The sequence below is a fragment of the Durio zibethinus genome, chromosome 1, assembly GCF_047325235.1.
Source record: "Durio zibethinus cultivar Kanyao isolate XHJ-2024 chromosome 1, ASM4732523v1, whole genome shotgun sequence".
Lineage (NCBI taxonomy): Eukaryota > Viridiplantae > Streptophyta > Magnoliopsida > Malvales > Malvaceae > Durio > Durio zibethinus.
Genome location: NC_143162.1, coordinates 33,773,060 through 33,834,007, shown reverse-complemented (window position 1 = coordinate 33,834,007; position 60,948 = coordinate 33,773,060). Strand labels below are relative to the sequence as shown.

At 30.7% G+C, this 60,948-nt stretch overlaps 5 protein-coding genes across 34 annotated transcripts; all 5 read left to right on the top strand.

Moving 5' to 3' along the window:
* The first annotated feature begins 2,947 nt into the window (after positions 1 to 2,947).
* Positions 2,948 to 6,048, top strand: LOC111311307 (cyclin-D3-1-like). The gene is made up of 6 exons (XM_022910681.2): positions 2,948 to 3,761; positions 4,337 to 4,423; positions 4,525 to 4,623; positions 4,702 to 4,903; positions 5,043 to 5,167; positions 5,300 to 6,048. Exons 1-6 carry the CDS (start codon positions 3,432 to 3,434, stop codon positions 5,540 to 5,542), a joined length of 1,086 nt encoding a protein of 361 aa, XP_022766416.1. The 5' UTR covers positions 2,948 to 3,431; the 3' UTR covers positions 5,543 to 6,048.
* A 14,015-nt stretch (positions 6,049 to 20,063) lies between these two features.
* On the top strand, positions 20,064 to 22,238 carry LOC111312438 (transcription factor bHLH145-like). The gene is made up of 2 exons (XM_022912682.2): positions 20,064 to 20,203; positions 20,285 to 22,238. Exon 2 carries the CDS (start codon positions 20,302 to 20,304, stop codon positions 21,370 to 21,372), a length of 1,071 nt encoding a protein of 356 aa, XP_022768417.2. The 5' UTR covers positions 20,064 to 20,203; positions 20,285 to 20,301; the 3' UTR covers positions 21,373 to 22,238.
* Positions 22,239 to 23,711: 1,473 nt separating this feature from the next.
* On the top strand, positions 23,712 to 35,865 carry LOC111312436 (protein ALTERED SEED GERMINATION 2-like). 30 transcript variants are annotated; one of them, XR_016345235.1, is made up of 21 exons: positions 23,712 to 24,048; positions 24,523 to 24,591; positions 25,009 to 25,086; positions 25,652 to 25,786; positions 25,887 to 25,994; positions 26,160 to 26,288; positions 27,060 to 27,175; positions 27,251 to 27,368; positions 27,874 to 27,979; positions 28,608 to 28,753; positions 28,901 to 29,071; positions 29,166 to 29,276; positions 29,995 to 30,106; positions 30,766 to 31,112; positions 31,578 to 31,668; positions 32,483 to 32,578; positions 32,685 to 32,755; positions 32,833 to 32,939; positions 34,131 to 34,242; positions 34,533 to 34,640; positions 35,381 to 35,865. XR_016345235.1 is itself a non-coding variant. In XM_089765960.1 (21 exons), exons 1-20 carry the CDS (start codon positions 23,977 to 23,979, stop codon positions 34,597 to 34,599), a joined length of 2,400 nt encoding a protein of 799 aa, XP_089622086.1. In that variant the 5' UTR covers positions 23,712 to 23,976; the 3' UTR covers positions 34,600 to 34,640; positions 35,381 to 35,588. The 30 variants fall into 30 exon arrangements, 14 of the variants coding, with proteins under 14 accessions (XP_089622086.1, XP_022768413.1, XP_089622082.1 ...); XR_016345232.1 differs by having other exon boundaries at positions 30,763 to 31,112; XR_016345226.1 differs by having other exon boundaries at positions 27,251 to 27,383; positions 30,763 to 31,112.
* A 2,911-nt stretch (positions 35,866 to 38,776) lies between these two features.
* On the top strand, positions 38,777 to 39,936 carry LOC111312435 (uncharacterized). The gene is made up of 2 exons (XM_022912676.2): positions 38,777 to 39,082; positions 39,237 to 39,936. The coding sequence occupies exons 1-2, from the start codon at positions 38,949 to 38,951 to the stop codon at positions 39,637 to 39,639; spliced, it is 537 nt and encodes a 178-aa protein (XP_022768411.2). The 5' UTR covers positions 38,777 to 38,948; the 3' UTR covers positions 39,640 to 39,936.
* Positions 39,937 to 55,991: 16,055 nt separating this feature from the next.
* Positions 55,992 to 58,189, top strand: LOC111311306 (serine/threonine-protein kinase-like protein At1g28390). The gene is made up of 2 exons (XM_022910679.2): positions 55,992 to 57,776; positions 57,869 to 58,189. Exon 1 carries the CDS (start codon positions 56,180 to 56,182, stop codon positions 57,686 to 57,688), a length of 1,509 nt encoding a protein of 502 aa, XP_022766414.1. The 5' UTR covers positions 55,992 to 56,179; the 3' UTR covers positions 57,689 to 57,776; positions 57,869 to 58,189.
* Positions 58,190 to 60,948: the final 2,759 nt, after the last annotated feature.

Below are 60,948 nucleotides of genomic sequence, written 5' to 3'. Positions count from 1 at the left end.
GAAAAATTCATTCCTTTTTGTGATTCTTTGGCCGACAAAAACACAACACTTTAATCTTTCTTTTGTTTCCTACAAACAAAGATGTTTTTGTTTGGCTGATTTTGAGAAAATTTCTAATGCATCATCATTATAATTCTTCTAGCTTTTCCGGTCACTTAAACAGCACCTGCCTGGTTCCATGTGTGTCATGCTGTTTCACTTAATGCTACTTGATATACCCTTTAGATTCTTTTTCCTCTATAAGAATGAATTAAGTATGAAAATCAATTTATATAGGTATATATACTAGTATTATCGTATACTACACAATCTGTCATAGCAAATACTTGTACAGAGTAGATGGATAAGGAACAATTTCATCAAAGTCTCCTTGATTTCACCATAACTAGGTCACCAACTTCAACCTTAATTCTCGATAATGATTGCCATAACTCAACTCGAAACGATTTAAGTAGAAATCGTGAGTTCCAGCATCTGTTTTAAAAGGAAAAAGAAACAGTTCATTCAACACAAACGGGGAAAATGAATGTTTGAAAACAAGAAAATCTGGTATGGAAATTATGCCAGGTTAATGGATATCATCATGCATTGAATTTGATACAAGTTTGAAAGTTCTACCTTAGTACAGCTTTGAAAGGGTGATATTGAACTGTATCTTCAGCTGTGAATTCAAGTTTTTCATCAGAGTTATGATGTCATGGCATCAAAGTTTATTCATAAATAATTGGAAAGTGTACTTGATTTCCCGCTGATAACAAATGCCATTTTGTTTCTACTTCTTTTGTTGAGTTGTATTAATCATTAAGAAACTAAGCATTAATTTGAATGACAATTTAAATCATCTCACCTAGATTCAATTATAAAAAAAAATTATAGATATTAAAATATAATATTTAAATTTATTAAATATTATATCTTAAAAATAATTATACGAATTAAATTTTGAATTCATTATAAATTCTTTTTAGATTATGAGGATGTCATGTCATTTAACAAAATTAAAATATTAAAATTCATTGAATAATTCTATTTTTTAAAAATAAGTTTCAATACTTTTGTTGTATTCAAATAAATTTGTATATATTGATTTATATCTAAATAAATCACTATTTCAAATAGAAAAATGATTTATGTTAAAAAATTTTAGATATAATTAAAAATTTAAGAGTTTATTTGAGTATAAATTAAATATTTATTGAAATATAAATTAAAAATTAATGATTTATTTGAATGTAATAAAAATATAATAATTTATTTAAATAAAGTTATAAATTTAAAAAAATTATTATTTTTACTTTCCAAAAAATATAAAGTGACATAGCCAAAGAAAATGTTTAAAACTTATATTTAGTAGATCCATCACATGATATTCAAAGAAACTATACAAAATATATTGGCAATCATAGAAACATAAATTTAGGAAACGAATTTCACTTTTAACAAATTAAGGCAAATAACCATACCAAATGTACTAATTGACTAATTCAACCAAAGCTCTGAATTTTGACCAAATACCAAAATATTTCCTGTCTTCCAAACAATTCAACGCACTAAATTCCAAAATTGTAAGAAATTGCTGTGGATGAACTGTTGCTGAAATAGTACAGTCCTAGCAACCATTTGAGAATTACCCCATGTGAGTGAAAAAAAAAAAAAGGATTACATTTCATAACCGAAAGCGTATAAAAGGGAAAAATAATAATACTTTTTGTTCTGTACAAAGTACGTATAAAAAAGCCGAAAGAGTCAAAAGGTGGTCATTATTGTAAATTCTGCAAGAATCGTTTGTTTCCGGTCATTGGCTGATAATATCAGATGACGCGCGTCAGCATGGGACAAAAAAAAGGGTCACTGCTCTTAATTGTAAGAAAAAAAATCAAAAAAATTCGAAAATCCATTTGAAATTTAGTGTTCAATTTAGTTTAAATTAAATTTTTTGTTGGAGTTAGATCAAATTTAAATTAAATTTTAAAAAATTGAATTGAATTAAATTATTTTTTAAATTTTTATATACATTTTAAAATTTTATAAAATAAAAAATAATAATTTTATATAAAATTTATTTAAATATATTAAAACAATAGATAAATTAATAAATTAAAATGAATAAATTAAATCAAATTAAACTGATTAATTTTTATTCAATTTAAATTAAAATTAAATTTTTATAATATTATTTAATATCCGTAAAAATCGAAGTGAATCGAATTCAAATTGAACCATAATCACCATTTTCATAGGTCACTTTCATCTTGTTTCAGTCTCACAATCTTGTCCTGCCACTTTGTCTAAATTGCAAATCTAGACCTGTCGTTTTCTTCTTCATTCTCTTATTTTAGCTAGAACTGTAACCAAATAAAATATTAGACTAACAAGTTTAATTTTTATTATTAAATACAATAAATGATTGAATAATATTTTAAATTTTATTAATTAAATAAATAAATTATAAATATAATTTGATTGATTTATATTAGAAGCATAACTATTTAATTAGCATTTCACGCACAGATTATTTTTGTTTATTTATATTTATTTGTTAAATTTAATAAATAATAAAAAATAATATTTTAAAATTTAATTAGGTGAATAGATATAAAAATAACAAAATTCATTCTCAATTATACCCTATCTCCCGCATAAAAAAGGTAAAATTACACGTTGATGTGTTAGCTCCATATTCCTTTTTTTTTTTTTTTTTTTGTTCAGATGTTAGCTCCATTTTCTGATGGGTCGTTAATTTACAAAATTCCCGCCAGTTTGAAAGAAGATTAATTCAGGATTAGCTCAGTTGGACCGCGGCCAAAAAATATATAATAAAAAAATTGATGCCAGCTAATTTTATACTGTGAGAAGCAAAACAGACAAAGAAATTAACTTGTTACTCAGTTTGCTGTAAACAAGGAGGAAACGCTCAAAAAGCACCAAGGCTAAGGGTGCCGATTCCAAAGACATCTTGATGAACAGACAATGACACAATAACCCATCCATCTCTTCTCTTTCTTAAAAAAATCTTGTATTTGCCCTTGTTGATGTCCATATTTTGCGCTTACATTTCGCTTCTGATTCTCACTCTTCTTCTCTCAGTCACAGTCTCACTACCTGTCACTCTCTCTCTTGCTTTTACCCTAAAAGGGGCACTGATTTGCTTCTTAAGAGGCCCTCTCTTGAGTAGTCTTTTCAAGCCCCTGAAATCTCTGAGAGAGAGAGAGAGGGAGGGAGGAGGAGACTGTTTCAGCTTCACTCTCTAATATTGTTTCCACTCTTATATAAATTATTATACCCTTAAAATCCCATTTCTTTGTTCTTAAATTCTTTGATTAAAAGAGAAAATTTTTCCACATATAAACCCACGCTGTTATTACCATTTCTTGTTTAGAAGATAAGATAAAGAGAGTGTTTTTTTTTTTTTTGAGAGGTTTTTGTCTGCAATGGAACCAAGTTTTGATTGTGCAGTTTCGAGTCTTCTATGTTCAGAAGACAACAACAGCATTTTTTATGATAATGATTACTGCGCTGGTGGTTCTGAGCTGGAAGGGTTTGGGGCAACATGGAATCATAGATATTATCGAAACTTGAACCAAAATCGGGTCTTTAATGGTGTTCATGAAGATGGGTTGCCATTGCAGAGTGAGGAGTGTTTGGCTTTGATGGTTGAGAAAGAACATCAACATTTGCCTAATTTTGATTACTTGAAGAGGCTACAAAGTGGAGATTTGGACTTGACGGCTAGAAAAGAAGCTGTTGATTGGATTGGGAAGGTGGGTTAACTCAGAAATGAGTCATCGTCTTTCTTTATCTTTCACTTATATTAATGAATGAGTATGTTTCACATTTATGAGTTTTTATGAAGGGAGTGCTTTTATTTCACTGTAGGACTTGTTACGTCGGTATTAGAAATTTAGGATTGTTTCAGGGTTAAAGTCTTGTTTTCTTCTCAGATTTATATGGTTTATAAACCCCTTTTTTTTTTATTAATCCTGATTACGTTTTCAAAACTCCTTGGGGTTGATGAAATGAACTGGGTTTGGTCTTCTCTTTGTTTTGGCATCATTTTTTATTTCATATACTCTGAAATGTGTTTGGTGGGCTCTTTTCTTTATCTGCTATTGGGGCCAATGCTGATTTGTTAATTGTATTTATCTCTTCATTTCTTTCTCATCATTTTGAAACTATTTCTGCTTTTTGTATGTTCCCTTTCTCTTTATTAGAGTTCTTGTTGTAGGATATGAGCTGTTGTGCTTCCTTCCCTGTTCGATTCAATTATTTGCCTTCATCATTCCTTTCTTTTGAGCTTGTTTCATGGTTGATTTTAGTTGCTCTGTTTCTTCAACAGGTTCACGTCCATTTCGGTTTTGGACCTCTTTGTGCGTATTTATCGATAAACTACTTGGACAGGTTTCTGTCTGCATATGAATTACCCGTGAGTTAAAAACCAGTCAAACACGAGATTCTTCGTTTTTAGACCTAACCTTGCACTAAACTCTATTGACTGATTTTATCTATTAATCTCGGATGATGCAGAAGGGTAAAGCTTGGATGATGCAATTACTAGCCGTAGCATGTCTATCTCTTGCAGCCAAAATGGAGGAGACTGAAGTTCCATTAATTTTAGATTTACAGGTTAAAATCAACCTGAGGCAGTAGTTTTCTTAGGTGTTGTAATTTGGGTTTTGATCTAATAGTTTTAGTGATTAACAGGTGGGAGAATCTAAATTTGTGTTTGAGGCTAGAACTATACAAAGAATGGAGCTTCTAGTGTTAAGTACCTTGAGTTGGAGAATGCAAGCAATCACCCCATTCTCCTTCTTAGACTATTTCCTTTACAAGCTTAATGATGATAAAATCCCGCTTAGAAGTTCAATCTTGAGATCAATCCAACTCATCTCAAGCACAATAAAAGGTACCTCTCTCTGTTCTCCGCGGTTGCACGCGGACAAGTGTACTATTTTTGCAATAATTTTTTGTGTGCAGTGGTCTCAAATATGATGAGAGGTTTGAGAGGGGTCTGATGTTTTTTGGTGGGTGGGAATTGAATGCAGGGATTGACTTCTTGGAATTCAAGCCTTCTGAGATTGCAGCAGCAGTGGCAATGTCTGTTGCTGTAGAAACCAGAACAGTGGACACTGAGAAAGCAATTTCTGTTCTTACACAGCATGTACAAAAGGTAAAAGCTGGTGGTCCAAAATTCAAACCAAAAAGGGAACATAGATGGTTGCTTTTGCTGTTTAGGGTTTGATACTTGGTAATTAGATTGAACTAGCACATGGTTTGAATGATTTTTTTTTTTTTTTTGCAGGAGAGAGTGACGAAGTGTGTGGAATTGGTACATGATTTGTCATTGGTTGGTGGGTCTGTTAAGGAAGGTAATGCATCTGTCCCATCTGTGCCTCACAGCCCTATTGGGGTTCTGGATGCCCCATGCTTGAGTTATAAAAGTGATAACACGACAGTTGGGTCATGTTCAAGTTCTTCACATACAAATAGTAGTCCCAGTATCAAAAGGAGAAAGCTAAACAGATCATGTGAAGTGCAGCTGTAAAACTGATGGAAGATCAAGATGCTAGGGATATTCACTACGTTTGTTATTGTTACGTGGTAGCTTTGAGTGTGTTTTGTTTAGGAGATCTGGACCAAAAGGTAAAACCAAAAAGTACAGGATGGGAGAAAGAGGGAGGATGGAAATTTGAGGGGAAAGGAAGGGGACAAAATGCTACATGAATGGAAAGTGGTCTACAATAATTTGTGCCATGGACTGAGTATGGAGGATTGGATCAAGGCATTTCATGCTCCTGGCATGGCTAGGGGTCACCAGCTGTTAAATTTTAGACTTCTTAACAGCTAGTAATAGCACTAGAGAAGTGGGGCAAATGGGGAAAGTAAAAAAAGAACAGTTGTTCTGCTTTGTGAGATACAGCATCTTGTATGGTGGAGGTTTTTTGGAGCAAGAAAAATGAAAAGCAAAAAATATATATATATATAATATATAGTAATATGAGATAGATTTGCAAAAATTATTGGTTTGTGTTGCTATGATTATCATTTTAATATCGTAAATTTTGAAGATGGGCATATAGAAAAGACAAAGAAACAAGAGGAACCCAAGACAAACAAAATTAGAAGCACATTTTCCCTTTCTTTTTTTGGCTTGATATACGGTATTGAAATGATAAAATTAAAGAAAAAGTTAAAAAGGAGGATCCTGCAAAATAGTTTGATGACTATATTTAAATATTACTGGGCTGGGCTGGGCAGCACAGCACTAAAAGTGCCAATAAATAAAATCTTTAAAAATTTTAATTTAGGCCTCAGGTATTGGTTATTGGGCCCCCACGAGGGTACATATCAGCTAATAAAGGATTATTCCAGGCATTGAACCATGACCAATTTGACCATGAGGAGAAGCTAAACTGCACCAAATACTTGGAACTTTAACAAGGCCAATGGTTGGATCAAATCCAATTGATCAAAAGATGGAAGCCCTTTATTTCTTTAGCTTTCCTTTGGTAATGAAGGCAGAGAATGCTTTCATCCCCCCATGAATACGATGCAAATGATGCTAATTTCTCTGTTTCAAACATGAAAATGAAACCTTAGGTAAAGCTAAAATGAGTGGGTGGGGGAGGAAAGGTTTCAAAGTCATGGCGTTTCTAAACTTGGATTAGATTTTTTTTTCCCCAAAGAGCTCGCAGCTTCGGATAGACAACGAATAATAAATATTGTGATTTAAATTCTAAATACATTAAATGTCAATTCTTAAAAATAAATGTATGAATTAACTTAATTAAACTCTGAGTTCAACTTGGTTTACAGTCCTCTGATTTTACTCGGTAAAGACATATGAGGCCTGCTGAAGCCCAGAGATATGACACGTTAAAATGCAATACATTCAATTTCTGAGCCATCCCATTAACAGCCTTGATCCAGAAATTAGGATTGGCATTACATTCGGCCGCCTCTGCCATGTAAAAGATTCGCAAACGGCCTCAACCTGACCACTTATTGCTAAGAACATCGCTTACAATTTAACTACTTTGACGACTCCAAATGCGACATGAATAATCCCATTAAAACAAAAAAGGAATCACAACAATACTCAAGGCCCTAATCAAACTACCAAAAAATGAACTAGACCCCGGAAAAAGAAGAGAGCTTGAAAACAAGGGGCTAATTATCCCAAACTGAGATATCAATGTCGACATGCAGCCACTGGAAACAAGAGTTAAAATAATGTCAACAACCCAAGTTGCAAAAGGACCAATACATGCAACTGAGCATATCGATGATATTTTATTCACTGTTGAAGATAAGAGTAAGCTGTTTCCGTATCTCTTCCTGCTGAACATTTAAGATAAAGCTGTTGTGTTTATTTTGACTTTTGTTTGGTACACCAGTCATTTGTTTTATTCTAACACTTTATTCAGTGATATAACTGTCCAAATCTGCGTTCATCGTTACAAATTGACACTTGTCATATAAATTCTATATATCAAGACATGCTCTGCCGCCTCTCGGTTACATTGTTTAAGAGATCAGAGCATGTATAAACAAAGGAGGTTGGGTAGAAAATTGGACAAAAATGCTAAAAATTATAGAGATGCGATCTATCAATGGACAACGATTGTGGCTCCATACCTCAGGCAAATAAGGAAAGGAAAAATAAAAAAGCGGTTAAGCTCGACCAGTCTTGAGATTGATTGGAGAACAGGTAAAAGATTCGGGTCGGTCTTCTTAAATAATAAAGCCAGACAAAGATAAGTGTCTCTTTTGAAGCTATGTTGGACCTCCAATAATTGAAGGGTAGATAGTTGACTGCAATTGGGCTACTTTCTATGCAAATAGTCATTGAGCCCATTAAAATCTAAGCATTTCTCTGATAATAACCAATAAGGTGAAGTATGAGAGAAATAGATAAAAATAGTTATAAGGTTTTACATTTGATTAAATATTTGATTAAAGGAGATTGAGAGTATTTTTAAGTAATTTATGTTTAGATGTTTGGTTTGGGATATTCAATGAGATTAAAGGAGAATAAAAATATCTATGAATATGAATGTTTGATTTGAAATTATTCATTAAAAAAATAAAATGGTCCATGGATGTGGATATTTGATTTAAAATAGATTCATAAAATTAAAAGAAAATAAGTAGATTTATAAATGTCTATTTGTTTGTTAAATAGGGATTAATTGATTTGTATAAAGTTAAATATTGATGATTTGATATGATTCAATTTTTTTATAATTAATAATTTTTTTTAATTCATAAATATAAATAAATTAAGTACTAAACTCTTTTACACAAATGATTTAGCGTTAAATTACGCCTCGTCTTCCATTTACCTGATAATTGATTTATTGGGGTTTTGCTGGACAGTTGTCTCTATCATTTAATTGATTCAAATCAAAGCTATCAAAAATCAATCCAAGGACCACAGCGACGACGTTTGGGACGGTAGAGAAAAAGATTGACCCCTGAATTCTATCTACTTGAAAGAGAGGGGTAAGCAACCCGGTGCTCGTACTAGCCCCGAAGGTTGACGACTCAATGGGAATCTAATCTATCACGGGGCACACTCAGCCTGCCTCTCTCTCTCTATGTCTGGCTGCCCATCTCGGTACGGTAATAGTGGTACTTTTGGTACTCGATAATGTGGACAGGTTGACTCTCACTGGCCCATGCCATGCGCACAACTACTCAAAAGCTAACCCACTTTCACTTTCTATTTTTTTAACTCTTTGTCCCCATACTTTCCTACATTCTTTGCTTCTCACCCATCCTTTTGCATTTTTCTTCTACATTTTCCCCCATTTTTTCTCTGGGTTTCTTCTCCCACGTTGCCCAAAAATTTGCTCCGATTTGTTAAAAAAAAAAAAATACAAGGGTAATTAGTAATTAGTAATTAGTAATTAATAATACCCTTGTCTCATTTTTTTTTGGTGATTTTGAAGTTGAAGATTCATACTTTAACTTGTAAAAGAAGTAACTCTCTTAATTAAACATATTTGACAATATAAAAACTTGAAATCGTATATGACAACATAGAATATCTTAATACTCAATAAAAAGTATGAAATTTCAAATATATGATTAATACAGTAAGGTTATTGAATTCAACATGATATACTATCGAACATAAATTTTTAAATTTAGCACGTAATGATTTTGTGTAATATAAAAAGCACTTAATTTAGAAACAATGAAGTTTTAATCAATATCATTTTAATTAACAAATTTAAATTTACCATAAATTAGAATTAACATATTTTTTATATTTAAAGTTGTTAAAGATTAAATTTTGATTTTCTCAACAAATCATATAACTGTTGATAACGGGCAATGGAATATTAGATTAATAATTTGCCCTTGAAAGTTCATCTAAAGTATTTCAAAGCTAATCATTTCATGTGATGTTAGATGTTTTTTAACAGAATTTTCATGGAATGAATCATGATATGAATATGCAACTTTGGAACAAATACAAATAAATTCAATGCGGGGAATTTTTTACAGAATAAGAACAAATTGGTTCATTTTTACAAAGTCTCAAGATTCTAGAATTCCTGAGCTATTGCCCATGAAGTAAAAGCATGAGCTTCTGCATTAGTCAAAGAAAAACACCCATTGACTAAAAATAAGAGGTGATAGAACAAGCTCATCATCGAAACAAATGCAAGTTTGGCATGGACTATAATTTGTATCAATATATTTCTTACTATATTCTTTAGTTTCAGGAGCTTATTTTGACTATGTTATCACCTATTATCATTGGGAGTGAGTTCATCACTTGCGTGCATTTTCAGCTTTACAATCTTTATCATATGTATTGATCAAGGGTTTTTATAATTATCCTGATGAGAACATGCATTATGTTAGAAACTATTTATAGTTAAAATAACGAGAACATTTGGCAATTGGCACTTTAAGATCGTATAAAACTTGTCACTTATGGCATGTAAACATGATCTTTTCCAAGCCACTTTTTTCTTTTAAAAGAAAATAAGTAATGACCACTTGCTTCAGTTTTGAAGGCTATTATGTCAATTTGATTAGTTTTCATGAATTGATCATGTTTTGCCACTTTCAAACTAGCATAATTATAAATCTATACTTTTTTTTATAAAAAAATTTGTAATGAAAGATTACGTTAATTTAAGATCTTAACTTACTATAAATTTTGACGAAAACTTATAATAAATTTACAAATCATATGTAAAATATTTAATCCTTATAAATCTCAACTCTTGATTAATCTCCTTTAGCACTTTTGTCATTTTTAAATTTGGGTAATTATAAATTTATATGTAATGTAAAAATAGCTAAGTGTGAAAATGGTCGGTCAAACAAATTTTCTACATATTATATTAAATTCATGTGACTAATTAAGAGGTGAAGTTTTTAGATATCAATTTTGATTGTTGCTAACCAAATTTCTTTCCATTTTGCACTAAGAAGAGATTATTAATGAGACTTAAAAAAAAAAAAAAGAAAATTGACAGGTAAGTAAGGGCGTAAATAATATTAAAGGAAAATGAAGGGGCAAAAGGAAAATATGGAAATCACAAGACTTACCACTGCCTGGAATCACCGTATAAACCGCACAAAAAAGTGAGGAAAAGAAATTTAAAGAAAAAAAGAAACTCGTAGTTAAAACACGCCAGAAAGCACGCCACTGGCGGCTAAGCGTCCGCAGAAGTCGCTGATTTTGGCGGTCCCCAAAAAAAAATCCCAGTACACGTGTCAGTTATCCGTAACTCGATCCCCGATCCCACCCCTCCTATATCTCTCCGTACACCCGCCTGTCACACTATCCCCTCGCGTGCATGCCATTCCATTTAACAATACTTTGACCCAACAACTAAAAGTCTAATACCCTGTTTTCAAAGTTTTTTAAAATTAATAAAATAAAAAACCAAAATCAATCAATTTCTCTCTCTTATGGGAGCGCGAGCCAAAGCGTGCCCAAATGCATGCGCTCTTTAGTAAGATCCCAACGGTGATGCTGATGCAGAGTTTTGTCTTTTTTTTTTTTTTTTTTTCCGAAAAGAAAAATAATAACCTTTTAATAAATTACTTAAAATTTTAAATTAAGGTAAAATATGTTGATTCAATCATCTAATTAATGTCATTCAAGGATTATATCTCTAAACTTTGTTAATTATTAATAGTAATATAATTTATTGACAAAATTTTATATTTTATATTTTAATTATTAAAATTTTATTTTAAATAATTTTAATTATAAAAAATTCATTAATTAAATAAATAAAATTAAAATATAAGATGAAAGTCTAAAGAATTAATTTTGATAAGCGTTTGTTGCATTTTTTAATAAAAACATCCGATTTCTTTATCAATTGTAAAGAGAAGAATTTGTATTTTTTATTAAATTTATTTTTTATCGAAAATAATTTAAATATATTCCTTTTAATTTTTTATTTTTTAAATTGAGACTATACCAGCATGATTCTTCCACGTGTTAAGGAAATTAATCATGCGGCTCTGAGGGTCGATGAGGAGGTACGCAAGCGAAGGGGCGTGGATATGTTGAGAAAAGATAAGGCGGCATGTTAATAAAAGGTTTGTGCGTCGCGTGGGCGTGTGAGACTTTTGATTTTTTTTTTCCTTAAAAGTCTGCTATTCCTTACTGTACTAAAGATTTTGGTGTCGGATTGCAAGATTTTCTGCCCTTTATTTACTTTATTTTTTCCCCTCTCAAAGTCTTCCCTTATATTTTTTAATTTTTCCAGGATAAAACTTGAATTTTCAAAGTTCTCCAAAATTTTATTGAGATGGGAAATGACTACTTTGACCTTCCCATTTCAGTCTCTCTATTTTGCGGAAGTCAAGCACGCAGGCACCAAAGCAAAATTTAATGAGCTTTTTTGTTGACTATAATACCCTTCAAAAGGTCCAGTGGAGAATTAGTTTATCCGCCAATGGTAAATGAAAGTCATTGGTTTATGTTTATACTCCAAATATTTTGATAAAAAAATTTTAAAAATAAAAGTACTTTAGTTGTGAATTTAGCAGTTAATTACCCTCAAAATATCACTTTTGATGAGATTTTTTTGGTTTTTTTTTTTAGTTTCTTTTTTGAATTATATAAGATATATTTTACTTTTGAAAGTTGAAGTATTTGTTGTGTTCCTTTATTTGAAGAAAATCAAAGTTTCTATTACTTTTGGACATTTGATTTTTATTTTTTTTTTACATTATCAAGTTGCTATATTTTTAAGTTTAATATTTAAATATATTAAAATGATAAGGAAACATAAATGAATTTAAAAAATACAAAATATTTTTCTACAACTGATTTTTTTTTTGTTGAAATTAATTAGTATGGATAATAAACAAAAATATATATTATTAGATTTTTAGAGAAATTGAGTTGGGTTATTCATTTAATAGCTTATTTTATTTGAAAAAAAAATCCCTAATAATGCAAACAAAAATGCCTAATGCAACTTCGGTTCTAGGCTATTTTATTTTGATATTGGAGAAAGGGGAAATCAAACTTGTTTTTTAAACATAAAAAACATATATAAATGCAATGATATGATATATTAATAAAATGTTAAATTTTGTATTTTAATAATCCTATGCTAGTTTCAATCAACTATTCTTTCATGGAAAAAGTTCCCAATCTTTTCCCAGCACTGCAGTGGAAAATTTCAAGCTTTTGTTTGATTTTCTACAATAAAATTTCCCTAGTGGTCATTTTACTTTAACCTAAATTTAAATTGGAAAAAAAAAAGGGAGATTCCAATTTACCATTCTAGATTAAGTGCTCGAATATGCAATGCTTTTTCTTTCCAAAATGCATGCGTTAGGACATGATAAAGACCACAATTTTACCTCATGCCATAAACGAGAAAAAAAAAAAAAAGAATCAAACCCATTTGATTTGTTTTTGAGTGAACCTGAAAAAAAAAAGAAAAAGAAAAAAGAAGTCTCTTTTGATAATGACTATCACTTTCTTGATTGAACTAACCTCAATTATAACAAAGTGTTGAAGCAACTTGATTGGTCTACCTACTAATAATGCATCTTAACCAAAAAATCCAAATTAAGTCCAACTTATACCTACCCAAAGGCCAAAAGTATCGGTGTTATTCACGAAGGGGAAGAGTGCACTAAGGCCACCATCATCTCATGATTCTTACGTGGGAATGAGGAATTATTAATCTCATTTGTGCAATAGTTTCAAAGTCAATATGATAATTACATTACTGTTTTAAGTGGATAATTTTGACCTTTAGAGTGTAAATTAACGAGGAAACAAAAAAAAGTTAACCCATTTTCAAATTTTGCAATGAAAACCCTAATCCTAATGTGAAAAGTATAAGATGTTTATGGATCGGATCTATTAGGACTCCATTTAAAAAGCAAAATTGAGCTTAAATCCAACTTATCTTTTTATTAAATTTTATTTTAAGTTAATTATTTGTAAAATAATTTAATTGAATGGGATTAATTTGGCTCTAAAAACTATATTAAATCTCAATTTGATTCGAATTAAGACTATGAATTTGGGTGAATAATCCAATATTAGATACTTTAAATGAGAAAAATAGTTGAAGTAATGGAGGGAAATAATTACATTTTATGTTTAGAAAGAGTAACGCACAAGCAGGGAGTGATTTGTGGGATAGCTAATGGCTCTTATAATTTGCTTAGAAATGGATACAAGTACTCATAAATTAAACTCACATGTAATTAATTAGTATCTAAAATAATTTGTTTACCATATAGATTTCTCCGAAAATAATGTGTACTTGCGCTTTTTGTTAAGAGGGGTTTGATTAATTATAATTGCCCTTATCGCAATGTCGGGATATTGGCTTTCAAAGACATACACCCAAAATTAAATGCCTAAGTGATAGTTGTTTTAAGAAAAAATGTCAAAAAACCATATAATTTAGTTTGAATTGAAGAAGGAACTTCATTGCCCCATTTCAGTTCTTCATTCGTGCCTTCAACATCACATCTAAAAGAAAATGATGATAGGAATGTTTTTTTTTTATCATTTTTTTTGGGTTAGTTTCCTTGCAATCTAAGGGAAACAAACGTGTAAAAAAGCAAATATGTAAACACCAAATTAATTATCCCTCACACGTTAATCTTTTTTTCTTCAAAGGAAAAATGATGAATTAATGGACAATGAAGGAAGATTTTTAATATGGGAAATCATAGGCGTGCACAATTGCACGTGTTAATTTGATGATGGGAAAGCCTCCATCCCATACTCAAATTTGCAATCAAGAAATTAAACAATCTCCCAATTACATATATCCCTTTTAAAACGGGGGTAATGGGTTGACACTAATTTGTAATGGGGCCTTTCTTTTTGGTAAACTATGAAGGAGAGTGGGATAAAAGTCTAACAAAAACAGGTGGATTGCAGCATAAAAATATGTGAGAACATGAATTCCGCATTACCCTCCATTTTTTTATTAAATAAAATTTTTGAATAATATGATCCTTTAAATTTTACTTGAGTTTTATACTAAAATATAATTTTTTTGCGAATTATTTTAATGTCATATTCTTTTATATTTAAGTTTTTATTCTCAAAAAAATATATTTTTAAATCTGGATCCCAATTGAATATATATATTTTTTACTAATTGAACTAACTCACGTGAATTTCTTCCTTTTAATAAAAAAAAAAAAAAACAAGGGGGTTTTTTTAAGTGCGTCCGGGAGTGGTGGAGGGGAGAGGTATTGGTTTTAGCTTTCTAAGCGTGGATGTTTTGTTGGAGAATCCACAACCAAATGGCTCCATGGTCTCATGTCCCACCAAAACTCAATTACCATACGTTTTCTGTTTTATATACATGGCCGCTCCAAAATGGAATTTCCTTTGTCTCCCCTATATCTTGCCTTGGATGGAAAAAAAAAGAAAAAAACCAGTGTCAGTCCATGTTAGCTCTACGTGTTTCATTTTGATTGCTTATGGTTGGGGTAATCACTAATCGCGCCCTTTCTTTGGTAATGAAAATTTTGTGCGCTTTGATTAAACAAGTTATAGTGGCAGAAAACATGGAAATTTAAGTTTGGCGATTAACGGAAAGCAAGTCCAGGCCATATTTGCGTTTGTATGCAATCCCCCTTCTAGTAATGCCAACAGCTACCAACGACAAAGTCAACATATATATAAATATATACAACTTTTCCATTTGAGTTTTTCAAGCATTAAGCAGTCGATATTTTTTCCTATTAAAGAATTAGGGTTAAGGAGAGAAAATTAGATTGGAATGAATTTGAAATTTATTTTATTTTATTCATTTAATTATTTTCAAAAAATAATATTTAATATATTTATTATTTTAAATTTACTTTTTATCTTATATTATGATTTATTTTCTTAATATAATATATTTTTTTACAAAACAATAAAGAATAAATCGAATCATCATCGTCAACTAGCCACATCTAATATAAAATGGAGGGTCCATTGGGAAGTGAATAAGGAAGCAACTCCAATAAAATATATTAAAATTTTGCGATGATGCGTTACACAGAATCATCCATATTTTTTTCCCTTCGTTGGTAAGCTAATATGACCTTTAATTTGTATCAGAAAAAAAAAAAAAAAAAAAAACTAAAGGAAGAAAACTTGGTAAGACTTTCGGTTAAGTGGTCAATCCACAACGCAACCACTCTCATGTCTCTCTCCAGGCATCATTTGATAATTGATTCTATTATATTTGACCAAAAAAAAGTTGTAAAAGTTTCAATATAATGACACTTACAAGATTCAGATTAAGCAGCCAATGGTAACATAATTTTATCGATATATACAAAAATTAATTAAATTGTACATTCAAAATTTTATTTTATTTTTCAAAAATAGACACTTGTTTGCTTAATCCAATGACTTATTAATTAATTAATATGTAAAAAATAAAAAATAAAATTTAATTCAATTGATTTATATAATATGATATTAAATATATATTAATTAAAATTTTAACGTTAATATATATTTTTTTTATAATCGGAATGTAATTTTCTTTTAAACGAATGTGATGATTATACAAAACAGATGAAACGTGGGAAGGAAGAGGAATCCTTGCTTTACATCTCATTCTCGTATAAATGTATTGTTAAATGGATCGTTGTTTTAGTGGTATCTACCAAAAGGGTAGACCCACTGGGATTGGGCGAGGATGGAGAAAAAACTTGATTAGGGGGATGTGAATGTTCCCTCCACTCCAAACAAGAGGGCATGAAAGTATAAATATTATATATTTTCATTATTTTAATATTTAAAATTCCATTTATAATTATGGACAAATGGATCTTCTTATCTTAGCATAAGATCTCTTTCAGGTGATTAAATCATGGGTCTTCTTCCCCCTTATTTTAATCTTTTGAAATGCAAACCATCCCTCCCCTCCTTCACTTGACATAGCAGGCTTTCTTTTTGCGCTTTGCTCTTTTCATTTGTTTATTGTTGTTCTTTGTTTTTTTTATTAGATTCTGTTGGGTCTGGTTACTTTAGGACAGTGCACAACAAGTAACATTCATTTTGCTAATATATAACAGATGATGGCCGAATTTATTTGTTTTAATACAAGTTAACATTGAATTTTATTAATTTTGAATAAAAATATCAAAATTGACTTAAATTAATGAAATCATTTTGTAAATATTTTTTTGAAAAAAAATTAAAGAACTGAAAATAAAGTGACAAAAAGTAAATAAAATTCAAGATACTTCAAGAAGTTCAACCTAATCCCAACTAAAAAACATCAAAGGAAGAAAGCATGATGTCTATACATTTGATTTTAAATCAATATTATAAACCAAATTTGGTAAAATTTTAATGAATAATACAAATAAAGAAAAACAAATCCTGTCCAAAATCATCCATGGGGGGGTTGGGGCCATCCCATCTTGATGGCCATTGAGATGGTTTAGCCATATCCATGTATCACATCAATGAAAAGTACAATTGTACTCTATTTGGGGGCCAATATACCTATAAAAAACCCTTTTTCCCCCTCCCATTCTAAAGCCAAAGCCAGGCCATCCAGTGTGTAATAACAAGTGATGTATACTGTCAGGTGAAGGATTGTGAGTTCAAAAAATGATGTACCAAATGGTAGCTGATCAATGGGGGTGTCCCATCATCTTTCTATGATTCATGCTTTGAATGGTCAAGCTTCAGATTATTGGTGTTCATGTCTAACATTGGATACCATCTCTTTTTGGGTTTTTTATATAACTCTACTTGCTACACAATCTTTATCTTTTTGGGTTTTTTGCTTTCTTTCTTACTTTGGATCTCTTCCCAAGTTTTGAACATGCTCAAAAAGGCATTTGAATTCAAGTTGTTTTTTACCCTTTATAATTTGTGGGATTGCACTCAATTTTTAGTGATTTGCACGAGTTTTTCTTTTCGGATTGATTTGATGTGCTGATTTTTATTATTATTGTGTGCTTCGTTTCATCCTCGAAGAGCAAAATCATCCATCTTAAATTATTGAATTTGATCTTCTTTCCCATAACTTATACCATAAAGCAATTTGTGTCTGAATTTTTTATTAAAAATAATTATTCACTAGTAATATTAAAATTTTATTAGTATAAAAGGATATCTATGTTTTGAAGATTAAGAAATATATTGTATATGTTATTAATTTTAAATTTAAATTTATTAATATTATTTTTTTAATGATAATTATAATCTATTAAAATAAAATTTAAAATTATGTTTAAAATTTTTTGCTAGATACGAATTGGACAATTATGCTCCTATGATGTCCATAGGTGTAATTTGCTCAAACGAAAATAAACAAATGAAATCGTATAGATCATGGAAAATATAATTCAAATCGACATTCATTGTATTTTCATAGTTAAATTAACTTAATTCTCAATTAATGTGGACCAAGGCATTATTTAAGCTTCTAAATTATATCAATAACTAACACAAATTAGCTTAAAATTGGGTAATCGTAACATCAACCGAATATATTATATCATGATAGTCATAGTATATACATTAATCTTTGGTTTTTTAGCTTATCAATCATAGAATTGGTGTTCCATTTGACAAATTCTATCCAATATTTTTTGTTATTGATTTATAAAATATCTTTCATTTAACAAAGTAAAATATTTTAATTATTATTTATACTTTATATATATTTGTTTTTATAATTTTCCTTTTCCATTTTGAAGAAAAAATGGCTCTATCATTTGGACAAAGCATTAGTTTCGGGTTACAAGAAATTAAACCCAAAAGATTAAAATACCCAAAACCCGAACCCGAAACGGGTAATGATAAAATCACCCAGGAGGGGCCGCAACATTAACACCCATCACACGAACTCAAACTGTGCTTCATCATTGTTCACTGATATCTTGCGTGCACTCCTCACGCCCTTATCAAACCTTCTTTAATAAACATTTTTTCAATAATTTCTTTCTAACTTTTATTTATTTATTTCAACAAACTTTCTTTTCTTTTTTTTGGGCGTTTCAAGGACATTTTCGTCAATATAATTTTCTATATAATAATCAAGTGGTATTAATCTTAGCTGCTGTCCGTTCCATAAATTTGGACCCTATGAGTCTTGGACTGTAATCCACAATTTTTTTCTCTCTGCTAAAAAAAAAAAAAGTCGTTTCAGGCTTCAGCGTCTCTTTCTCTCTTCGGAGCTCAAGGATTAGAGCAATTTGAAGTTGGGTTTTTTGTTTTCTTGATTTGGGATTTGGGTTTCTTCTCCTTTCTTCTTTTCTGTAAGTTTTGTCAGCTTCTTTGATGTTTTTCATTTCCAAGTCATTTGCTTTAATATGTTTAGTTTTGTTGATTTTTGTAAAAATAAGCCTTTGATTATCTTGCTGGATTTTTTTAGCTCGTTTATTTTTACTGCTAGTTCCTCTTTTGTTGGAGTTAAAGTTCATACCTTATACTATTTTTGATAGCTTTGGTTAATTTGTTTTCATACAGTTTCTATTATTAGATTTGATGTAATATTACTGTGAAAAATTTGAGGAAAACCCTCTAAAATAGATCTAATGCTAAAGGTTTTAAAACCTCGTATCGTGAACTCAACAGTCGCAGGAAATAAGAAATGGCACTCTTTTACTTTACCTGTTCACCTATCACCTTAATATCCTTATTAACCTAAAATATCAAATGTTTGTTCTTCGTTTTTGTTTTGCATTAGATTAATACAATGGCTTTAGTTAAGAGATTATGTTTCTGATGTTAAAATAATGAACCTGTTGGCAATTGCAGGGTTGTTGCATAGGTTGTTTTGGGGGCTGTTAGAAAGAAAAGTGAACCGTGGCGATTTGCAGTGAAAAAGGAACAGCATGTGGTGGTGTTTGAGTCTTTCTATTGATGTGTTTCGAAAAGTTAACTCCTTGAACTTGTATTGTAGAGTGATTCTGTAATTTCAAAATCTAGATCATCAAGATCCGGCCTTTTTTACTCGGTAGTCTTACTCTTCCGGCTTCCATGGGATCCACTTTTTTCATTGTCGTTCCTTGTTATGTCCGTCAGATTAGCTGAACATCTTCAAACCCATCTCTCAGTTTGTTAGTCCAAGAGTTATCATTTTATTCTGGTAGGCAGATTAGTAGTTGTAGTAGTTCAATTTCTGTTTATCTTGATAACGTATTAGGAAGTTGTTGTCGGGAAGGTCCTCTTTTTTCTGCCATATTGAAGGGTTGGGACGTAGTTATGGTGTGCCAAGCAGCGAGCCGAACAAGATTCCGGGAATTGAAGTATGAAAATGGTATTGCGGGGAGTGCCACCATTATAGTTAGAGTTATAGCATGCTTTCAACCTCTTCAGGATTGCCAGGTTGGTTTTTCTTTCTTTATTTCTCCCTTCTTTCTGATATTCTTTTTACAAGTCTTTATGAAAGAATTAGATACCCCTGTGTTTGGTGATTGTATTTCGTTGGTTTATATTTCTTTTCTTAGTGTGTGAGATTGCTTGTTCTTTTTTCTTTTGTTATTGATGATTGGTGAGAAAGTTTATGCAAAGTCTTTATTGAATTTCCTTTCTTGGGTTTTTTGCCAGGCTGAATATTTCCGTCATTTGCTCAAGCCCGTTACGTAGATTACTTTTACATTTCCGCGTTCAAGTTAAGCTGGAGTTTTTAGTTTTTTTCCTTGTTTTTGAGAGAAACTGCAAGTGAACTGCTATTTCTACTGGTACAGCATTCTACTTCTGGTATGTGTTAATGGTCTTGGTTTAATGAGTATCTACTTTTTAATCTTTGGAATATTCTTTTCAAGTTGATTCTTTTTGTAGGTGATTGTTCTGGTTGGATGGGAGAAGGCTGTGGATCCTGGTTTCCTCAGCAGCAATTTGATTGGCAATCACCCAACTTGAATTCTGTGGCTGCTCCACATCCTTTGGGACAGCAAAGTAGTAATCCTCAATTCATAAACTTTAGCACTAGTATGGTCTCAACCACTGGGACTTCGCCAGTTTATGCAAGTACTGAATTACCTCACTTGGAGGTTGGTCATGTTATCGAGCCTCGTGGCTGGTTTTACTGTTTACCCTGCTATCCACAGGTCTTTGTGCCTGCTTCAAACTCTCCCTTGAAAGAGCAACTCCCATCTAGCCCTTATGAAAATCATATGGAAAATATTATCCCCAAGGCAGGGTCTGGGTGTGCTCGGAAGAGATTTCTTGTTTTTGATCAATCTGGTGATCAAACTACACTGATTTTGAGTTCTGCTTTGGGGACTCCTATCAAGTGCCTGACTTCTTGGGGTCCAAAATTTCCTTCTGCTTGTAACTTTAATCGGGAAGATCCCATAGCTAAAGTAAACCCGAATCTTCAGTCTCGACCAATATCTACAGATGTATTTGATGACAATCGGACTGATGTGCAAAGTGAAATGCATGAAGACACTGAGGAGCTCAATGCCCTGCTTTATTCGGATGACGATAGTGATTATACTGAAGATGAAGAAGTTACGAGCACTGGTCATTCTCCTGGTATAATGACAGCCTATGATGAGCAATTTGAAGGAGGCACTGAAGAGGTTGCTAGCTCTACTGGACTAACTAAAAAGCGAAAACTGCTTGACAGCAGTAATGATTATGTGCCATTGCATATGGACACTGCTAGTAACAGATGTTCGGAGTATGAGGGTGATTCTGATTCCATCCGTGCCAATGGCCAAAATCTGGGGTCTGGTGATATGGATTCATCTTCAGGCAACAAGAAAATGAGAAAGGATAAAATTCGTGACACTGTGAGTATATTGCGAAACATAATCCCAGGTGGAGGGGGCAAGGATGCGATTATGGTTCTTGATGAAGCTATTGATTACCTGAAATCCCTGAAACTCAAAGCCAAAACTTTGGGACTTAATACTCTCTGAGTTGCCGCTGTTCTTACTAGTAGTGTTAGTGGTAGCGTCTGTCATTATTAGTCATTGTTAATGGAGCGTGTTAAATAAGTGAAGTATGTACTGTTGTGCATGGAGCTGCATATAACTTGGGTTCTTCCAATGAAGGAGCTGAGAATTAGAAGATGGTAGAGAGAGAACTTGAACCCCCTTCTTAAGTCTTTCTTCAATGATTTGAGTTGGAAACCAGAAGCTTTGGCATGAAATCTCTATTTTCTTGAGAAAGCATCCCTAGTGCTGTATTTGTGTCCCAATAAAGGAAGGTGAATCATTAGTCTTCATCTTGGGGTTTAGAGAAAGTAACACTCACACCTGGGCATGAGGGTTTGGTTGTGTGAATGAGAAGACTGGGCGTTCTAGAGGGACCCCCATAAAGGGGGCCAAGTGCACGCCCCTTGGGTGTTTTGGGTCCCAATCTTCACTTTCATCTTCCTTTTTGTATTCTCGTCAAGTGTTATAGTTGTGGGTTCCCTTTTCTTTGATGTAGAAAATTGCACGAGCAAAAGAGCCATCTCCCATTTCATCATTCAACAACTTGCCGGAAGGGTCCCAGATGACACCATCTCTCTCATCTCCCATTGGCCTGTGTTTTATAATTTCGTGTGAGTGCAAGATTGTTATGCAAATGTTTTCCGTTGTTTGGTATGATGTGTAGTATTTTTTCCCCTTCTTTACGAGGCACTTTTTAATTTTGATTGTTGGAAAGACTTCGTGTTTGTATGCTGCCATCATGGGGTCGTCTATGGTGTTTTTCTTTGTTAAACTCGTGATTGTAGTGCTTTGATGGCTAGCAATAATGTTGGCTGTGACTGAATGTAATTTATATTTGCTTCTTGTTATCCTCGTCTTTATTCATATGTATTTACGTCGCATGGACGCATTTATGTACGAGACAGCGATATCTTAGCTCCTAGCCCCCTCTGAAATGGTGCAAAATTTTCCATTCATATGGGGTTGATGGTTTCGGTGATGGGACCACTGGTTGCATTATTTTAGATCAGTGAAGAAGTGGCAGGGATCTGCTCGTGACCTTTTTATTCTCTTTTTTTAATTGATCTTATCGGTCATAACTTTAGGGTTATTTCATCAAAATCAAACCAAGAAAACAAAAATTCGATAATTTCAACCATCAAATGTAGTTGAAAGTAGTAAGGAACGACTGATTTAAAATCTTATTCCATGGTGATAGCGTTGCACTTGAGAGGGAAAGATCAATATGGAAATGGAAGGGTGATCACATACTCTTATCATGTTTCCTATCAGGTTGAATGGTAACGTCAAAGAAGGGCAGCGGTTTTAGGCTGAAATGGTGGTCCATGCCGTTGTCGTTGATAGACTGATAATTGTTGTCAGCATTAGACAAAAGAAGATGAAGAAAGAGTGGAGAGTGGAAATGGAACGAATATATTCCACCTCACTGCCTCGTAGGGTCAGGGTCATGGAAACGCTTTGTTTTTTTTCATAGACCTTATTTCCTTACGTTACATTAGCTTTTGTAATTTTCTTTGCAGGTGCAAGAACAAAATCACTTTTCCTGAAAGAAACCAAGAGTCAATGAGGAAAAATAGGAGGATTCCCAAAGTTTTTTCGATTTAGATTTTATTTTGAATTTAAAAAGAAAACATGGTGCGTGCATGAAACTGGACTTTCACCTAAAAGAGATTGGTCCCTCATGTCTTGTCGCACTTGCTCTTTGCTGAAATTTTTATCAAATCAAAATTCTTCAATGAATTAAAACTGTTCTGTTGTCACCTCCACTTTTTGAAATGTAAAAATGGTTAAAAAAGCAGAAAGTCTTGTTGGAAGTTTCCATGGGCTTCTTCAGTTTGGACCTTCAGTGTTGGCCTACTTCACCATTTTAATATACCAGCTTGTAGTTGTCAAATGAGGCTTGTGCCCATAATTTTAATTATATCATTTTAATTTAAATAAATAACTAATTTGAATAAAAAGAATTACAAGGTTATGATTTAGCTCACTGTTGCATCAAAATTTGAATTTCTCATTAAATAAAAAAGAGAAAAGAAAAAAATTTATTTATTATTTTATTTAAGTTTTCAAAATCTTGATAAAACAGGAACAATTGGGTTAGGTTTTGTGGGCCATGTTTCGGTTTGGGAGTTGCAGCCCAACCCCAGTATCTCCCGTCCCAAATAAACCGCCACGGTGGATCGCATAATAATCCAACACGTGCACTCCACACAATCAACCGTCAAACCTTAAACGGTGCTTAATTCTCACGCAACAACCTTAACCTATTCCTCCTTTCACTAAATAAAAACCCCCTTTCCGTCCTTTTGTTGAAGTTTTTTATGTGTAGAAATTTTAAGAAGCGCACACGAGGCAACGCATTCCATCATTCGCCTTCCGTGTCTCAAAAGCCATAGCGTTACAGGAACTAAAAAGAAAAAAAGGAAAAGTTTTTAAAAGAACCAACAAAAACCGTGCTAGCTCCTAGAATCTGCTAGAAATTATTTTCCGCATTTAACCACTTTGATCATCGCCGATTACCGACTTCACTGCCGATCAGAGCTAGGTTTTCAAATATCTTTCTTTTCTTTTGAATAATACTCGACGATGGAGGAGTGGTCGTTCCACGACGGCAACGTATACAATCTACTCGACAGCAGGCACATCGACATTCGCCATGTATTTTAATCTCCTCTCTTCTTTCTTCAAAGCAAATCTTTTTAATTTAATTTATTTTAATTTCCACTTTCTTTGATATTTCTTGCCTTTTTTTTTCCTCGAAAATTAGTTGTTCTGTTTTTCAGTTCTGAGGAAGTGCTGAATTGATTTCAATTTTTTTATCAAATATGTGATTGAGAATTTGGGTAAACTCTACGGAGTTACTGAATTTAGTATGCATGTGCTTATTATTGAAATTTTGAGTAAGCAATGAAGTGCTTGAGCCTAAATGTTTATTTTTCTTTTAAATTTGCTGATGGTTTAACTCTTATAATGTTCAATCTTTATTAGTTTCTTGTTATCAATTATTATACATTTTTTTGGTTAAAAAAGGAAATTTGGTCAGTTTAGGCTATAATAAAGTGCTTTCCTTTTGTTGACTTACAATGGTGACTTGGATTTATCTAAGAGATTTTCTTTTTGGTGTTTGTGTAGGATGTTGATCATAGTTTGCAGATGCATTCGTCACTGATTGGGAGGCTTTCATTGGAACAAGAATTGGAGGTTGTTTCAAATTTTAAATTATCTGATCTTTGCTCTTGGAAAGCTGTCATAATAAAATGTGTATTTTTCTTTTTTTGCTATTATAACCTTTGTTTTTCATACTCTTTGATGCATTCAAATTCTAAAAAAATGATACACGTTTATCTCATCAAAGACTGTCATAGTAATGGCATTTTAGGGCAGTTAATTGTTTGAATGTCTAAATGTGGTGCCTTCCTAGATTACATTGCAAGTTATGTGTTGGTTACTTTCCTATATTTAAGCCTGGCCCATGGAATAGTTTTCCAGTTGCCTTTTGTATTGGGCTTTTAATTTTGGGATGACTTGAAGGCATGAACAGGGTGATCTTTCATTGTACTTAAATATTTCTTCTTTTCTTGTCCTAAACTCATCTTATTTGGTTTTTTATTTGAACAGGGACATCAGGGTTGTGTAAATGATGTGGCTTGGAATTCAAATGGTTCACTTTTGGTTTCTGGTTCTGATGATGCACGGGTATGAAACATCTATGTTTCTCTACAAGTGTAGACTAAGTGCAATGTAATAGGAAGCATGAAAGTGGCTAAAATCTAATAATGAAAATTTTAGTTGATCCGTTCCTGAAAATTATATCATTATGATGATTTTTGTATTTATATAGAGTTGATTATTGTTAATGTTTGCCTTGTCTTAAGACTTCTAGTAGTCCTTCTGAATCAGGATTCTATTTATTAGTTGGTGAAATTTGTGTGTAGTGATGTGCATAAACACTATATATACCTGAAATGTTTTAAAAGTCATTTTTTTAGAACATAAGAAAACCTTGTCTTTTTGCCTAAAGAATGGTAGGCCTTGTTATTCAACTTAATGTGGCAAATGATGAGGAGTGATCTTATGCTTTGTAGTATGGAATGTGGATATGATTGCAAGAAAGAGGAAATAAGTTGTTGGTTTAGGGGCCTCTAGTATGCTAATCTTGTTGGCACCTGTCATCTGTTGATAAAGGTGTGTGAAGAACAGTGTTTGAGGGGTATTGGTTTTATGAAATATGTCAAATTTATTAATGAATTACTTTTTGCAGATTAATATTTGGAGCTATGCTGGTCGAAAGCTTTTGCATTCTATAGAGACTGGGCATTCTGCTAATATATTCTGCACCAAATTCATTCCTGAAACATCTGATGAGCTTGTGGTCTCTGGTGCTGGAGATGCGGAGGTAATTTTCGGAGCATGGTTAAACAGGGTTTCTTTGCTGGATTCTTCTTGCATTGTTATTAGGAATCATTAATAACTTGGAAAGCTAATGCTTTTTGCAGGTTCGGTTATTTAATTTGTCTCGCGTAAGTGAGAGAGGGCTCAATGATGTTGCTACTACTCCATCAGCGCTCTATCAGTGTCACACAAGAAGGGTTAAAAAACTAGCGGTAAGATTTATTGCCTAAATGACTGATAAATGGAATAATAATTTAATTGGCCAACAAACATGGGAACTAATAAAAATTTCAACCCTCAATGTTGCTTTACATGGAGAACATGATTGTTCATCTTGTTGCTTCACCTGCTATAGTTTCTACTTGTTTCCGTGTCAGGTTGAAGTTGGAAACCCCAATGTGGTCTGGAGTGCAAGTGAAGATGGAACTCTGAGACAGCATGACTTTCGGGAAGGCACTTCTTGTCCTCCAGCAGGATCTTCTCACCAAGAGTGTCGCAATGTTCTAGTGAGACCCACATTTTATAAGAAGGGTTTTCCTTTAATTCATTTCTATCTTCTAGATACATCTATGAGAACTTTGTTTGTAGAAGTTATAGTACTACCCAGACAGCGCAGCATGTTGATTGATAATATGTTGGTATTGATGGAATGCTTGTTCAAAAGGTTTGCGAGTTTTGACTTGTTGTCTTCATTGGGGTATAATTGTTGCTGTGGTTATTATACGACTTTAGTTTCCTTCTCTGTATATTCTATGCAGCACTAAACACATTTCTTTGATGTGGAACAATATGTGTTCCTTTCCCAATTTCTTGCCAATCAGGACACTTGGTTGATAGAAATTCATTTTTTTTCTCTTGTTGGGATCGAGAACTTACAACCATTCAATTTGTTTTTTTGAATGTCTGAAACCCAATGGAATCCTGGATTATTTTGCATCTAGTATTGAATACTGCGTAGATCTGGTCTTGATAACATAGCTCATCATATTCAACATCACTTTAGAATTTAGATAGCATGAGAGGACTTTAATCATTGGACAGAATTACATCCCTTGATTTTTGGGTCAATGGATTATCATCTCGAGGTCATTTGGTTATTGTTGTAGCTTGAAATTTTCAATTTCATTTTCCAATGTTTGTCTTAAGTTAAAATGCTCAAGTTTGGCATTGTAGAATTGCCATAATGAGTCAGTTTAACTGATTTTTCACTATCCTGTATCTTTATTCGACCGTATCTCCTTAAATTGTAATCATTTGAAATCTCTCTTTTTTGGCAGCTTGACTTGCGTTGTGGGACAAAGAGGTCACTAGCTGATCCTCCTAGACATACGCTTGCCCTAAAATCTTGTGATATCAGTTCTACGAGACCTCATTTGCTCCTTGTTGGTGGAAAGTACGTGGCTGATCTTCCCTTTCTTGATTTTTTTGCTTTATTTTGTCCACTAATCCTGTCTTTGAATGTTTGCAGTGATGCATTTGCTCGTCTATATGATAGACGCATGCTGCCACCACTGACCTCCTGCCGCAAAAGAATGTCACCGCCTACTTGTGTTAATTATTTCTGCCCAATGCATCTTTCTGACCGTGTTAGTTTTGAATTTGTTCGTTAGTTCTTACTCTTGTTTGCTTCCTTTTTGGAAGTATCTTGGTAAATTTTATGATTTCTGCTCATCAGGATCAAGTTTTATTTTGGGTTTATGAAGAGATTGCCTGGAATGATGTAAAAATTCAATTCGCAAATAATTATAATTCTCTATTTGTTTTCTTTTCTTTTCTTTTTTGGTAAATAAGTGAACTTATCTTGCTTTGGTCTTTGTTAGGTCACTATCATCAGAATTTTTAACTTATTGGAATCCTTTTTCTCCATTATTATGCCCATGAAAAAGAGTTTTGTTGGATATTTTAATTTAACAGTGTTAATGAGAATCATTTAGTTGTAAACTGCTGCTTGTTAACAATTCGCATTCCCATTAGTAATGCCACTTTCTTGCTTTAGAGTGTCATTATATGTAAAGTTTAAACTAAACTACAGCTTGTTTTAAGTAAAACTATTGTTATATTAATTCATTCTTTGTTTTCTTTGCTTTTTAGGGACGGTCAAGTATGCACTTAACTCATGTTACATTTAGCCCTAATGGAGAAGAGGTTCTACTGAGCTATAGTGGGGAGCATGTATATCTAATGGACGTAAATCGCGGTAGGCATATTCAAAATTCTTTACTTCTACTTTAGTCTGATGGTCCAATTCATTTGTGCTCATTTTTTTTTTTTTTTGTTTTTTCTTCTTTAAGGAGGCTTTCCCATTACTTGACTTGATATTATATAGTTTTGAATTCTCTTTCCATGTTTAATTTCCAGTTTTGTGGAAAGAAGTGAAGCAAGTGGCGGGCTTGATGGGAGTAGAATTAGAATTTTAAGTGGAATGAAAGATGCTTTAAATTTGTTCTATTTAGGGTTGTGCCCCGTAGAGCTTATGTGTCTAAACCTATAAATTTAGAGAACAGACATGTAAAGTTATACCTGTATCTTAAAGTGCAACTTAGGCTTAGAACACTCTCATCTTCCCTTCTTCCCCGGTTCTTTAGGTTTCATTTTCATGAAGAATTGCTTATTAGATTACAATATAAAGGATAAGCATGAATCAAGTCAGCTTATGTATGATACTTGATAGCTACTCATTATTAGATTAACTGAAATGTTCTTTGGCTCAGTATCTTTTAATTGTTTCCTTTGATTGCGGTTAGTGGGATTCAATACATAACCCATTACTTGGATTAGTGAAATGTTCTTTAGCTGAATCTGTTAGTTGTTTCCATAATTGGCAGCTAGTGGGAGTTTGATGCAATATACCTCGGGAGATACTTCAAAATTAATGACCTTTACTGCTGTACAGAATACACTGGAGCACCAACCACCTGCTTCCGGTGTCTTCCAAAATGGCCTCTTCCGAAGAAGCAGCCTTGCCGCAAGAGTATGCATCTTTTATTTGCACTTCTGTTCCCCCCCCCTCCCTTTTTTTTCTTGTTTTGTAAATGTTTGGAACTTTTGGTAGATTGTTATCCAACTTATGTTGTTCTTCCATAAGTATTTCAGCTATATCCTAACATAGCAGTTACAGATTGAAAAATGCAGGATGTTGGTTGAAATTGCTAAAAGATCTTTGGAGGAGGGGACAAATATTTTCCATTCAATTGAGGCATGCAATGAAGTCTTGGATGGACATGGTAGTGATATTGGGCCCACACTAAGGCATGAATGTTTCTGTACACGTGCTGCCTTGTTGCTGAAGGTTCATTGATAACTTTGTTGGGACAAACTTTATGGACTAACTCATCTATTTGATATGCAATCATGCCAACATATCAACTTGTTGCCTTTTTCAGCGAAAGTGGAAAAATGATGCCCATATGGCCATTAGAGATTGCCATAATGCTCGAAGAATAGACAGTTCTTCCTTTAGAGGTCATTACTATATGGCTGAGGCTTTAGAACAGGTAATCCGCTGTATGAGTTATGCTGGAGTTAATGAACACTTTGGCGTACCTGATCAATTGACTTGCTTAGTGTCTTGAGTTACCAAGAACACTTACAATTATTAAGCTTCTAAGTTAGATGCTTCATGATGTTGGTTATCTGCCCCAGTACCATCTTTTATCCTTTCAAAACCTTCTAAAGGTAACTTGTGTGGTTAAATTACGTGATACACAACTGAAAATTTGTTGCAACTTTTTAACTTTTAGCAAAATTTAAGCTTTGCAGAACTCTTTCATATGAAAAATAAAAAATATCATCAACAATTGTTTGATTTTACATTTAGATAACATCATCCACTCAATAGCCAATACTATATTATGAGAAGTTGTTTAATAAAGTAAAACCAGTGGTTATGGCTTAGTTTTCACTTTTCACACAATAGCCAATCATACTTTGAATTCTTAATGGTGAGTTCTGTTTTAATGTGTTAATTTAATATTGTTGGTGTAGGTTTTGGTCTCTAGATGAATATTGTCCCGTGTTATTTAGGATGAAATGTTGTAAACCATAATACATTTTGTTTTGAACTTCCTTTAACTCTTTTTTCTTGAAAAAAAAATTGATCTATTGAAGGCTTAACTGGCAACCATCTATAAGGCAACAGCATGGTTGTCTCTTCATGTAAAGTTCGTGAAAGTAACCTCTGTTTTTTGTCATTTGGTTTCTACTTATTTGCAGTTGGGAAAACGTAAAGAAGCTTTGGACTTTGCTGTTGCAGCGCAATGTTTATCTCCATCTGATACTATGGCAGCTGAGAAAGTGGAGAATATAAAAAAACATCTTGCTGGAGGTTTGTGTCTTGTATGTGTGCATTGTAATCCCAATTCAAGTGTCTTATCTCTTACCTCCAAAGTTAATTGTCTTGCCAATATTCACTTGTGTAGGGCAATCGATTCTATCTTGGGTTAATGTTACTTTTACTGAAAGACAGTGTTGGGTTTGAGCATTGATGAAATTTTCTTGGGTATTCAGAGTTAGCATTAGTTCGGGTCTAACTTTTCTTCTTTGTTCAGTTCATTGGGTTGTCTGATTCCATGTTCTTATGGCCAGAAGTCCTGAATTTCTGATGTTTCCTCTGTTCAGTTCACCCTTTGGTTCTATCCAAGCCTTTTCTTTGTTCTTGGATTAAGTTTACTTTGTTTTTAGGCCTGGGAGCAATCAAGATTCAAGTGCACTTGTAGCATACTTAGTTTTCATATTTTTTATGTTGGTAACATGGGATCACTATGGTTATTGCCTATTCTAACTTCTTCTGCTGTTATGTATCTGGTTACTCGAAGAAGGGTGAAATTTGCTATGTCTCTCTTTTCATTTTCATCCGTTACTCCTCTCTTGGGTGGGGATGGTCTCCCTTAAGATTGTGAAAAATCGATATATCTAGTATTGATTATGACTTTTGCTGATTTTTTATCATTTCTTTAGTCTCTTTTTTTTTTTTTTTATTAGCAGAGGCAGAAAAAAATAACAGGGCAAGTGATGGGGCATCTAAATCTGAACCCCGAACTGGAAGGGTATTGTCATTGAGTGACATACTCTATCGCTCGGAAGCTAACAGTGATGCTTCCCAAGATGGTCCAAGATCTGAAAGAGAAGATTCTGATTATGACGAGGAGCTGGAATTAGATTTTGAAACTTCAATATCAGGTGATGAGGGGCGCGATATTGAATCCAACATACTACATGGAAGTTTAAACCTTAGATTTCATCGAAGAGGTGATTCAGCAAGGGAAACTGGTGCAAATGGTTCATGTGGATCTCCATCCTCAGCATCGCAAAATGATAGAGCAGCTTATCAGGTTCAAATTCATATCTTTTGGTATAGTTTGCAAATGGTTTAGGATTCTGGTAAGCAGATGTCTCCTGTGTAGTTATATCATTATCAATAAATAATCTTGAAAGTGACTCCAGTCCAGTATTAATTGTCAAGGCAGGGCTAAATGTGTTACTGGTCATGTTACTAGCCTTTGGTTGTTATCTTCTTGGCAGATTATCGACTTGTGTATTACTTCAACTTGTGATGCATATTATTAATTTAATTAGAAATCAAGCTGCTGTTATATGTCAGGAAAAAGTTAACAAGGACTAGTCTACGATAAAGATAGCGTGGGAAAGAATCTTGTTTATGTAATTGCATGCTTACTTCCATGACCAGTTTGGTTGTTGTGTATGCACTTCAACAGATTCATCATATTGCTTGTGATATGTTCTTCTTTAACCTTCTTGCTTATGGTTTTCATGTCATGCATTCATATCTTTTCTAGCCTGAGGCAGTTATTGATATGAAGCGGAGATATGTTGGTCACTGCAATGTTGGAACTGACATTAAACAGGCCAGTTTCGTTGGTCAGAGAGGTACTTTCTCATGTCATCTTATCTATATTTTTAGCTGCCATTAAAATTGTATTGCTTTTTTTTTTTATGAGCTATTTAGCATAATAGCATTAGATTTATGGCGTTGGATTTGTGCCTTTTCACGGGTTTTCTTTCTTTCTTTCTTTTTGAATTTTGTTCCTTATATTTCTTTTATTTGTTAGACACCATTACACCCTTACTCAAGTTTGCTTATGTTATTTAAGGGTCATCATTTAAGTTCTACAGTTGAGCTCTAATGTTCTTTTGAGAACCAAAAAGGAGTTGTGACTCTTGGTGATATAAATAGAAAAGAGTCATGGTGTTCTCTGGTTGATTAATGGCTATTCATATGAAATAAATTGCTTTTTTCTGCAACAATATTTCTAATGCAGTCTACATGTGTCTCGAAAGAGTAGTTTCGCAACCATTTTGATGCACATTGAATCTGGATGAGCTCTAGAAATTATTGATGGAATCCATGACGTTTGTTGAACATTTGATCTGTAACAAATAAATTTGTTATCAAGCAGTCTCAATTGCTTTAATGTTCTAGTAGCGACCATGAGATGTGGGCTTTACTATCTTCATATGGTTTCTTATTCTCTGTATCCCCAGGAAACCTGATATTTTCTGTGTTCTTAATCCCATTTCTTGTTGATTGTGACTGTTGTTATTTTATTATCTGCAGAATATCAAATGTTCATGAAATCAGTTCTGTTTACAGAAAAATTGTTACTCATGACTAGTGGAATTGTGTCTGCATGTAATTTTAGTGGTGAAGCTATTATTGTGACATCCTTTGATTGATTTGTAGGTGAATATGTTGCTAGTGGGAGTGATGATGGGAGGTGGTTTATTTGGGAAAAGCAGACTGGTAGATTGATAAAAATGCTTCTTGGAGATGATGCTGGTAATATTTCTCCTCTCCTTCTCTTGGACCTTTCCTGCAGCATGTGGGCTTTACTATCATCCTATGGTAATATTCACCGTAAACTATTTCTTGTTGTCCTCCACAGTTGTAAACTGTGTGCAGTGCCATCCATTTGATTGCTTTGTGGCAACCAGTGGGATTGATAACACGATAAAGGTCAGTATTATGGGAAGAGTTCAATTATATGCAATATTCAAGATCAATTTTCTAATTTTAATTGGTGCATGGTGAAGCTATGGACTCCAACTGCTGGTGGGTCAGCAGGGCCAGAAACTGCTAAAATGTTGGAAGCCATGGAAAGTAATCAACGTAAATTATGTCGTAATCGTGAAGCTATCCTGTAAGGATTATGGATTGTATTTCCTTATGTTTTTAAAATAGATCATGCATTAGATGAGAAAAGATTAATAGCAGATATGTTATCCTTTTCCCATTTTTCTTTCTCATCTTGTTCTAGTTGATTGTTTGGATAGTTAATGCTCATTGTGTATCGTGATGCAAGTCTTTCTTGTGCACAGGTGGAAATACAAATCATATAGTTTTATAAACTCTCTAGGAAAATTCCTCTTTTCAAATGTTTTTTGTACTCAAATGTCTGAATTCTGAATATCTCATCCCTCAATATACAATCCTCCCTAATCCTTATAGCACCATCAGTTGGGCAAATGTCAACTGCCTTTTCTGTGAATCCTTTCTGTGAATCCCTAAGTAGTTTTATGAGAGGACAGTATTCCACTTCGTGATCTTGTTTGCTATTGTTTTTAAGATGAGATTTTTATAGCTGAAACTTTAGCTCCATATATTATCTGATTATTTACAACTATATACTCAGTTAGTTCAGTTTTCATAAGGGTACAAGTCTCAACAATGATATATTTAGATTCTGATTTTAGTTTCTTGTGACTTTAAGCTGCAGTTCGCTATAAATGTCGTCACATACGAGTATAGAGTGCTATATAATGGTTCCAAATGTCATGTTTGAAAGTGGTCAAACTTTTACTTATTTCTATTTTGAAAATGATTGAGTCATGGGATTTTGCAGGACTTAATCATCATAACTTAACTGAGATTCACCCAGGTAGTATTAGCCATGATAAACTAACTTATGAAACCTGAGCTTTCAACTAAAAAGAACTGGTCTACTTGGCTTGTTGAGGTTTTACCTTTTATTTTGTTTCATGTTTATCAAAATGTAAACTTTATGGAGATTCTTTATCTTGTCTTGCAAATTTTCCCCATCCCATCAACATTTAAACTTGGAAGTCCCATTACATTAACCTATCAGCTTAAGCTGTCTCGCCATAAACGTTGTCCCAAAAGAAAAGGCCATAGGAAGCTAGAGATTAAGCTGTTTGTCTTCAATTTAGACTTAGTTTTGGACTTCCAGATTAGGTGTGTTCATTACTTTTGAATGTTGATTGCTGTTTGAAGAACATGTGTTTGGCTCTGTTTTCGTAATTTTTGTAGTCATGTTTCTTGAATGAAATTTCCTTATTAGAGTCATCTGCAAGATCAATAATGTTATCTACAGGCCCTTTGAATTTTTGGAGCGGTTCCGGATGCATGACTTTTCTGAAGGATCCTTGCATCCATTTGAGTGTGCCCAGAGCTAGTCAACTTATAGCCCTTACAATAGTATGCAGGTAGCTAATTTCTCTATCGTGAAGCAGGTTTTTTTCTCAAATATTTTTACCTCTGAATATTTGTAAAAATTACACTTGCATTTACCGAAAAGACTGTTGCATGGCATTTTACGGACATGATAAGTTGGTTGATTTAATATATTGGAAACCATATATTGGGTCTTTTCTTTAGTTTCATTTGACAACTGAAGTTTACCTGGTTACATGTATTAAAAGGGCCTTGATACTACTGTCATGAATATCTAATTATTTTTACACTCAAACCGGTGACATTTCCACCACATTTGCAGCTGGTCCGGTCTGGTTGCGACAACACTGCCTGCAAATGTGATGAACATACCACTGGTTGAGGCTTAAGATTTATTGACATCTCATTAAGGCACCGAATATTAGCTTAAGTATCCCATTTCCTTGTCTTCTTTCCTTTTTTTTTGTATCCTTTTTTTTGTAGCCCTTGGCTATTACAGAAGTTAGTTGATGCTTGAATTTCGTTTTGTCCTTGGATAAACTAAATATCATGGGTTGGGTGAATCTGCTAAATTTTTGAAATGTGGGAAAATGCTTTGAGAGTTATCTGGATTAATGGGGAGAGCAACGAAGAACCTGATTGGGAAGTGTGAAATGCAATTCTATGATTCCAGCGACAGCCTTGGGCTTTTTTTTTTTGTTTTTAAATCCTGTTCCTTGAATCAGTCAATGGAATCAATCAAAGACCACCTTTCTTCAATCTTTTCATGTGTTCGTACATGGCGTATCTTCCACTTTTGAAGAAGCTTGTTTTTCTAGTCCTTCTTTATTTAACAGTTTTTTTCTTTTTCTTTTCTTTTCCTTTTTCCTCCTTGCGGTTATTGATGATAAGTCTAAAAACTGCTACACCACCCAAGAACACATCTTGCAATATGAGTACTCATTCAATTTAGCATTGGGAACTCTAGCTAACTTAAAAACTTTCTGATTCGGCAATTATAACATTTTTCCTTTTAGGGTTGTTTAAGCGTGCAACATCATGAAATAACCTAGCATATAGACGAACTGTTCGGACCATTTCGATCAGTTAGTGCTGCGTTATGTTTGACTTGATGGCATTTACTTTCCTATAATGCATCTCTAACACAGCATCTTTGTTTTTTTCCTCCAGCTTTTGCCATACAAATAGCAACGTGCAGCAGCAAATCATAATGGAAAGAAGGGATCTTTGGTCACACAAAAGTCCGGTGAAGATGACGTACGATTAATGAATGAATGATAAAAGCCAGCTCTTAATTAGTTGACCATGTCAAGCTTATGGGGATTGTCAAAGATTAGTTAGAAGATTGAATAAAGCATGTAAAGCATCTCAGTTAGTTTTCATGTAGTATGTTCTTTTTTCTTTCCACCTTTTCTTTAATGTCGAAGACCATTCGATTTGTTTGTAAATTGTTGGAGACGGTCATGTATATAGTTTGAGGAATGAGGATTTTTATGTAAATGGTCAACATACTGCGGTACCCTCAGTCCGGACTCCGGAGTGGATTGGGGTCTGATCTGTGAACGTCCATTTCGGGATGGTCGGTACGGTTATGCCTTTTGAGTTGATATTTTTTAATCGAATGCAAGTGGCCGTGCTTGGTGTTATAATTCAAACATCTACTTTCCAGCGATCCCTGGAAGGGGTTAGAAAAATGATTAGCGGAGCAGAGGTGGATGTGTGGTTGTGACTTTGACCGGAAAGAAATATTCGTCAAAGTGGAAAAGGGTTGTCTTGTCAGTTCTTTAAAGTAGTCTAGTTATTTTGTCGGCCAAAACCGTGTGTTATAAAGTCGATTTTTTACTGGAATCTTGAAACGATATGATAAAAATAACAATAAAATACAAGTAGTATTTTGTCTTCCTCATGTTACAACGCTATCTAACCTTCTCCGGGTCCATGCTGTTAAAAAAATCTCTGCTCCTGCCTGCCCGTATAAGAAGGATTTTGTTAATTTTTTTAAAATTATGGTTTTAAGAAAAAATTTTAATATCTTAAAATTATCATATAAATTATTATATTTAATAATTTTTTTAGAAGGCATTATAAATAGTTAATTAACATTAAATTGTGCTCTCAAGGTAGTTTTTAGTAAAATAAAACTCATAAAGAAAATATAAGAAAACAAAAAACTGAAAAATTTTATATGGGTTTTTCCAAAGGAGATTGTATGGTGAAAATAAGAGAAAAATTAAATTTTAAAATTTAAATTTATTAAATATTTTTTAAAAATAATTGTATGAATTAATTAAATTTAAATTTTGGAATTTAAATTTGTAAGATTTTGTTATCTTTGTGAGAGGAGATAGTGTTGTTGCATTGGTGACAGATCATTGAAATATAAAGAATTTTAAAACACTTCAAACAACGTAGCTTTCCCGAAAATTCTTGCATGATCTACGGTTCTATTTTCCAAAATAGTTTCTGGCTATTGGATTGAATTGGTGCTACTCAACTTTCGAAAGTCAAGATTTTTTTTTTTTGGGCCAGTGAAATTTCCAAGATTAAAAAGGCCAAATCTTAATCTTTTCTTGAAAGAAAAATTATGAAATATTTAGGAAAACATTGACACGTGCGGCACATGACGGTCTGATACAAACTAGTGCTGGCAGTACTTATTCAGTCAAAACACACTTTATTCACTCCGGGAAATATATACTTATACCAATAATTCCAAAGATTCTTCTTTTCGGTTTTTTCACTTTTTTTTTTTTTTTTTTCTAAATTTTCAAGTCATGTTCCTGAGATCTTAAACACATGTGATGGACGCCCTCATATTAAGCATTCATCTAACTCAACTTTTTTCTGGCATTTTAACATGTCAATCAAACCACTTCCAAAAAAAAAAAAAAAAACCGAAAGAATAAGTGAAAGTCATTTAGATTAGAATGTGATGAATTTCAATTTCAGTTTATTTGCTTCGGCCAAAAAAAACCCGTAAAACTGGCTTCAAGAGTTCCATGTTGGGTCTTTGGGTCCTTTGATTTGTTTACCTTAATCTCATTTTTAGAGAGCAACAATTAAAATATGTTACTGTTACTGATATATATACTGATATGATCAATTGATAAAGCAAATCTTTTACAGCAAATTATATTACCATAATTATATGAGAAGTTTCTTAGTATGGTATATCATGTTGAATCAGTTTTCAGTATTAGGATTCATGAATAACGTGCACATCTTACTAATTTATGATAAGAAATCATTGTATCATCCAAATCTTAAATAATATTTGATCAGTTATATTATAAGTACCATATTGAAAATCAAACTTTTCATGTAAAAATATGAGATACAATATATAATGGATGTATATACATACATATGTCATGTGACATGTCCCCCCCACAAGCATCTCTAAATTTATCTTCACAAATGTGAACTACTATGCTTCTTTATAACTAAAAGTACGCAACCTTCTGGACCACCTAAAACTGTAATTTATACCAAGTTTGGTTAAAAAAAAAAAAAAGATAGATAGATGGTGAAAGAAAAAAAATTACTTTCTTTCCATCATTTCTTTGTTTGGTAAGAGAAAAATTAAAAAAAATAGAAAAAAAAATAAGTGAATTGGCACATTTTCCTTTTCTTTAAATTAAATTCTTCTAGATGTGAAAAGAAAATACTTATTCAATTAAAATTAACAAATTTGTTTGCGACTTTACCCTATTTATCTCTTTTTTCTTTTAATTTTTCATCTTTCATATGGAATACAATGAAGGAAAAATAGCTTTCCTTCATCTTCTTAATTTTTTATTTTCAATTTTCTCCTTACGTACCAATCAAAGTTTTAATGTAATGATGTCCGACTTTCAATGGTCATCAATTTGCATCAAACCCTATTGGTTATAAACCTTAAAAACAAAATTGATAATGGATGAGTGGTTACAACTATTTAACTCTTGATTTCACCTCCCTTCAATTTGAAAGTACTGACCGGTTACGTCATTGTTAAATGCATTCCTTTATGGCACAATTAATGGTAATTAAGCAAAGTTACCACCCCATGTGATTTCAACAAAAAAAAAAAAAATCAATTGCAAAAGACATGTCTTTATCTAATTTGATTCCCAGATCGAATTAGCTGTACCCATATCCCATTTTTGTTTCCTACCCTTCATTGATTCTTTGCCTAAAATTCACAAAACCCAAACATTTTTATCTTCTCTTTTGCCTTACAATGATTTAGGTTTTATTTAATTTTTGTTATTCTTTTCGTGATGTGGCAGAGAATTTACTGTCACTTTCTAAAGTTGGCAGCCTCGTCGAATCTACAAAATATATGTATGGCTCATATTTTACTTATTTTTTCCCCCAAAGAAACTTCTTAAAATCTACCCTTCTTTGATTATGACTTTCTTTGCATTTATGTTGGGCCAAAACAAATTTTCTAAGGACTCGAAAGAAAAGAATGTTGATATTTATATAATTATAGATATATCTAAGACCCTCAAACCTCAATCATGCATTCTTTTTTGGGGAAAAAAAACTTTAAACAAAACTCTGAAAATTGAATTATATATTAGTATTTTATTACTTTTCACACACGCGATATCGAAAATGATACCCAATATTCATTAATGTATTATTTCAATAAAACTCCAATGAAACATGGTTTCTTTCCTTGTGTGGCCGTCTATCTCACCCTTTAAAATCGTCATTTCTCTCTTCCTCTCTCGCATATGAAGCAAAAAATATGACAGCAAACAAGGAAGAGATTGTAGCAATATCACAGCAATCAAGCCTCTTCGAGTGTTCCATGTGTGGAGATTCTGGTCTAACTCAGGAGCTTTTTCAATGCAAAGTTTGCCAATTCAGATCTCAACACAGGTATAAATTTGTATCCCCACCTTTGTTTTCCTTTCTGGGGTTTTTTTTTAATTGATCAAGAATTTGTTTCTCTTTTTAAAAAATTTTCTTCTGTTTTCTTTCTCGGGAAAGATGATGAAGATCACCATGGTTTTTTGGTTTCTGTTTTTGCCAGCTACTGTAGCAATCTGTATCCAAAAGCGGGGTCTTATAAAGTTTGTAATTGGTGTTTGAATCAAAAGGAGGATTCAAGGGAGAAGTCTCAGAATTCTTCTAATTCTTCAGCATCATGTAAAGACAACAGCGAAGACGATGCCAAGAACAAGAAAAAGGGTGACAATAACCATGGAAGAAACAACAATATAAAGCTTCAACTGATCAAGAACCCCATCAAGAAACCAAAGTCACCGGAGAAATCCCCAATTACGACGCGAAAAAGGATCATAACCAACGCTCGTTTAGAAGAAAAGCTTAGGAGGACAAGGTCTGAAGAGGTATCAAATAGTGGGCTCATTACAAGGCATGTGTTCAGAAACAAGGTAAGAAGATACAAGCTTTTGGATGAGGTTTCAAGTTAAAATAAAATACTCAAATGCTTATCTGAAAATGAACCTTCATAGATGCTTATGGTTTTGTTTCTCTTGTGAGGAAATTTATGGTCCCAAAAAAAAAAAGCGCTAGACAAAAATGTAGTTGGGTTCAATGAATGAAACCCAATTGATCAGATGAGGAAACTAGGGCTGTGCCAGAAAAGGGTTGGTTTATTTACTACTAGTAGTACATGTTTTATTTTCCCTCGTTCCAAACACATAAAATCTGTGTAATTTGGAAGAAAGTCTTGGAATGATAGAAAATCCATGGATACCAATTTTCCATCTCGTGCATGGTTAAAAAATGTTCTTGTCCTATTCGATAACAGTATAATGCATAAATTAAGAGTCATTAGAGGAAAGTTCCTTCAAAACGCAATAGAATTTGCCAGGTAATTGTCACCAGGATGCTTCCACCACTGATATAACAGCTATCACGACAAACCCAAATTATTTAAGAATAAAAAACAATGCTAAACAGATTTGTTTAGGTCAAATCCTAGTCCTTCCATTCCAAGAGTGAAATTTCTCAGATTCCCATTTGCGGTCGGAATATTTTGGCAAAAAAAAATGCAGGATTTGTTTTTATATCTTGAATTGTTCCATATATATGCTTTGAAAGAAAGTATAAAAGCTAGCTAGTTGCAGAAAACTACTAGTATAATTTAGTGTTAGAAAGAGTTCGTTTTTATACATTATCATTAACATTTTTTTTTAATTTTACAAATATAATTAAAAAATTATTATGTATCTCATTTTTTACGTTCATATACTTTAATTAATTTTGGTTGTGAAATCTAAAAATTTTTTAAGAATAGATGAGATAATTTCTTCTAGTAATAAATTAAAAAAAAAAAGACTTGATCAAATTTAGTCTATTAATCATTCATATATACCTATAAAAAAAATTAAAAAATAAGTCCATTAATTGGCCAAGGATAGACCATTCTTCACGCCATTTCTTTATGTTTTTCTTTCTTTAGTAATAGTTTTTTTTTGTTTTTTTTTGCCTTGTTCATAGCGTGTACAATGGGTTGTTGAATTTGTACCCACTAAATTCCGTGGTTGATCATGTCTTCAAGTTATTGCCACGCGTATTAGAATCCGTCTCTTTTTTTTTGTTTTTTTTTTTTATTTGTTTGTTTTGCTTTTGTCACAAAAAAACCTTGACGTGTACGGATGATTTCAACTGTATGCGTTCAGAATTTTTTATTGGATTAATCGAGAAGGAATGAAGATGAAGAGAATATATCAACGCAATTATATTAATTCAATTAAGATGTCAGCCCTTATTTTTTAAAAAATTAAGTCAATTCTTATTTTCTTTTTGTGTATATACAATATATATATATATATATATAGAGAGAGAGAGAGAGAGAGAGAGAGAGAGAGAGAGAGAAGAGAGAGCAATTAGTTAATGCACTCCGTAAAAAATGAGTTTTCAAACTAGGGATATTTTTTTGATATTTGTGAAAAGGTCAATTCAAGAAGTAAATTTCTGATGGTTAAAATATTAAAAGAATTTTTTATTTTTTTACTTTATTTAGATAAATTTTTATATTTTTATTATACTTAAATAAATTTTATTTTTTTTATTTATAGATAAATATGTCTTTGTTTCAAATAAAAGATTGATTTATATTAAGAGTTTATTTATGTACAAATTAAAAAATAAAGATTTATTTAGATGCAAATTAAAGTTTAAAATTTTATTTGAATACAAAATAAAAGTTAAAATCTTATTTGAATGCAATAAATATATTATGATTTATCTAAATAAAATGATAAAATTTATGAATTTTTTTATTATTTTAACCAGTTCTAATCAATGCATTGAATTGATATAGAATTTTCTTTAAGATTGTTTGGAAAATTTATTAAACTTAGATAAAATTTGAGAGATACCTTTAACCGTATTACCAAATATATATATATATATATTTGTAGTTGGTCTGAAAAAAAAAAAAAGTAAAATGAATATGAAGCTTGAAGTTGAAAATTTGAAATTCGTTAAATTTGGAGATAATTTTAGTGGAGTTTGTATAAATAAATACCCTTAAATCTGACAAATATAGACATTTTGAATAAATAAACGTCACTAAATTTTAATGTTTTGAGTTACAAAGAGTTTTAAAAAGTTATATTTACTATTATTAAAAATTTTAAAATTATTTAATAGCATTTTTTTATAAACATCACAAAATGTTTATCATTAGTGACATTTTATTTTATAAATGCCTCTAAATATAGATTTAATGACATTTTATTTTATAAACGCTGCTAAATATAGATTTAGTAGTGTTTATAATACAAACGCCGTTACACTCGAAAAATCACAAAATTTCTTATGTTTTATAGTGAAATGCCACTAAAAAAGTGCCACCAATTATCTTTTTTTTTTTTTTATACTGTATATATATATTATGCCTTAATAAATTAATTTTCCATAACATGAAGTTCATGTCTAAAGAACATATAAACATGTACTACATTAATTTTTTTGTGGTTTTAAGATAAAAGCAGAATTAGTTTTAGGGCTCATTTGAATTTAAAAGAAGAATCAATGTGGTGTAGTTGTGATTAGAGGCTGTCAACGCAATGTAAATATGTTTGGAACACAAATGGCAGCATGGGGAAATAACCACACCAGGGTATCAATGCATTGTAAATATGTTTGGAACACAAATGGCTAGGGTTGGTAATGCAATCTGAATCCATCCAGTTCCAACCCAACTCAATCCTACAAAATCAATTTAAAAAAAAAATATATAAGTTTTTGGTTGGGTCATTTTTTTTAAATTCAAAGTTAATAAATTCGTCTTAACTCGATCTGATATATATAATTATTTGATATTTATTTAATTATATATTTTTATATATGTATTTAATTTTATATTTATATTAAAAAAATATTTTATTAATTTTGAATCTAATTAGATCAATTATGAATTAATATATATATGCAAATTAGATCGAAAATAAAAATAAAATATTTTAATATCAAATCAAATTCAAATATTTATTATATAAAATTTTAATTCAAGACAAATGAAAATTCACGATCCATTACCTTATCTACAAATAACAGCATGGGAAAATATTCCGACCATGCCATAGCTCTAATTAAAGACTGGACCCTCACGGTTCCAACGAAGGGTTGCAAGTTTTGATCGTAGCTATTTTTTTTTTTATTCTATTTTTTTTTCAACATTTGTCCTTTTCTCCAACCTTTGTGTGTTTTTTTTATTATTATTATTTTGTTTCACTTTAAAAAAATTTTAAAATGAATTTTTTTTTTTTACAAAATCAAATTGTTAATTTTTTTTTATTTATTAATAAAATTATTATTTTATATAAAATAATTTAATAAAATTTTAATTATTTATTATTTTTATAAATATTAAATAATTTATAATTTTATTATATTTCATTTTTAATCTAATATTTTCAATAATTATTTTTTTATTATAATTTATCTCATTTACATTTACCTTTAAATATATATTATACCATTAATTTTAATTTTACTATTATAATAATCGATATCATCACTTTAATAAAGAATCTCCCGTCATCCAAATTCAACCCAAAACAATATATTAAACTATTGGTGTGAGTTGCCGAGATGCTTCTCATCATCGATGTTCTTGTTTGCGAGTAAAGTGAGCTGTTATAGAATGATGAGTCCACCCTTTCACATCCATTACCGTACGCAATGATTTATATTGGCACCCAAATTAAAGATAATAGTAGTACTAATAAATTAAATATTAAAGTTGAAGTTATTGCCATGTACAAACAACAAGATTAATTCAAGAAAAATTAAAGGGAAATCATAGATCAGTAACTACGCGCTATTTTCTTATTTAAGGTAATAATGGTTGAGATTAAATTAAATTAAAATTTATTTTTTAAAATATTATATAACATTATAAAATTTTAAAATTTGATTTAAATTTGAATCAAATTTTTATTTAATTTAAATCGAATTGAATCAAATTTTATTGGTTTGATTTAATTTATTAATTTTAATTTTTAAATTTTTATATATTATTTTAATATAAAATTTTAATATATTTAAGTAGATTTTGTATATAATTATTATTTTTATTTTATAAAAACTTAAAATATATATAAATTAAAAATATATATAATTCGATTCGATTAAATTTTCTTAATTTTTTATCTTTCGATCTAAATTCGATCCAAACTTAATATATACATTTAATATCTAAATTTAATTCAAATCAAATAAAAAAAATCAATCAAAACTAAACATTACAATTTCGAATCAATTTTTTTTTTTATTTTTTTCTCACCCTTACTAAGATTCTTAAAAGTTAGATGCTTTACATTTATTTTACAAGGTTGAGCGATAAACATGAGGTGAGGGACTATATATGTACTATCTGCATCATCAGTATTAATTAGTATAGGAAAACTAAAGGGCCATGGACTTCATCAAATGGTTCATTTTTTTATCATCATCTTGTAGAGTTCCATGCCAAGCTATTGTTGTTGTTTACCTTAAGTACATGTTATTTCACCAAATGATGTGAAATTTTCGAAAAGAGATAAGTTGCAATGAAGCTGGAGCTGGGCCAATTGGGGTACTGATAAGCCGGCCTTATGCTTGTAGCTAGAATGATCGGTGTTTTGTTGGTGTTAAATGGGCCAAGCCTATAACCCTAGCTGACCAAATCAACCCAATCCCTTGGGAGAGAGATCTGAGATTTCAATAGACATCATCCAAGTACAATATATAAAATCATATTTCGTTGTCGGGCATAATTTATTGAGTCGATAAGGTTTAAATATTTTACTTATAAAATTTATATTTTAATTTAATGTAAATTCACTTTCAGGTTTATTGTATACTTTGATTTTGGATTAGTGGAGCTTTCTCTTACCTTAAATTGTTTTTTTTTTTTAAATCATATTATTTTTATCAATAAAAAAATGTACTTATCATTAAATTAAAATTTTCAAGATTTCTTTGTACGTTGTTAAACAATCATAATCTTATCATATGTAGTCAATAATAATAATAATGATACGGAAGAAAACATGTATGTCTTTAAATACTATTATATTAGTGAGATAGCGTGAAAGTAATTTCTTATTGAAGTGTCTAAATCTTATTGATCATCGGACGTCCATTAAGTTCAATTTCAAATAACAATAAGCAAATCCAAATAATTCATTACATGTTCCAAAATCGAACCATACAATAACTTTGTGTTTTGGGACAAATTTGGGGCCATGCATGAGAAAGATGAAACATTGAAGCTGACTTGAGATGACATAAGATGAGATGAGTTTGTGAATAAATCTCTTTAAATTAATGGGGTTGAGTTAGAAGTATAATTATCAGATCAAATCAGACATTAAATTGTTGAAGATTTTAGGTCATTTGATTAATGGTTCAATCATCAGGTCAATCAAGTTAATTGTTAGTTTAATAAAAATATTTTAAAATTTTAAAATTCAAAACTTTAACTCAAGTTATAAGTTAATAATACAACAATAAAACTATAAAATTTGAAGGTATATCATAAATTACAATCTTTAAAATATAAAATTCATAGAATAATTAATTTCTAGTTAGAAATGAAATTACTTAATATTTTATTAAAATTATATTTTATATTTTAATAGTTAAAAATAATACTTATATTTTAATAAATATAATAAATAATAACTAATAAATAATTATAAATAGTTATTATATTTGTATTTATTAAAATATAAATATTATTTTAAACTATTAATAACTAATCTGTATTTAATAAAAAAAAAGAAATATCTATATATAAAATTAATAAAAAGGAAATATTTATATTTATATGAAAATTAGAAAAAAGAAAATTAAAATCATTTTTATATTTTTTATATGAATGTAGATTTTTTTATTAATTTTACATATATACATTTTTTATTAATTATTTTTTATCATGGTCAATTAATGAATTATTTTTATTAATATTTTATTATTTATTTATTTTATATATTATTAATTTTATAATTATTTTTAATTTTGACGTCAATTAATAAAATTTTTTGTTAGATCATCTTTTTTGAAAATTGCTTATTTTTACACATGTATAAATTTTTTTGCAATGTCATTATCCACCCATCTCAAAATATATCAACATATTATTAATATAAGGATATAAGAGCTTTAATAGTAGACAATAAAAGTTGAGTAGCTTATTTAGATGAAATAGTAGTATAATGGTTTAATTAGATTATTTTAAATATTTAAAAGGTTTTTTTCATATTTTATCTAAACTTATTAATTAATATTGAACCAATTTGATTAAAAAAAATTATCCGATTTATTGATTTATGATACATACCGTCTATTCACAATAGTTTAAAGTAATTTAATTATAAAATTAATTTAATTATAGAATTAGATCAATTTCAACACTAATTCATTGGTTCAACTAGTCGAACCAACATTACGATCGACTTTTGATAACTATAATAAGAAGTAGAAATTAATGGGGTTGAGTTAAAAGTTAGAAGTACCCTCAAACCATAAATATGAAAGAATCTAACTCTAATAATTCCACAATCTTTAAAACAATTTTGACATTTTAAATAAATAATCTTTAAAACGATTTTCACATTTTGAATAAGCGATCAATCTAAAAATATGAAAACAACTTAAGAATTAAGACTTTTTTTTTTTTTTGTATTTTAAGATTTAAGACTTGTCCCAACTAAATATACATTTTACCCAAATATTTTTATTCTTATATATAGGAACTAGATTGTAATACGTGCAATATATGAAATAATGTTATTTATTTAATATAAATATATAAAAATTATTTTTTTTCTCAAAATTATATTCAAAATCTTTAAAACTCATACCATATATAAATTTCATATATATTGACTTGTCATTAAAATATAAATTTTCTAAAAATAATAAAAAAAATTATGTTTTCCTTTTGAATATTTTTATTTGCAATAATATTTATACACTTGTAAATATTATATCAAATAAAAATAAATTATGCCTTTTACTTTAGTGATTTTGATTAAATTATTATACAAAATATGAAAAATTTTAGAAAATATGTGAAAAAAATAAATTAAAAAAATATTATTTTTCATAAGAATGAAATTGTAATAGTAATTAAATATATATTGGAAAAAAATTATAAACAAAAAATTGCAATAATAATAGAATATATCTAGGAAAAAAGTTATTAAAAAAATAAAAAAATTAATATAATAAATTACATTTGTAGTCTTAAATATGTAGAAGAATTCTTTAGTGGCAATTAAGATTAAATAAATAATTTTTAAATTTAAAATTGATACAATAAGTGATAAAGATAATATCAAAAATTTTGAATGTATTTGAAATATAAATTTAATAATTAGAGTTCAAATGGATATAATTGTTTTAGTGATCTTATTATTTAAAGATTTAATATGAAAAATTTTTGAATTTTCAAAGTCTTATGTAAAGTTGCATTAATTTTTAATGTCTTACTAAATTTTTGAAAAAGATAAAATTTTCAAATCAATAAAAAAATTGTTGAATGATTTGAATAAACTTAATCTTTATAATTTTTAAATATATTTGAAAATTTTTTATAATTAAATAATTTCTTAAATAAGTTTGTTTGGTAAACAACTAAAATTATTTATTAAAAAAATAAAATTTATATTTCAAAATTTTAATTTTAGGAAATATATTTCTAAATTGATTTGATTTTCAATTATAATTTGAATAATTTTGATATTTAAATAAATTTAAAATTATTTAATTTGTAATTAAAAAATTACTTTTTTTTGCAAAAAACTATCCTATGTGTCTTTTAAGAAAATTATCCACATAAATATTCATGTGACTAATATGTTTATGTATGTTGTAAAATTATATATATATATATTAAATAGGATGTTCTCATATTCAAATTTCATGTTATTTTTATGTAAAGAGATTGACTGGATGAGCCCGAAACTCTTCTTCGGACTATAATAAGCACATAATTTCCTCCTAAAATAAAAAATTAAACTTCAAATCCCCATTTCTTTTCTCCCCTCAAAAAAAAAAACGAAAACAAATGGGAAATAGTAACTGTGATTGGTTTGAAAGGCTATAAAAATCAATGGTATGGCATTAAAGCAAGAATTTGGACAAGACTCACCCCCTTCAAGCCCCAAAAGGTTAACAAAATTGTAGTATAATTAATTAATTATAATTTAGAATTGTGTAAGGATTATCAAAATTTTATATGAAATTCATATTTAAAAGTTATGGACTCTTATATAATTCTTTATCATGATTAGATAATTATAATATTATAATAAATAAATTATAAGTAAAATACTTCCATTTGTTTATAGAGTATTGTTTAAAAAATTTTATTCGATAAACTATTAATATATAAATTTTATATATTATTTTACTTTATTAATGATCAAAGATAAATTTTTATTGATCTTAGATAAATGCATAAAAACTTAATTTGTTTATATTTTTATTAATGAATTGATATTATCTGATTTAATGATAGTATATAAATAAATTTTTTGTTTAATTGTTGTTGCATGATTGAACTAATATTATTATATCAATTAATACTATAAATATGATGGGTGCGTGCACCATGGAAAGCTGCTATAAGTAGCATGCAGGCATATGATCTCCCAACCAAATTATTAACATCCTTTCAATACAATGCCAAAAAGAGTAAGGATTATGGCCTCATGGACCATACCCGCACGTTTTATCAACAAATTTTGCCTTATTGTTCTATCATTTTAGCCATTCTATTTGATTCATCACTTTTTGAAAGAACAGCACAATTCATTACTGTTCTTTAATCAAAACTCAAAATAAGGGACATGAAAGAAAAACTACATTATAGATGGCCTTCAAAACTTAGTTTTAATCTCATATAAAATTCATATTTTTCTTATTTTATTAGTACATAATTGTTTAATTTTAATGTTCATTTGGATGGTCAATAAAACTGATTTTGATAATACTGAAAACAACGTTAGAATTAAAATTAATTATTATAGTAATGTGATTAAAATTAATGATAAAATAGATATTTAAATATAAAAATAGTAATAGTGATGAGATTATTGTAATAAAAAAATTTGACTTTTAAGGATATTAAAATAAAATTTGTATATTAACTCATATTAATTATAAATTAATAAATTTTATTTATTTATTAGTTTATTATATCATAATAAAATTTATTTTTTAGTTCATAATATTAATATAATAATAACTTTTATTTATGAATTAATTTATTATATAATAAATTTTATTTATATATTAACTAACAAAATTATTTCATTTTTTAAAATAAAAAAAAGTTAAATTTAAGGAATATTATTGTCTTTGCGATATAATCTTAAAGGTAAAATGAAAAAAAAAAAAAGTAAAAGAAAATTAAAAGTTGTGACTGTTATCCGAAGCAAAAACTAGCTGTGTAGGAACAGCAAATTGACCCGAGATCGTCGTGTTTCAATCTAATCTAATTATTTAAGGTCAGATTTAAAAAAAAAATAGATTTTGGATCAGGTTGAATAAATTTTTTTCTTTTTGAATGTCGGATTGAAGTTAGGGTCAGGTTTTGTATAAACTCGATCCGAGATATTTATCAAAATATCTTTAATATATATATATATATATGTAATTTTTTTTAGAATTTCTCTTTTTTTTTTAACCTCCTCGTCTAACTCTCCTTATAAAGCTGGGAGAGAATGCTGCTTTTGATTTTAACTGTCTTGGCACCTCCAGCCTCTATAGTATCCTTGTAGTATTTCTATCTAGCTGCCTGCTGTTGTCTGGTGGGGATAGAAGTAGAACTGATTGATCTGACTTGGGTTTGAGTGTACAAGTGGGAGAATATTTCACAGGGATTTCACTGACAACCAATCGCTCCCATTCGTCAGCAATAGAAGCTGTGGTTTTGTCTTCCCCAGCTGTCTGAATTTCCGGGCGAGCGGAGTTCAGCATTTTGCTTTGGCCGTTAATAAAAATCTTTCTTCAGTCAGTCACGTCTTTTGCAATTGCCCCTGTTCTTTCTTTAATCTCGCCTTTCTTTTGTCCCATCTAGATCGATTCATAACATCCTCGGATCACAAAGAGACGCTGCTCTTTTATTATACGATTCACTGTAACCAGACATTCTGGACATGCTCCAGGGCCAGGTTGATTTTTTAATTTGCTTGACGAATGATTTTGAATTCGGATCAAGTTGAATTTAGGTAAAAAATATTCTTAACGGGTCGGAATCAAGTTTTACCATTAGAATCTCCGAGTGAGGATGGATCGGACATCGAATAAAAGTATTAACATTTTGGGTCGGAGATGGAGAAAACAAAAATCCGACTCGTCCCATCCCGATGCCAACTCTATAGCTGTGGACAAACGGAGTTAAACGTGCCCCCGTAATGTCATCCAAATGAATGTCCAGCAGCTTTTAAAGGGCTTTTGACACATTTTTCCATTGCAATCATAACCCACTGAAGCTTCAATGAATTCTAAATATACTCTCATTGTATTATAAAATTGATTAGGACTAAATTTATTTACTAATCGAATTATCTAACCACAGGCAGAACTTTAAACATGAATGCAATGTTTGGATAAACCCCAACCAAGACCTAATTACTTTTCCTTTTCTTCAAGTCGTGAGATAAGTATTTGTTTTACTTTCTTGACTATTTCATTCAGTAATTGGTGCATTTTTTTTCAAAAAAAAGATTTTAAGATTTTTTTTTCAAATAAAAAAATGTTTGTTTGTTCTAAGCATGAGTTATTCTTAAGTACATACAGAAAATTTTGGCAGTTTATAATACATTTTGAATTCTAAATTCAAACACTAGCACGCCTCCCTCGGTCCCTGCAATACAAAGTGATCTCACGTCCACACGGTGATATTCAAAACAATACCAAATCTAATTTAAAGCACTTTTTAGCAACACTCTCTTCTTTTAATGAAATTATTTTAAGAACTTTTTTCTTTTACAAAATTAAAAAAAAAAGGATAAATCTTGCACTTTTTGACATACAACTGTCCCTCTACTTTTAAAGTTTATTTTTCTTTTTTGAAAGTTATTGTAATTATTATTAGGAATTATGATTCAAATTATATAACAAATTTGTTTGATGTTGATTAGATATTATTTAATAGATAAAAAAAATTATAAGAAAAGAATTTTAAAAGAAAAAAAATTTTTGATAAGTAAGTCAATATCTAACAAAGAGATGAAGTCTTTATAGGATTAAATATAATAAAAAAATGTAAGAAAATTATAAGTTTTTATTAGGTAGACACTCGTAAAATTATAAAAAATTGACGTCTTTATAGGTGTATATTATCCTTATGCGTGTACATATTTGAGTGGATTAGAAAAAAAATGAGAGGATCAGATAAGTATAGTACACATGAATATATGTTTTTATCTTGATTAAAAATACTCCATAAGATTATAAAAAAATGTGAGAGTTTATAGGTATTATCCGAGATTGAGTATTGATGATTTTTTTTATTTGTAATTTTTTATAACTAATTAATTTTTTCTCTTATTTGTAGACATAAATTGGTTGAGTTAAATTATATTAAATTATTATCTCTTTTGTGAATGATTTATGGTTTGATTGTTCAATTATATTAAGAATTTTTTTTACCTAACAATTATGTTATAGCATTTTTTTTTTTTTACTCTTAAAATATTGAAGATTGAATTTAATCATAGAGAAATCCACTTAAAAAAAAAACAAATCATTTCGATTAAAACTCAAGTTTTTTCTCTACTAGTTAATTACATCAATAATAATACTTACTCAATGTTAAAAATGATTGAGCATGATTGAAGGTGCAAAGTCTGTAAAATTCAATAATTTTGGTAAACGCCCTTGGACTTCCTGCTTTGTAGACATTATTGAGACTTTGAGAGCATTTTGAAAAGCTTGTAGGACCACCCAAAAAGATAAATCTGCTACAAATCACAACCTGTCTCACCTCCAAAAGAAAATCATTTGGAGAGAGGCCAAGCTAAAGTAAAAAAAAAAAAAAAACCTTTGAATCCAAAAAAGAGCTCCAATTCAATTTTGACAAAAACAGCAAACCGCGGTGATGCGGAATAAATAATTAGTTAACCCATTTCCAGTTTTGATTTCCCTAAAAAAAAGTAGGTGTTGGTTAGATGAAGACCCCACTCTTTTAACTCACTCTTCTAGCTGGATTGAATACCAAACCTTTTAAATACATCATTTCCACGTTTTTCTAATTTTGATAGCTTTATTTATTTATTTATTTTTGCGTAAGCATTTGCTGTATCAAGCCATGGGTCTTGTGAGAGAGAGAGGGTGACCTTGAACTTGGCTTTCGCTTTGGGGTCGCTGATCAGCTGGGGAGAGTCAAAAGTCAAAACTGAAGACAGGTCCCATCCTCTGTTTATTACGAAAGTGAAGCAACAGCCCCCAACCATTTCGAGTGGGGTTTAAGCCAACAAGATGCGGCCCTGTGATGCTGATGTGACATTTTGGTGGTGGAGAATGGAATGGGGCATTTCAATTCAAACTAAAGCCGACCTTGCTCCATCACATGAATAGCCAGGAGGGGTCAAAATAAATACATCAGATGGTAAACAACATAAATTTATAACTTTAATGATTAAACAACATTATACATATTTGGTGAAAAGAAATTGGAGTTAATTAAACATGTTGTTTTCGATCGGATATCCTGTTTTTTCACTTATCTTGCTAGTAGGCTTACATTTTGCTGGAACCCAAAATCTCTTAATGTCAAGACGAAAAAGGAACTAATTGATTGAACCACGTTATCAATTACTAAAGGTACAGGTTAATTTGATTGGAAAAATAGTGATTAAGAACAAATTTATCACTATACTTTGATATTCATTCTACTGTTGTTTCACTGAATTTTACCATTAAACTTTTTTATTTTTTTATAGAAATTTTGTCACTACATTTTATTTTTTTAATAAATTTTTTTTAGAACTTTACAAAAGAAGGAATATTCCCTCCAAATATTAATTTTCAATAATTGTAAAATATTTCATTTAATATTAAGTCTGTATTAAATTAAAATTAGAAACATAAAAATGATATGACAATGAAGAAAAATATCAAGATGAAAATAACTTTAAAATGAGATGGATATGACGGATTTGGTGTTCGGTAGTCAAATTTGTTCTTAGAGTATCATTATTATTCCATGTTACTAGGGTGAGAAAAAAATAAAAAATTGAAATTTGATTTAAAATTTTAGTATTTGCTTTAAGTTAGATATTTTTTTATTCAGATTAAATTTAAATATTAAATATATATTATATTTAAATTAAGTTTTATATCAAGAAATGAAAAATCAAAAAAATTCAAATCAAATTGAATTATATATATTTTTATTTCTTTATATATATATTTTAAGTTTTTATAAAATAAAAATAATTGCTTTATATCTAAATCTATTAAAAATATTAAAAAATTATATTAAAATAATATATAAAAAATAAAAAAATTTTAAAACCGACGAATCTAATTGAAATAATAAAATTTAATTCGAATCAGATTGTATGAAAAGCCTGTTCAGGTTTAGATTAAATTTTAAAATTTTATAATATTATATATTATAAAAATATCGAATTAAATTCAATCCGATTTAAACCGTTATCAACTTTAGATATCATTATCAATTACCAATAAATGGAATAATAAAAGGGAAAAATAATTTGATCTTTAGTTTTTATAAAATTAAAATTTTACATTAAATTTTAATTTTTTATTAATTAATTTATTATAGTTAATTATTAAAAGAAAATAGTTAGAATGAATATTCTTTTTTTAACTGTATCTTCAAATTATTTAAACTAAAGTTCAACCGCAAAATTCAATAAAAATAAAAATTGAGTGGCAAAATTCAATATTGAAGTAAAGTATAATGGGAAATTTGCCTTTATTGTATTTAATCAATTGAACATGTTATAGGTACTTCAATAATTAATTTCCATGATCGCTTGAAGCAATCGTTTTGCTTCATTTAAGAAAAGGAAGACCACAAATCATTAATAGATCTAGTAGTAAGTATGTTCTAACCCTTGTATACAATTAAGTTCAATGCTATATTTGGAAAAGGTAGTTTTAAGTTATCCATGTTCATTTGATTTTAAGAAATGGTTACTTTACATAAATTTATGTTATTTTCTTTTGATAATGCAATAAAAAATATGACAATAAATCCAAAACCAAATCTACCAAAAAACGTCATTTGCAATAATTTTTTTAATGCCGATCATGTGCAATAACTTTTAATTTTAATGAAGGTAGGGTGCAACATTAAACTATATATTTGTGCATATAAATTCAAATAAATACACTTGAACCGTGACTTTAAATCATTTAAATAATTTTTTTTTTAATTTCATAAATAGAAGTACTAGTGGTGATAATCCCACGTTACCTTTTTTTTTTTAAGAATAGAATATAAATGATTTAAATTAAAATTCACCAGCACAAGGTATATATTTTTTTTATATAAAGAAGATTATTACTTAAAAAAATAAAAAATTCTAAAATTTTAAAATTTAAATATCATATTTTAAAAAATAATTATATATATTAATTAAATTAAATTTCAAATTTGAATGAAATTTCCATAACTTTGAAACTCGTAATCAAATTTACCTAAGCCATGAATATGTTTTCTAAATTAATTAACCCTCGAAGGATGAAAAAGATAGTCACCCTTTTTTTTAATCAAAATTCAATGATATGGTTAATCAAAAGTCTTTATTTCACCAATTATTCTGACTTCTGAGTGAATACTGTTATTATAATAATAATAAAGAGATATACTTAACAACTTAACTGAATATTGCCAATGGATTCTTGCGCCATCCACGCATCTACAACCTTAAAAAATGCTATCAAACCGAACGAGCATAAAACGACGAAAGAGAAGTCGTATCAATCACCAAATGTCGAAGAGATTATTCGCTTTTAGAATGATAGCAGTCAAAGGAACATGAAAACAAACCAATAAAAGAAAGCCTCAAAAGAGCCAACTCTTATTGGCTCCAAGGTTTTCAGATGTCACTTGGTGTTTGGTACGCCTTATCTCTCGAAGTCATGATATTTACACGCAGGTGGTAGATTGTCATGTTTAATTAGGTGATTAATGTGACCATTTATTTTTAAATTATAATAAAATATTTATAATTTTAAAAATTTAATATAATATTTAAATTATTAATTTATTAATTAACATAATATTTAATTTTAATATGATTAACTTTAAATAATAACATATGATAGGTAAATAATTTTTTTAATATTATTTTAATTAATATATTTATAATTTAAGTATAATTAAATTTTTTATTATAAGTTGAAGATTATTTATGAGATTAATCTTTATAAAAATTGAATGATTTTAGATTATTACAAGTTATTAAATTATTCTTTTGAAAGATTATTTAATTTTTATTTAAAAAGATAAAAATTTTATCATCCGAATGATATATAAAACCAAATATAATAAATATTACTCATTTAATGTAAAATTAAAACATTTTTTAACAATAATTATTTTATATTATGCATTTTTTTTTCAAAATAACATTAATTATACTAAATTTTAAAAATTTTATGTATTTTTTATTTTTTTAATATCATATAATATTTTTTTGTTTTCCTTTTATTACAATTTTAATAGATTTAGTTTTATTTTTTAATTTAATAATTTTTAAATAAATTTATATTATAAAATTAGTTTATTTATCATTTTTTTTCATTTAATTATTTTATTTTATTTTATTTAAAATAAGATATTACTAATATGATTAAGTTATGTAACTATTATAATATGATTATTTTAATTTTTTAAATAAAATAATATTTAATTTTTCAATAATATCAAATATAACAATTTTTAATTTTTAAAAACTAATAATTATTAATTAAATAAAATGATTTAAAATCATAAGTGATAAAATCACTATAACAATAAAATTATTTTAATGATTAAATTACAATGTTAATTTTGAGAATAATAATAGATGGTACCTTAACGTTCTGAATTTTTCTTTGTAACATAAAATTAATTAAAAATTACCGACGGTAGAATAATTTGCCTAATAAGATAAGGTTTAAAAATATTTTTAAAAAAGTGAGAAGAAAAAAGTATAAAAAAAACATATGGACCCCACTCTACCCCACTGCTTTAAACCTTCCCCCGAGAAATTCATCTCCAAGTCTCCCACTTTTGCATGGCGAAAATCAATAATGAATAAAATAAAGTATAAAATTTTTCAAAAATTTCAAGCTTTGATTGCCCAAAGCTGTAAATCAGTACACACTTATAAAACACTTTAGAGCCACTAACCTTCTTCACTACTAATGGCCTTTTTCCATTGCCGTTCCCACCATTCGACGCCGCTTGCCACTTCTCTTCCGGAACCCACCTGAGAAAAAACCAAACACTTTTTCTTTTCCATTTCTAGCCCCCTCATGGGTTACTTAGCTTGCAACGCAGAGTCAGCCGTGGCCGTTTGTGATCCATACAACTGGGATTATTGTCATAGAGGAAAATCCAAGAAAAACAAACCCAGAAAAACCAAAAACAACGTTGAAATCAGACAGTTTCGCTACACTGATCTCCTTTCCGCCACCAATGATTTCTCTTCCGACAGCTTTCTAGGCAAAGGCAGTCACGGTTCTGTCTACAGAGCTGTCCTAGACGATGGCAAGTTAATCGCAGCCGTTAAAAAGACGACAATAAACTGTAGCAGTCCCGCAGACAACGAGATTGAGATTCTCTCCCGAGTTTATGATCCTCGTCTCGTCAATCTCATCGGTTACTGTTCCGATACCCTTTCTAGGAATAAATTAATCGTTGTGGAATATATGCCCAACGGTTCTTTATACGATCTTTTACATTCTTCTTCTAGACCGCCGGGTTGGTCCATGCGTGTACGGTTCGCCTTACATGTTGCAAAAGCAGTTCAGGCTTTGCATTCGGCTAACCCGCCTGTAATCCATAGGGATATAAAATCGTCAAATGTTTTGATCGATCATAACTGGAACGCGAGGTTGGGTGATTTCGGGCTTGCATTAAGAGGAAACGTGGAGGATGTACGGGTTAAGAGCACCCCACCGGCGGGGACGTTAGGGTATCTCGACCCGGGTTATTTGGCACCTAGTGACGTCAGCACTAAAAGTGACTTGTTCAGTTACGGCATTTTGCTATTGGAGATTATCAGTGGGAGACATGCCATTGACTTTAATTACAGTCCCCCATCGGTAGTTGACTGGGCGGTACCGTTGATCAAGGGAGGAGATTTCGCAGCAATTTGCGACGGTCGTGTCAGGCCACCGGTGGATAAGGAGGTGATCAGGAGTTTGGCCGTATTGGCGGCTAAGTGCGTCAGGTCCACAGCGGAGAAACGCCCCGGAGTGGCCGAGGTGGTGGAATGTTTGAAGTTGGTGAGGAAGAGAGTTTACGCGGGACCTGTTTGGAGAAATCTAAGGCGGCGCGTGAAACGAGTGGACAAGCCGTTGGTGAAGAACCAGGTGTTTGAGGGTAGCGAGGAGGTGGTAAGGGGTTCAAGGTGTGGAAGTCGGAGAAATAGCCGAAAAGTATCGAGTGTGAATGTAGATCTCAACACTGATTTGATTAGCGATCGTGTGGTGAGGTCGAAATCGGTTGGTTCGTTTGGAGGGGCGGCTATGATGATGAAGATGGGACCCACAGAGATTGAATTGGACGGTGACCACGTGGCATTGGTAAACAAAAGGGCTGGAGTAACGGGGAAAACGCCGCTGGTGAAGCTGAGCAAGTCAAGGTCTATGGGAGTTTTGCAAAGTCGGAAACTAATGAATCAGAACAGCAAAAAATACATATTCGAAATCGGGAAAAGAAGAAATTCGAATGAATTCGATATGTCAAAATTGGTTATCAGTTTTAATGATGAGAAATCCGAGAGAAAGATGTTAGAAAACCCCTTGGTTTTGGTTTAGATCGATGTTTAAAAAGATAAAGATTTGATGTTGTTTGATGATGGATTTTGATACACAGAAGGATGGAAACTGTCCAAACTCCAAAAGGGTATGTTTTATATCATTATTTCTTTTGATTACTTAAATGAGATTTCCGTTTTTAACTTCGCTACGTTGTTCATTATTGTGGCGGTTTTGCAGGCGGGGCTATGTGTTTCTTTTCAACGGTTCTTGGCGGCAAAGATGTAAAACCTGGAATCCATCAACTTACAAGACCTTATCTTCAAAAGGGGTGCTGTTGATCAATGAGTTACTTGTTTCCATTTAGAAAATTGAAGTGAGGCAAAACTTCAACTGTATGTTGTGGAAGAATTGAATTATTTCTTTATATTTGATTTGCACCATCTGATAATTGTAGTTTACAATGATTCGTTTCTGTTGAATTCTGTTTGTAACTGTTTACTTAAATCTGAAATTATTTTAAGAATGAAACTATTTACTATTTGCTGATTGTTCTTTTTCTATTCAAAGCTCATAATTTAGCAAAATGATGTTCCTATCTGGATCTTTAACTTCATCACCAATAATCTTTGCTCCAAACAAAGGGCTCTAATGGCTATTCATTAGCGTCCATTGTTTTAGAGATTCTGGTTGAGAGAATTGGGGTTATTGTCAACTTGGTAAGAAATTTGTCATAAGGGTAAAAACATAAAGGAACTGAGAGGAAGTGCTTTTGAGCCGGTACTCATGGTAGCTAGGCAACAAATTTAACGATCAGTTTCTTGTCATTACTACAGGGCTTATATTGTTTTACTAAGTGATTTATGTTTGGGACTGTTTCTAGTGTTTGCTAAGTTTCAAACTTTTAATGCAGTGACTGGTTTTGTCTCCTTGGTTCCGTTTGATCATGCGTGGATGCTATCAATGAAAATGATCCTTTTCGTAGAGACTGTTATTAATGTTTTCTGGACTTAGTGTTTTTGGTTTTTTTGTTGCATTTGGTTCATTCTCTTGTAATTGCATGTCTGAATTCCCTGCCCGATTAGACATATGTGATTCACATCATTCCAAAGCAAAGCTGGTTTCTGTTGAATACATATCTTATCCGTTTAGACGTCTATATATGAAGTTCCTACATGGATGTTCTTTTTCCAGTTCTTTCTCTCTGTTCTCTTGATAAATTCCCTACATTAAAATGAGGTCACATGCTGTCATGAGCAGCTACAAAATTAAAATTGTGAAAGCCGAAAGATTGAAGAGTAATACAGCTTTATCACAAGCTATGTTATATGGACCCAATATAGGGTGTCAGATATCGGAAATGTTATGCATTAGATAATTTTTTACATTAGTTTCGAGGATCAAAGTGTCATACCTGTATGAATATTAAAGTGTCCAAGGAGTGTTAGACATGTGTATGAATAGTAAAGGATTGAAAGCTTACTGTTTTATATTAAGATCAGCATTTAATTAGTATTGGCCTATGTTAATAGTTATTAGAAGAATATGAAGTCAAAGTGACCTCGGATGCTAAAATTTGTCATTTCCATTGGATAGCTACGGACGGCCTTTCCTTTACCATGTGGTGTTGGAAGGCCGATGCAACTTAGTGGCCCACATTATTAAATGATGTAGGCTTCACTCTTGTATCTTCTTAGGTTCCATTTCAATCACTTACTGCACCAAAAGTTCTTAAATTTTCCATCAACCTTTAGGACAAGTTAGCTTCTTTTCTCAAGTGAAACAAGAGGCGGTGCAATAATTCAACCATATCAATTAATTTGTTGATTTAACTTGAAAGGACAATGGCCAAGTTTGCCCTAACCTAGTTAACTATCACCAATTAGCCTTCCCTTTCATATTCCCCCACTTTCTTTTTCATTCCCAACCCTAAAAATTCCCTGATGGAGCATGAAAATAGTTCATTTTATATTTTGGGGGGTGAAATTTTAGTTTTACTTTTGATTTTGGGCTTCTGTTGATATAGTTTTTTTTTTTTTTGAATAATTGTTCATATAGCTAATACCCAATGCCCCAATAAGTTGCCTAAAATTAAAATAAAAGACGTTGTTAGACTGTGAATAATTTAGACCGAGGCCGTTGACGTTAAAGCCTTCATCAAACTCGGGTTCATTTTGTACAACAAAAAAAAGAAGCGTAGGCCCAAGGATTGGACGTTGATTGACCCCTGAGAATTGAACGAATCTTAACCAGGCCCAACATTTCAAAGTCCTACAATGTCTCGTAACGTGGCTCATATGTGGTCCAATTGTTTCTATCCCGATGTTGACATTTGAAACCACTCCATTAGCTTATGTAAAAAAAGACTAGGCTTAGGTTCAATGTGGAGAGTAAATGAAGATTCTAATCCCATCTTGTCTCCTTAAATGCTAACTTTCTGCCAATGATATATACTATTCTTAACTTATTAAATAAACTACTATTTCTGTTTCGATTTGACTCTTTCTTTATAAAAAAAAATAGTAGCATGTCATTTACAAAGAATAAATCACACTTGTAATAAATATATGACATCTTGAAGCTATTCGGCCGCTTTCACCATTTTGCTTTACCTTTAAATAAATAAGAGGATTCATAAATGGACTGACCAATCGGCTACCTAATTTCTGTACTGCTCCTGGTCCTGGCCCATAAACTTCAGCAAACAAAATACTCGAGTTTCATCCAACAGGCAACAACGTAAAATCCCTTGGCAGCCGTCTTGGGCTTAAAGTTAAAAGGCTTCAAATAGTTCAATTCCACTCTTAACAAAATGGTGAATATTTCTTTTGTTTGAAATTGTTTGGTGGTTGAAATGCTTAAAATGCAGACGCAGATAGTGGCACTAATGGCCCGATGGGTGGTGGGCAGTGGTTAGATATTATCAGAGCCGAAGTTTTTAACTTTTAAGACAGGATTTTCACATTACCAAATGACATGTAGATACTGAATCAACAATGCAGATTTTGAATTTGTACGCCTAACCATTCTGATTTATCTCCATCAAAAATTTAAAATTTCATCAAATTACTTAAATGGCTACGTCAGTGTATTCTAAGATTAAATTCCAAAGTGGTCATGCATGCAAGCAAAACTGCCTTGACTTTAAAACCCTAGTCGTGCAGGGCTCTCATATTTTGCGTGGGGTGAAAACCCCAATAGATATGGTCTAGTACCATTGTTCATCATTGCACGCAATATATACAAAAAATAATTATTAGTTACTTTTTTATCATATCAGAAATTGAAACCTAAAAAAAGGAACGAATTAGGTCCTTAAA

Excerpts from the sequence above, each read along its gene's own strand:
- LOC111311307 (XM_022910681.2), top strand. The coding sequence starts at position 3,432 with ATGGAACCAAGTTTTGATTGTGCAGTTTCGAGTCTTCTATGTTCAGAA. Across the intron at positions 3,762-4,336 it reads CTGTTGATTGGATTGGGAAG|GTTCACGTCCATTTCGGTTT; the intron begins GTGGGTTAACTC and ends TTTCTTCAACAG. Across the intron at positions 4,904-5,042 it reads CATCTCAAGCACAATAAAAG|GGATTGACTTCTTGGAATTC; the intron begins GTACCTCTCTCT and ends AATTGAATGCAG.
- LOC111312438 (XM_022912682.2), top strand. The coding sequence starts at position 20,302 with ATGGGAGAAGGCTGTGGATCCTGGTTTCCTCAGCAGCAATTTGATTGG.
- LOC111312436 (XM_089765949.1), top strand. The coding sequence starts at position 23,977 with ATGGAGGAGTGGTCGTTCCACGACGGCAACGTATACAATCTACTCGAC. Across the intron at positions 29,072-29,165 it reads GTGCTGCCTTGTTGCTGAAG|CGAAAGTGGAAAAATGATGC; the intron begins GTTCATTGATAA and ends TGCCTTTTTCAG. Across the intron at positions 34,243-35,380 it reads GCCCTTACAATAGTATGCAG|CTTTTGCCATACAAATAGCA; the intron begins GTAGCTAATTTC and ends TTTTTCCTCCAG.
- LOC111312435 (XM_022912676.2), top strand. The coding sequence starts at position 38,949 with ATGACAGCAAACAAGGAAGAGATTGTAGCAATATCACAGCAATCAAGC. Across the intron at positions 39,083-39,236 it reads CAATTCAGATCTCAACACAG|CTACTGTAGCAATCTGTATC; the intron begins GTATAAATTTGT and ends TGTTTTTGCCAG.
- LOC111311306 (XM_022910679.2), top strand. The coding sequence starts at position 56,180 with ATGGGTTACTTAGCTTGCAACGCAGAGTCAGCCGTGGCCGTTTGTGAT.